The sequence below is a fragment of the Antedon mediterranea genome, chromosome 10 (assembly GCF_964355755.1).
Source record: "Antedon mediterranea chromosome 10, ecAntMedi1.1, whole genome shotgun sequence".
Classification (NCBI taxonomy): Eukaryota; Metazoa; Echinodermata; class Crinoidea; order Comatulida; family Antedonidae; genus Antedon; species Antedon mediterranea.
In genome coordinates, this window is record NC_092679.1 from 5,359,268 (window position 1) to 5,417,507 (window position 58,240).

Consider the following 58,240-nt stretch of genomic DNA (forward strand, 5'->3'; position numbering starts at 1 on the left):
TACACTCATTAATGAGCTAACGCGGATAAAGTGGTCATTTAGGGTGTCATTTGCGTCCTTAGTACCGTAGATTTGTAAGTGAATGTGACGGGGCTGTGTGGCCAGCATCCAAGGGTGGTTTAATGCGGACCTGAAATAACACAAATATGGTATTTAGTTTACTTATGCTAATTGCATAATGCCATCGTCTTATCCAAACATTGTCATGTTCATGTAATTGGATTAATGCTGTAATCCTTTGTCAAGAGAGGCTAGCTCAACATCACTACTTAATGTTCCATCAGTAGATATAAAAAAAATAAAATCCGTTGAAATATCATGAATGTCGCAACAGATATGTGTAGGCAACTATTGCAAAATTGTGAGAGCACAAGAATTGGAAACTGGTACCTTTCAAACATCCATTATACACAACTCATTCCTTTTTCAATAACCGACCGCCTAAATATTGATTCATGTTATATAATATGGGTCGAAGGCCAAATTACGAAATAAAGAAAGAAAGAAAGAAAATCACTATTACAAACGACCAAATGTGTGGATTATAAATAAAAAATAAATTTGTAAACAAATAAAAATACGTGAAATAATAAATTGTTTGATTCAAATTGTCCATATTATTCTTTTAAATGTAGGCCTTCAGCTTAGATTACTATTAGCGTTTAAAGTTGTTAACTGTACTATTTCTTTTAATTTGTGTTTAAATCTGACAAACAAACCTCTTGAGCCAATAGGGCCTAGCATTTGGCTTATTATTATTATTATATTATATATATTATAATTAATATTGTACAAATAATAAAACGTTATATTTTGCATTGCTCATTCAATTTAATGTTTAAATAATTTGCATAACAAACAATTCTGTATGTGCACTACTACTAGGTTCTGTATTACACACACACAGCCTGTGTACAAGACTAAGTTTGTTTCAATACGATGTGATGTCGATTGAGGGCGACATTTTAAATTAAGTCATGGGTAAGAAGTACGATTTAGTCTATGGAAAGTGTCGTATTTGTTGCCATGGTAAAATATTATCAGAAATGTAAATGAAAACTGTAGACTAAGAGGGCAGCAGATACATTATAAAATAAAATCACAACAATATTGTAAAATGGATTACTCGCAACTACTTCTTCTATTCAATACAAAGTACAATTTAGGTTAGAGTATCATGTGATTTAAGCGCTACTTGTGGTAGTCCTATCTTATATTTTTCAAAATTTTTTATAAACCTTAATCATAAACTCACCACTAGGCACTTTAAACAAATAAACAAACTTTACCATATACTGTGAAATAATTAATGCATTTAACGTCAAATGCATTACCAAAATAAATCGGCTTTCTCTACTCGAATTTTGACCTTTAACTTAAAGATCAACATTTGAGTAGAGTTAAAGGTCAAAATTCGAGTAGAGAAAGCTGATTTATTTTGGTCGTGTTGTTGTCATATTTGTTAATGAAGTTTTTATATTTTGTTGTATTATATTATATTATGAGAAAATAAAATATTTACACACATGTGACTTTGATATGTCACCAAAGTCGATTCAGTGTTGGGAGTTCTGTTTGAAAAAAACATTACTTATCTGATGTAGACCTACGTTTTGAATGAGAGAATGTACCGTTACATCTTGATGATCAAATTAATTGAACATCAACAACTGTTTGAAATATTTGGGATTTGGGATTGGGATTTGGGATTGGCAAATAATATATTTCGTAATTTTAACATAATTGCCATAGAGGTCGCTATTTACTAATTATAATAATAATGTTACAAAATTACAAATTTTACAATAAATGATAGCATTATTATAGCTATTCGTCTATATAATCAAGAGCTTGAAAAATGTTGTTTTACAAACAAAAAAAAACATTGAAATAAATAACAAGGCCATATACATGGCTGGCCAAGCCGCGTGTTTGAGTTAGTGTTTACCGACTGACTGACCAACCAACCGATTTACACAGTGAGCTAGTGGCGTTTGCACGCGACTAAAAACACTGAATAATTATCGATCAGAACCCCAAAGTTTCATAATAATTATAACAGATAATCTAATCCACCCGCGCGGCAAAAATAAACAAAAAAACTGCTATGCTTCTATTTAATCATTCAAATGTATTGGTGATGATCGGTACCGTAGGCTATCGGTAACTATAAAAAAAAATGTTTACAGCTTACGCCACAAATAATAATAGGGACTTTAAGAAGCACGGCGGACGACGAATATCCTGTGTTCGCTAGAGCGTAAAATAATATACAGTCCGCCGGCATATAATACCGTTTTATTCGTTAAGCACCCTTGAGCAAAGTGTAGTAGTATATTTCTCCAATTACCTACCATGTCTCGTGGCGCGGGGCCCTTTTGAATCGGTTGGCTCTGGTGATACAGACGACGGAATTTCACGCTAAGCTCCGCCCACTTTGTTAAAGCTCACCGTCCGTCCTATATGCTTCCCGTCGTGTTTCGTAAAGTCCCTATTACCAATGACGGAGGGACCACCGTATACAAAACATAGTGTAACAGTATATCTGTATCATAAAACACTCAACCTGTATCACTATTAGGCCTATGAAATTCAGTTGTTCAGTTACTTACAAAAACTGTACTTCTTGGATCGGATGTATTGTAGGTATAGAAAAACCAGAGTGGTTTCAGATTTTATTTACTGTACCGGCTGTTTGTGGGAAATTTAAATTATGAACGCGCCACCACCAGAACAGCGAAAACAGAACGGAATTTGTTCAAAATTATAATATGCATGCCAATCAGATAAACAATTTTATCCAGAAATTAATTGTTTTTATATTGCATAGTTTACTGTTTATATAATTGTCTACAAGCCGATTTAGTTATTTAAATATTTAATCTAAATGTGAATAATAATTGTTGCAATTGCCTGACACTCATGTAAACTACCAGGACGCCACCTATAAACTTTTCTTCTACTTCGTACTTTATTGTGTACAAGTTAGGGTTTGTTTAGTTTCAATGCAACCAACAATTTAATATTAATATCGACTACTTCAGTATCTGACTATGGAAAGAAAAAATAAGGAATTATAGAAATATAATAAAACAAAAAAATAAGATTTTTTTTTTCAATAATGCTTACTTCAATTCTAAAATTGATCATGTTTACATGGGTCTCTTCATATAAAATCCAAAGGTAAAACACTGAAAAATTGACAGTGTTGGCATGGTAACAATGGCTGGATCATGAAAATACAAATGAAATAAGCAAAACGCTTATAAAAGCCAGAAAGAGGAAGGATAGTATAGATACGCTCTACCTAAAGTGTTGTGTCATAGTAGGCCTATGTTTTTCTAAAAGAGGTGAAACATTCAGGATGCCAATTTTCTAGGAATATGTTTGTTCTATGACGTCATCAAACATGCATAGATGTTTTAGAATGTGATACAGTACCACCACATGGATATTAATTTATTTAACAAATCATCAGTTAAATTCATTTTTATTATCTTGGCCTAACACATAGCTTGACATTTTCTAGTCAAGGATAAAAATATTAAACGCCAAAAAAAAAAACAGTAGGCCTAAAATTAAATCAGGGAGGTGAATTTACCTCCCTGCCTAAATCATCAAGAGCCACCATCCACAGTCCGATGATAAAGATGATTGTTGCTGTGTGATTCTGACGTCATGACAGCTAATATGATAACTAAGTTACGGCGATTAGTTTGATAATTGACTTTTACTAAATTTACACTAGCCAACTGTTTTGGCACGTCAGAATTAAAAACAATTCATCCAGTGTTAAAAAGACCTGACCACCACCGGTTCCTCACAGCTTGTCATGGCCACCACCACGCCTACAACATTAACATTTTGAGGGACCTTCTTGATGTTAGCGTCTTCGAGAACTGGACAAACATAATCCAACCTAAATCAAACTTGAAAATATTCAATGTGTTTCCTTCCTTTTACAGACCGATTTTATTTTTTAAATCGTCACATATTACTTCTTATTAAATAAGACATAATAATGTTTTAGAATGTAGATAAGATTGTACTGTATAAACCAAACAAGAGGGTTATAAAATTTGTCTCCGATTCGGGGTACACCACACGAAGATAAACATCCTTTTCCGATCCCCAAAACAGATGGTTTAGTTTATCAGCTTCAGGACTTTGTATCAACCAATCAGAATCGTTCGTCTGGTAGCTTGCTATGCGACGGGTCGTGCTTAATGCCTATCACAGCCCTGTGAATAGCTACTCACCAATCTTGACAACGCATTAGGAATTTCTTCTGACCCGCATTCGCTGTGTCCGTTGCAATATTATCCGCACTCGTCTTCTCTTACCAACTATGGATTCCCAAATTGAGAACGTCGACACGGAATTGGAAACCACGATAAATACTGGGGAGTCGGATATCAACCGTGGCCATCAGAACCATAGCCTGCTGCCCCACAATTCGTTATTAAACAATATCGACAACACTCGGTCGGCGACAATTGTCGGATCGTTTACGGATGAAGATGTGAAAGCGTCGCTCGTCAGCTTTTCTCCGGAGCAAGTCGTATGTGTTTGTGAGGCCTTACGTCAAGAAGGGAACGTCGATCGTTTAGCTCGTTTTTTATTTTCTCTACCTGCAGATAATGCGCTTCAACGTCATGAACTGGTCCTCAGAGCTCGTGCGTTTGTTGCTTTTCGACAAAGTAGGTACAAAGAGCTGTATACAATTCTACAGAGCTTCCATTACAGCCCAGCCCTGCATGTTGAACTTCAAGATCTGTGGTATCGCGCACATTACAAAGAAGCAGAGGTTGCTAGGGGGCGTGCCTTGGGGGCTGTTGACAAATATCGAATTCGGCGAAAATATCCCCTTCCTCGAACCATCTGGGACGGTGAAGAGACTGTCTATTGCTTTAAAGAGAAATCAAGAGCTATGCTGAAAGATTGTTACAAACAAAATAAATATCCATCACCAGATGAAAAGAGGAATTTAGCCAAACTGACAGGTCTTACTCTGACCCAGGTTAGTAACTGGTTCAAGAATAGACGGCAAAGAGACAGAGCACCAGCAAGAAGGTAAATTACTTGAAATTTTTTTAAAATTTAACATACAAAAAAAGAGGGATATGACCGGTTGGGCCGCCGACAAGTTGAGCCGCCGGTAATTTCTATGAAACGCCCAGTGCGTCTTTTACGACATTTCGCGTAGTGATAGAGGGGTGTCCTAGTACATAAGTTCATGGTCTTTAGGTTTATTGTGTCATGAAAATAAATAATAATTACATACTACAATTGTGTTGGTTTGAACCGCCATAACAACACAGCAAAGGAAAGTCATATTTAATAATTTAATTGTTTTTAATCTTTCAAATTCTTTCAAGTGCAGTGCACTCCATAATATTTTTCTCGCGTAAAATCATGTTGTCTCTCAGGACTAATAGAGTATTGATACTCTTCGAATGAGGTTAAATAATAATTATTTTTTATCTACTATCTTTTAATATCATATTTTATTGAATTTTACAATGTTAATACACAAAATATTTTACTAAAAAACGGTGGTTTTATGCAATTATTTTACCGAAAAATGGAGTAGGCCTAGTTCATACAACTGCCGCCTAAGGGGGCAACATGTTTACGTCATTTTTGGCTAAAAACGATCATTTTCGGTCATGTTTTAGGCCTTATATTTTGGAATCTACAAGTCAGATATTCATAATTATTTCTCTTTAATTATAATATTTAATAATATATACTAAAAACCGTGATATATAAACTTTGGAATATACATCGTTATATCTAATAATTAATATAAATAGAACTTCTATTAAATAGAAACGAGCACCGGCGAAAGTAAGCATTTGGCGTTTCATAGAAAATAACGTTTTTCTGGCGGCGGCTCAACTTGTCGGCGGCTCAACTTGGCCTAATCCAAAAAAAGAGACTGTGACATGTGGTGCAAACTGGTCCACATGAGGGGGGAGGGGATTAAAAATGTATGTAATGTGTTTAATAATAATTTATTTGGAAGCTACAGTTTTGAAACAGTGGCACACTTCTTGAATGAAGGTACGTCCAGAGTAAAGTAAAATAAATGTTAGAGAAAAAAAGTGATTTATGATTCTATAGCTTAGACCATCATGGAGGAATTATTATAAAGTGCAGCAGCACCAGAACTTCTTAGTAAGACATTACTACGCTACCAATATTAAGAATTTATTATGGTGATTTTTATATTATAAAGTTTTTTTACAAATAAATATATTACTGTATTTGGAAAGAAATAGAACTGTATTTTTTGTGATAATATTAAAGATGTATTGTCCCCCTGAAAAAATAATAATGTAACATAATAATTATTCACCAAAAATTAGATCGAAAAAAAAATGTATTTACCTGAAAAAAATGTAATTCAAAGCAAAAAATGGTCAAATTGGCTGCCAGCCAATGGATTTTTGGTTGAATTTAACCATTTATTTTGTCATTTTACAAGTGAAAACATTATTTTTGGGTTTCTTTTTTTCTATGGAAGTGATTAATTTATCAAAACTACAAAATAACATATATTCAAAGTCTGATTTAATTATTCTAAATGTTTCATGTTTTTGGGGGACAATACATCTTTAATGTACGATACAGACTAGTGTCGTTCAATGCGTTAATAATTTGATTGACAGATCTACTAACAAATTGTTTATTCTCATTATCATTTCTTAATTGTTATATTCAGCTAGTGAATATACAATTAACTCTGTCTGGAACGACCCATGTTTATTTTATAGTTTGTTTATTCCCAATTAAAGTTATCTTCATCGCGTCTTTCCTTCCTTTGCCGGTTGTTTATTTGCTAATCTGTACTGTACTTAAAACTTTATTACTAAAAACCTATTTAGTTTCCTGCATTTATAAAACCACAACACATTGTATTTATTGGAAAACAATCGGAAGTTATAGTAAGGGTATTCAGTTTCCCAGTGACTACCTTTTATATCATACATTTATTATATTTATGTACTATTTCCAGGACAATTACTTGATTAAAATTCTTGGATGTCCTAAACATTCATACTTACACGATACTGCAGTTCTGAACAAAGTTAAACAAAGATCACAGCTAAATTTTTCCATTTCAAATTCTGCTTCTAACAATTCTTATTTGGAGTTTTAATTTAAAAAATAACCCAGACTTGCCTGAAAAATACATTTACAATTGTAACAATTTTATCAATTATGGTCACAGATTCCTATAATGAAATACATTGGCATGGCTCGGTTATCAGAACTATTGAATGGAGCTATGCAATTAAAATAGCTTCATAATCTCTGTAAAAAGAAGTATTAACAAGTACGTAATATAAAGATGTTTTTCCATGCTATATTATCATGGAGCTATCTAATTTATAGGTCCATGCTATTATAAATAGGCTTTTGTTTATCCAATAATACGTAACAATTATTACGTAATAATACAATAAAGAGGAAATGTCGACACAAGTCTACAGTTAGTGGCCAGGGTATATATTAATAATTATACCTCCATCCATGGTATAATAGCGCAGTACATACATTTTGTAGAATGTATTTAAATACCAGATATTAAATTATTAATTAACTTATACCAACTGGCATTTTTTTCCAACCCTCCTTAAAATGAAGTTTGAATAAAATACATATAAAGTTTTTGCATTGAAAAACATTCATTCATACGACATACAACATACTTTATCATCTCCATAAGAAGAAATTACAGTAGCTTGTAAAACAACAAGGTAAGACATGACATAAAAACTAGTTCTAGATACATCGACTTATGTATGTTATTAAAATTGGCCTATTGCATAAAAAAGGCACGATTATAACAAGTCACAAGTCCAAAACATTCATTAATACTAGTTCTAGATACATCGACTCATGTACTGTTATTAAAATTGGCCTATTGTATAAAAAGGCACGATGATAACAAGTTACAAGTCCAAAACATTCATTAATACTAGTTCTAGATACATCGACTCATGTACTGTTATTAAAATTGGCCTATTGCATAAAAAAGGCACGATGATAACAAGTCGTAAGTCCAAAACATTCATTAATAGTAATACTAGTTCTAGATACATCGACTCATGTACTGTTATTAAAATTGGCCTATTGCATAAAAAAGGCACGATAATAACAAGTCACAGGTCCAAAACATTCATTAATACTAGTTCTAGATACATCGACTCATGTACTGTTATTAAAATTGGCCTATTGCATAAAAAAGGCACGATGATAACAAGTCATAAGTCCAATTAAACTTGCTCTGATTAATACCAGCTGTTGACGATGTCGAACGCTTTCAGACTTTGTGATAAATCACTTTGCGGACCAACTTGCACTTTCACCTCGCATTCACCAAACAATCAATCATACTAGTAAATAAGGTATTCTTCAACACTAAATTAAAATACGAAAGTTTAACCTAATTTGTTAAATTATAATAAAATTATTATGATCGTATAAATATATTATACTTCGTGTTTTTATTCTGATTCACTGGGTTGCCTTCAAATTGATTGGAGGTCGGTAAAAGTCCACTCGATAGTGGATTACATTACTATTACTATTTGTAATGTTTTGGGGACTTCTTATTAAAAACAAGAAGATATCCTCCGCAAAACATGCAAAACAAAGATAAATACATAGTTTAAGAAAATGTTTTCTTTATAAATATGTATTTATTCATAGACAATTCCAGACAATAAACTAATTCCTTATGATGAATCATTTTGTTCCTTTATTTTCTTTTAATATTATGGTTTTATTTATTTAATTTGAAATTTAAATAGAGAAGGTAACATTCTCTGAACCATCTGCTATCCAAGAGTCCTCTCTTAAAATATAACAACTATACTTAAATTTAAATTAAACTCCAAACAATATAAGATATAAAAAAAAATTTATCAGATAAATTTTTTTTTTTCGATCTAATTTTGGTCAGAGTGAATAACTATCATGTATAAATTTAAAATGGCATTCAACAACATATATATCTTTGTACTGTAACACATGATTAATTAAAAAAAATATCCATTAATTATCCAAAAACAATAGGTTATAAACACAATAGGGTAAGCAAGCGCTAAAGCATCATTTATTGTACAGGTAACATTAAGAGTAGCTAGTTCAATCAATATTAATTTTTGCTGCAATGGGTTAAAAAAAATCAAGAAAAAAAAATTAATTATTTTATTTCGAAATTAATTATGTCTTGTTCTCAGTTATTTTTTTTATAAACATGATTAATGTTTGTTTATCCACATGACCTTGTGTCCTACGGGACACTACACACATTTATATAAACAAATTTTTATGGTAAAGTGGATGCATTTGAAGTGGTTATGCAGGGAGTTGGGGTTATGATCACAATTTGATTAGGTAGACTTTTTTTTTTATTGTACAGACAGTATTAAGTTTGTGTATATTTTGTATATCGGTCGAGTGCCACTGCTATAAAAGTGTAAACTCCAAATAAATTATTATTATTTCGTTTATCATTAATGTTTACATTTGTAATTTCAAATACAGTAATTAAAACATGGAACATCATCGTGTCTGTTGCTATGATACCGCATAAACAACTTTTCACTGATAAAACAATGTTTGGATTAAACCATTCATTTGTCCACGTTTAACTCTAAAAAACGCTCATAAAATATGTTTGTGTGTTTTAGGGTTTTATACGCGCTACCATACAACAAATCACAAATCTGTGCGCGTTTCTTGTTTTTTAACGTTGTGTACAGTTGTTAAAGAAATACTTATAAGGACATGTAGACACTAACACAATAACAAACCATCTTTTCATAAACAGACAAAAATGGAAGACGGAAAACTTTAAGAAAAAGTATAATTTTAGTGTATTGGTGATTTGAATGGAGAAAATATTTAGTTATAACATACGATTAAATCATCTACTAGTACTAGGACCACGTGTTTTGATACACAGTAATGACTCATCAATCAGTTTATTTAAATTTACTGTTTAAGTATACTTCCTATATCTGCAAATACAAATACAAAACTATTGTGTTGGTCGCTTATTAAAAGCATAATAAAAACACAAACTGTACAGTACATGTATTACCGATCACCATCGAGTTGTTTAACCTCAAGGCGTACTACCAGCCACACATTCCTATACCGGTTAGGCGTGTTATTATTGAATATCATTCCAGTACACAGACTATACGATTTATTATTTTGTTATTCCTAGCGAGATATTAAAAATAGGCCTAATTGTACTGTCCTTCTAAATTAATAATAAAATAACAATTTTAAATATCATATAATATTTACCATACCATTGTTTATACTTAAATTACAATATTTGCAAATTTAGGCCTATTATTATACTAATAAAACGTTATTCTATAAATTAAAACAAAAATTGAATAGAACAGGGGAAAATCATAATGGCAAAATTTTTCCTACATTCTAGGAGTTTTATCAGGAGATAATCTATATTATTTTGACAACTCTTCTAACATGACTACAGTGCTGATTTTGGAAGAAACATATTGTACGAGGAAAGACGCTCCATAAATTTACATTTTTCATTCATTTTTTTTCATTTTTCATGAATTACACCAAGAAATACCTGCAGAAATTAAGTTCATGCATATCTTGTAGAAATGACAAACTCAGATCTAGGAACATTTACGCATTGAATTCCAAAGCGAGCATTGTTTTATGACGTCAATGTTCCTTTACTTTGTGCAACTCCTTATGATTGATTTTTTTTTACCACCACAAGTGAAATATCCTCAATATATTCTCTCATACACTGTCCTTAGATTTTAGCTTTGTTTTGGGACTTTCCACAATGATGAGAATCTCCTCAATTAAGATGTCGTTTTTGAGATGTGACATGTCTTTCCGGCTAATGGATTGTTAAGCCTAATTAAGGTTACTATAGATAATGGTAAAGAAAGGGAGTGCTGATTGTATGCAGTACCGTACCGTATACTGGCACAATTAACTAGCGCCATGATTGATACATTATAATATCCATAATCACTGTAAACCTAATTATTCAAGTTTTGTCATTTAAGAAACGGACGTTTTTAGGACACCCACGACTTTGTTATTAGCCATCGGCTATATAGACCACCACACCTGGTCATTTTAACGCACCATAGTTTAAACTTGTCGCATCTCTTAAAATACGTTATGTATATAGAAATCAATAAGCGGTTACAAAAATCATTAGTTCTAATCACACGGGAAAAAAACTTCTAACATTTTGAAGTTCATCCATGGCTTTTTACATGGCTTTAAGAATGGCTTTCATTTAACTGTAGGTAAACGCGTTTAACTGTAGGTAAACACGTTTTGATGAACACATTTTGCGTCGTATAGATCCAATAGAGCAAAACTGAGTAATAAATAATAATACAAATAGGTCATTCTTATATAGCGCATATAAGCAAGCTCTCAAACTAGTTTGAAAAAAAGTGTGATGAGCCCAAATATGGTAGTGATATTGCTTAAATAATTATGGTTACGTATTGATATGACATTATCATGTCCATATATGGGCAAATCACATTTTTTATAGAGTTGACAGAGCTTTAAAATAACAAAAACTGTACTATTAATATTTTGATTTGAATTACTGGCTGTTCATTTAAATATTCGTTTCAAAATTTCTAACATTTTTGTTTTTTTTATAATAGTGATATGGAACACAATATGACTAATAATATGGAATCACCGGAAATAGGCCCAGAAGGAAAATTCATGCCAAATGGTAATGGACTGTCAAGCCCACCCATGGACGTTGGTGGCACACCCTCTGCAATCTCCTTGACAACTAAAGACACAAAATGTACTGTAATCAAAACAGAATTTGATTCAGACACACCGGCGGACGAATCTTGGCAGCACCATCTTGGCAGTAACAAACATACAAACCAACAAATAACATCACCAGTTTTTCCCGTCGCAGTTGTAGCAAGTGACAACGGACCTTACTTCCAAAACTCTGGACTTTTTATGAATCCGTCCTTACTTAGTTCCGCATTGGCGTTCTCCTCAATGAACACAACTGCGGCACAAGCATTTATGTCCACGATGGCTGCCAACGCCGCGTTTACAAATACACCGCTTCCAGTACCAGCTACAACTGGTTCAACACATGCATCTACAGGTCTTCTTCCAATCTCGTTTCCAGCCGCCGTCCCAGCAAATTCTGCAGCGGTTACCAACAACGCGACCACTGAGTCCCCACAAGCACTGAACATCAGTAACTCAACGTTGACAACATTGACAACAGTAACACCTCTTTTGACATCTGCTGCTGTTAGCTCAATCTCTCCAATTACGCACACGACTAACGCTCTGCCAACTATCTCCACCTTGACGATGCCTCAACCAGTGTCGGTTGGTTCTTTAGTATCGCAGTAACCAAAGATGTCATACAGATGCCGGCTCATCTGTCCATTGCTGTAAATTATATAAGTAGAGGCCTATGATGGAAAACGCTTCACGTCACGTCCATTTTTTTCACACAAAAAATACACTGTTAGTGTTATCGATATGCGACTTTTAACTAAATTAATATGCAACTTAGAAATGTACAGTTAATATTTGTATTGAACATTTTGTATTGAATAGGCCTATGCAATGTTTAATGTTTTAAAGTTTACTTTTGTTAATGTTTTAAACTAACAGTAATTACTACGCAAGTACGACACAATATTAACACATTTAGTTCATAATGTTATCTGTAAAGTACATGATTTTATATTGTTAAACGATAAATAGGACCTTTTATTTCTTAATACTAAAGCACATTCGTTGTTGTTATTTTACGAGCGTTATGTTAAAATTAAATTTAAAATAGAATGAAGCTATTATGCAATACTTTAGACACATTCCAACATGGTGTACATGACGTAGGAAAGATTGACACGATGTGTCACCGAGTGTGCGCATTACTGATACAGTATTACTTTGGTCAGGTTTTTCTTTTAGAAGATTTTGCCTTTTCCTGAAAACTAAGACAAGTGTGGCCGTGGGGAATAATAATTTAATACAGGTATTGTACTGTATTGGAATATTTGGTGCATTTTTGTAAATTTAATTTTATGAAAAGTTGGATGAAATGGAAACTATAGATTATTTTATACGATTTAGTGTATATATTACCATAGAGATTATAATATCTCTATGATATTACTTATCACAACTAGGTCTACAACTGCAATGCATTTATGTTGATAATGTTTATAAATACTATACCATCGGTTGTCATACAATTTCAATTGAATGTTTTGACAGCAGACAGTTTCATTTTACGTTGACATTTGCGAAGTTATATTCTTTTGTTTCCTTAAAAGATTGATGTCAAAGGTCGCAATAAAATTAAAAGTATTGTTTTGCTTGGGATAAATGATAAGTACCATATCGATAAATAAGGCGGCCCTCAAACTAACAAATATATATTAACACGTCAATAGCGAACTTTAAAGCATGGTTTCTACTAGAAACAAACGCAACGACGTATGCGCAACAATACAAGTGAGTTGACCAATCACAATCGACAGTCCAGATGATCCATCTTGTTTTGAGATTACAGCGCCGACGCACTTACGTCATTGCGTTGCGTCCTAGTGGGAGCCTAGATTGAGGTCCATGGAGGAAATTTCCTCCATGGTCAAACATATAACTTTGGATTTGTCAGCTTCAGAAATTACACACTTTCTAAAGTCTATATTACCCATGTTTGAGTAACCCACATTCTGTAAAATAGTTTTTGTGTAATATTTTTCTATTTAAATTTTTCAATATGATCGCCTTACTGTTATTATTATTATTACAGTATTAGATTAGTATCACATCTTTTTAAACTCTTTTCGCCTATTGTTTTAGTAGGTAATTTTATATATAATACAGTATAAACAAAATAGGTAAAATGCTAGACTATCGTTGAGCGACAATAGAAAAAAAAATTGTAACAAATTGATTAAATTAAGTTGTAGATTTTTATATTGTAGTTAATCGTTTTAATTCCTTGTGCAAGAAATAAGTGTGCTCACACACGATCATAAACATTGTGCTTATATATCGCTTATTAGTACGATGACTTTATTTCATCAGTCAGACACAATGATGACACATTCGACAAACTCCTCGGAATGAGACACAATGAAACCGTTCGACAAACTCCTTGGAATGCATTAAATACGTTGACCAAGTGGTGTTATACAGGTTCATTCATGATTAAAACCGCGTCGTATATTTTATAAGGACCTCTACTATCAATGGGCCTATGTATGTATAGTACAATGTTAAATGCCACTTACATAGATCTGCGTATGATGAGCCTAATTAACATGCATGTCATAAAAGTAATATTGAAGATATTTAGCCTTCAAAATTTCAATATCATTTCTCAAGGATTAATTACCCTTTATCAAACAGAAGAGTTCGAGTTTAGTTATGTTTTTTTTACGGTTTACTATATTTATTTCAGCATTTTGTCTTCCGTTAAAACAATTTACCGGGTTAAATCTCGAAAATCGGAGCCGAATTAATGAAAAAAGATAAATTAATATTACCTATACTTTTTCTCAACTACAGTATTACATTAGACAAAGAGAAAGAGGAGATGATATCTGCATCTGGATGGAGGCCCGTATCTAAAACCTATCTAAAATTTAATAATGTTGTTAGAAGAACAACAGTAATATAACAGCGATTCAATATGACGTAAAGTATAAAACGACTTTTTTGTTGGAAATATATATACAGTAATCTAGTAGAAAAAAAGAATTTCAATTATTTTCGATTTGAATGTATTAAATGCATTGTTGGGTCCCGAAAGTGCCTCTTAAATAGGAGTTAAATTTTATTTTATTATACAGAAAAATACAGCATTCGATCAACTATTTCAACTCATGTAAACAATTCAGAGTTTCAATCACAATCACAAAGAAAAATCAATTATTTTATCATTTTTGCACGAAGACGAAATTAAACCAAAGGGCATTACCTAAAACAAGGAACGGTATTGTTTGTTAACTCGCTCAGTACGTCATCACCGAATGTTTGACCCCGAAGGAACGCGGAAACACGAAGTAGAAAATATCACGTCGATTAAATCATATTATAAATAAAGAAGTCATAGTATTAAATAATGTAATAGCCTAGTAGGCCTGATCTAGTACCTCTATTAGTTTAAAGGGATTTGAATTTTCAACAGATAAAAAATTACTGCTTGAATATTGAAATTTAATAGAAATCTAATTAATGTCTCGTTTAGATCGTAATATAGTATTTGATACCAATAGTGGAGACCTACAATCATGGGCCTACATCCGTATACAGTGTATGTGTAATGTAGGGTGTATAGCCGGTACAAAAATGCAATCAATGAAATCATGAGTATTGGTACAGTAAAATATTGTCTTGCTTATACGGGTCTATACTATCTTTGGAATTGTGATTAGAGTGCTTGGTTATTTATAGAACATTCCTGAACCACGGGATTCTCTCCTTTTAAATTCAATTGTTCCTATTACGGGTACATACATCCTATTCAACAATGAAGGGAAGTACAGTAAATACAACATATTACAGTATAATTTATTTATAGTATGAACTAGTTCAGTGAACAGAAACTAGATTGCTTTCTTTTGAACATTACAAAATTCTGCTATACCATGAATTCCTCCATTTTCAACTTCGAGGAAGTTTTAAAAATGTTCATAAAAACACCTGTCAGATGACGCAGTGTTTGACATTTACATGTTTTATACAGTATATGAAAATAGATCATGAAGCTCATATATGGCAGGATGTACACCCTACTACTGTACCACATTTTCCGTAATAACAATTTCCGGTATTACTTCAGTAATGGGTTGTTCAAAAGTATAGAGCACAGGTTGTTCAACCTAAGTCGGTTATATAGATCTTAGACAATGCTAAATGATTGTATGAAAGTGACATTCAATCTCTCCTTTTGACATAAGGAGAAACTAGATAACATGATATTTCAATGTTAAGATAAGTTTTCAAGTATAATCTACAAATTCCTTTTATGGACAAGAAACAACAGACTAACGAGAAATAGGATAACTTAATTAAGAATGAAATTAATGAAAGATTATATATAAATGAAGCTATTGTTATGTTTAAAATTATGAACAGCCTTGCACCTCCATATTTATAAAATAAGTTTAATATCGAAAACAATTAATATAATATTAGAACTAAGCCAAATTGAATACAGTAGTAACAAAAACAAACTACAAAAAACGTAGCTTATCATAGAGGTCCCAAGGTTTGGAATGAGCTAAATGAAGACTTTTTTTGTTAGTAAGTGTATCACGGTTTCATTTTATTTTATTGTAATTGTTTTATTATCTGCTTTGATAGTCATTAGGTCTTTTTACATTTTGGGTGGGGGGGTGTTTTCTTTTGAGCACGGCCTTACGGAAAAACAACTTTCAGTTGAGTTAAGTATCTGTGAGTATCGCTGAATTACTGCAAACGGCAGTGTCAAACACAGAATAACCAATCAAAAAATCGGTACAGGTTTCCAATAACTTAAAAAACAAGGTCATATACATTGCTGTAGTCGCGTGCTCAAGTTAGTGTTTACCGACCAACCGACCGAACATAGTGAGCTGTAGAGTTTAAAAAGTTTATTTGAAGCTTTACTTGTGAATTAGTGTCCAAATTGTAGCGGAAAAATGGAAGAAGAAAAAGTAACCACTAACACCTTCCAGAACGTCTCAATCGAAGGATGTGGTAAAGCGCTTATCGTCTACGTTTTTTTTTATATTTGAATCACAAATGACTGGAAAACAATCGATAAAACTAGCGGTGAAACAATCATACTGGCAAAATGTTGAGTGAAACCGCTGAGTATAATCTCCGACATAAATGTTACGGAACACTTGATAAACGAGTATTGTCGAATGAATGAATGCGTACATTTTCAGAGGCGAATATCGTGGATGATCACGAAGGATTTAAACACTGATTCCTCCGTGAGTGGTTCCACTAGAGAGCAACCATGGTAGATTAGAAATGAATTTGATTCTTCCATATGGCTTGATCCACCAGAGAGCAATATTATGACGAATAGAGTTGTTTCCACCAGAGGTGAAGCATTGTGAGAAAACAATCTATACTACACAACAATTACAATAACTGCTTTGTCAATCCACGGAGAAATAACTTATTCCTCCATGCTATATCATTCTGCACTGGCAGAATGACTCAAAACGAAGAAGAGTTGTGTTTACTACTACGTTTAGGTGATGTGTGGACTAGTTTATACAAACACAACATAAATACTGTACATCTATGGGATTGCAAGGGTATCAATCAACATTGGAGTGGAGTTGTGGCTTGGCTATCACTCCCAGGGTCCTGGTTTCAAATCCCGTCACATGTCGGGATTTTTTCTAAGGACAAAATTACAACTCCACTCACAAAGACTTGTAATAAGACTTTGTTTATGTAGAGTGTCTTGTGAACCTCTGAGGGTCCCTAATAATCACCAATTGCTAGATGGATCACCCTCAATAAATATGGTCAAAACATACGCTTAATATACTGTGAAACCCGTAAAACAACTAAATAATACTGTACTGCAACAAACATTATACTGCATATCAATGAATATGTTTGATACAGTGATCCTCAAACGGATCTTTTATTTTGTTCTTCAGCAATGACACTGACAATATGCATCATACCAGACATATGCCATTATGGAATAGTTTGTTAATTGTTATTTAACATTAACATGTCTGTACAAGTTAAATTGTATGGAGAAATACTGATTTTTTTACAATTAAAAAAAAAAAAAATCAGATGATGGTATTCATAATTGAAATACCGAACATAAGTAACAAATCTGAAATATAGAGTACACAATACCTACCCACCACTGCATCTCCAATCCACATAATTTTAGATATTGATTCATATACAAACTACTCATACAGTATTCATATGACAACACCCTCCTCACCACTGTCACAAAGACCACACCCTCTTCACCAGTCACAAAGACCACACCCTCTTCACCAGTCACAAAGACCAGACCCTCTTCGCCACTGTCAGAAAGACCACACCCTCCACACCACTGCCACAAAGACCACACCCTCCTCACCACTGCCACAAAGACCACCCCCTCCTCACCACTGTCACAAAGAACACATCCTCTTCACCACTGTCACAAAGACACTACATTACCTACACACATATACAATATTTAATACATAAAACTGTAAAAGAAAATGGCTATGCTATTATTAACACATATGGAAGCTCCAATTGGCTTAAAAATGTAACCTCCCAAAATCTCCAAATCTCAATAGTTGAATAGGGAAGCTTGAAAGGGTTTAGCGATAATCACGATGATGATGTCGATGATGATGTGATCGTGGTGAATGGGAACGTGATCTCGTTCGTGATCTTGAACGTCTTCTTGCTGGGGAGTTTCTGGATTCACGACGTCCTGCAACAAAAATTTAGTTCTATTTTACCAAATATGGAATTTTAGAAAACTATTTGTAACACATTTTCTGAAACCTTTCTGATATTATTAAAACTATATTATTCAAATTTGTTTTTATTCATCTTTATTTTTCATGTTTTGTGACGAAATACATTTTAAAATAAACTTACTTCGTCTTCTTTCATAGGAATCATCAGAATCTCTTCTACTATGACCGTGGTCATCATCCCACTCTCGATCCCGTCGTTCTCGTTCAACCCTTCGCATTTGTCTTGCACGTTCTCTCAAATCATCTTCACGACTCTATAAAACAAATTCAGAAATATTTACTTCCAGGAATTGCTCCCACTTAAATCCTGGGTTCAATCCAGACCTTGTGTCAGGGTTGAAACTCTAGGCCTCAAATGAGACATAATTGTAAGCACATAAATTATAGTTTATCCATCTTGTAATAGACAAATTTATCGCTGTTGAAAGCATATAAAATAAAAAATTTATAAATAATGTTAAACTAAATACTACTAAAATGGAAAAAGTATAATTTTTCTTCCAAAACTACCATGTCAATGTCATCAATAAATATTTTCCCTTCAATGGAAATAAATAATATATAAGAAATAATACAATATCATAGCAAACAAGACATTTAGCTTAGATTTAAATAAAAAAACACCTACTTACAATTTGAGCTTGGAGCTTTTCCTCTTTCTTCAACACTTCCTTCTTTTTATCAGTTTTATCTATAAATAATAAATCAAAAACAAAACATGTTATTTCTGCTTTATTTCCTGAAACCTCTATTCAGGAAATAAGTTAAGTGTCCTTTAACCCTGCCACTTATTATGAAAAAAACAATCCAAGATGCATCATATAAATCTAGAAGTGGTAAGTGGCAGCCAATCACAGGATAGCCAGGCAGGATGTTGACAACACTTTGTGATATCATTTTTCAATGAAATCATACCAAAATCAGATAGGCCAGAATTAGAACCACTTTCAGGGCGAGAGGTCACGCCCATTCCCTACAATTTGTGATGTTTTGTAGAAATGCATATATATTACTTTAAAAACATTAAACCAGGTTGTTCCTTGTCTTAAATGTACGTTTTATGGTAAATTATGATAAAAAGGCAGAAACAATGCACTACCTAAGTAGCTTGCGGTGAATTTCCTCTCGTGAGCTGTCTTTAGGCATAGCCTAGCTAGGCTTAGTTTTGTAGGCCCAGCTGGTAAACTAAATCAGTAACGATACGAACATCGTATGCTAGCTAAAGGCCTAGCCCGACATTGTATAGTAGCTGCATTAATTGTGTTTCTGTTTTTACATTGATTCAGAAGTGTGTTATTTTATTTTTAATCTATTTTTTTGTTTGATTTGTAAAAGCTTACGTTGTTTATTTAGTGCCCTCTGCATCATCATCTTCATTCTATCCTTTGCCGTGAGGGGTTTCTGAAGATCAAACAAAACTATCATTTTAAACTCAATGAAAACTATAAAATGATGTCTAGCAAATGTTAAATATGTTGTGACTGACATATAAACATTTTTTTTTAAACAAAGAGTGTTATCATTGAACAATAACAAAAAGACAGGATTGAAAGGAAAACCAAGTTGTAGTATGTATTGTACTTAAAAAGTAATGTCATTTAAAGAAACTGAATTTATTAATAAAATAATCAATACTGACTTTGTCTGCAGAACCTGGTGGCAATTTTGGTTTTGGCGTTTCTCTGAAAAATCAAAATGAATATTTAGACCACAATATATGGCCATTTACAGTTTTATGGATTTAAAACGGACTACCGTATGTATACAATATAAGCAAATTAAATATCTGAAAAAACTTGTCGAATAACTGTCAAAAGGAACTATTTGTTACTTTCATTGGGAAAAATGTGAATTGGTGTATATGTGTGTCCCTCTCCAGAAAACCTTTCCTGATTGAACCATTTAAATCCTCTATGCTACCTTTAATACATATGAGGACCACATAAAGATAACCCCAGTTATACCCTAAAGATGTCATAACAAATATTGTATACATCTTCCATTTTGGCCTAAATATTTTCCACAGATTTATACTGTGAATGTAGGAATGAAAATATAACATAAATTGACAGCCACAGAACAAATTCTAAATCAGCCTGTGAAATACTGTATATTAATTAATAAATTTAATCAGGGAATCTTTGAGAATGAGAAAAAGCTGCACCAACAAATATTTAAATTTTTATATAAAGACAACCAAGACAGAGTAATAATCTTCTTAGTCGTATACAATTCTGTGTTCTCTACATACTTTTTAAGTTTCATAACCTGAGTGGGTGTCACTGGTTCTAGACTCCTTGAGCGTGATCTAGAAGAAGCCGAATCTGAACTTGATGACCTCCTACGTTGGCCTGTCGCTGAGCGGTCACGCGATCGTGATCGACTATGTCTATTATGTACTGGTGGAAGTGCTCTTGCCCTATCAAAGAAACGCTTTCCTTGAGGCCGATTATGTTCACTTGAACTACTGCTAGAAGCCCGATGTCTATGCTGAAAATACTTTCCAACGCGTTTTGGTGAACGAGATCGAGAATGTGATCGGGAACGTGAACTAGACCTGGAGCTAGAGCGGGAGAAAGACTGAGATTTTCGTCGCTTATCACGTCGTGGTGATGAAGAAGATGAACTTGATGATGATGACCGCTGTGAATGTTTCCTACAATGTAAATATACGACTTACAATTAATTGGATAACAAATCTATGGATAAAATAAATGTATTTTTTTGATGTATTAAATTAATTTCATTTTATAATTTTCAAACACTTTACACTTACAGACTTAATCTGTGAACAAAATGCAAGTCAGCCAAATATTGGGCAAGATTAGAGAAAACATAAATTGGCCAAATATTGGATAAGCTGTCATATGAAGACCAAATATGGAAAAATACTGTATTTTACGATAAATACCCTTAAACAGAAAATATACAAAGTCCAAAATACAATATTGTGTATACATGTACTTACAAACTACTAAAGTTCAGTAATATATTAATATTACGATAAATTTACTCAAAAACAACAATGCCATTGGTAACAGTGCCTCCTGATAAATTAGCAAAAAGCTAAATCAAGACTTACTAAACAGCCATTGAAAATCTATCAATACAGTACTCAGCATCAATCACACAAAAATAAAATTTGACCTATGACCTGAGTAGAATACCTATAATTTTATCATCCACCATAAACAATTTCTCATCACATCAGTATCTTGTAAAACATGAAAAAACATAGAAAACCGACCAGACTTTACTGTGTGTATCTGAATTTGATTTGTTCTTTTCCTCAATTTTGGCAGCATCTTCTTCACCCCCAAAGCTGGTAATGAACGTTACTTTGCCGGAATCTTCCGGAGTGCTTGAGCGACTACCGGAAGATGATCTCCTTCCATGACTTGGGTATGGATCGTATGTAGGACTATCTCGACGTGCATAGCTGTAAAAAAACAAACAAAAATAGAATACGCCTGAATTAATTGAAAGTTTGATGGGTAACCTTGTAGCCAAAGTAGTATATACTGTATTTCTGTCTTTTTTAATGCACAAAACATTATAAAAAGGTATTTGGTATGTCTAAATTACCTGGGTGGACTAGGCACTTTTTTCTCTCGAAGACGTTTTTCAATATATGCCCTCCTTTCCCTTCTTGATTTACGTCCCTGGAAAAAAAATAAAAAAATAAATTAAAACAAATCTGCACACGACAAAAGTGAATTGATTTGGCTTGTTGATGTTCATCGAACATGAACTGAAATACTGTACTGTAGAGGGGGCTACACTCGTGTATGGTCAAAATTATTAGCTGTGAATTAAGAGTAATATTCTGTACATTATGCCACAGGGGTCACTCAGAGTAACACAGATATTTTTATCTTCATTTATTTATATAGCATCACAAGAATAACTATCATTAATTCATTGGACAAGTTTCCTATATCCTTTTATAAATGACTAGTGAAGCTCATTAATGTGGTCTAATGGTGGGTATAGGAAACCTGCTATTTCCTCTGTATAATTAAACTATTGTTTTATATAATACTTATATTTAGCCTATTGATAAGATGCCCTTACTGTATTACATTAATAAGTGGTAAATACCGGAGGAAAAATTTTTACTTCCTCTTGTAAGAGAAGGGATAATCACAAATGCTTTCAATTTGGGATGAACGAAGACCTAGTTACAAACTAGGTTAAGTCAATCGATGTGTCATAGGTCGTTGCCTAGACCTAGAGAACACCAAAGCCATGTTAAAGGGCCTGTTTCTGCTGCATAAAAATAACCGGTTTAAAACGCTGTGACTAAATTCATTTTCCATTTTCTTGGGAGCAGAAACAGGACAATTCTGTGGTAACCGGTTAAAAGACAGCGCAAAATAACCAGTTAAAAACAGAAAACCATATTATCGCTGAGCAATTTTTAGCTGCAATACGAAATAACGGTTATTTGATTGACAGCTGCTGACTTTGAGTCAACTACACTGCAGTAACGTTTGGATTAACTGCCAGGACCAAAAATTGAGCAGAAATGCAGTCGAAACAAAAATTACATTTTTGAAATAATAGGTTTATTCTGCGCTCTTCAGCAGAAACAGACCCAATGCGTTTAGTGAGTAAGCATTTTGCAACATCTCTGCATGCGTACAACGAAGTAAAAAGAAATGAATGTGACAATCCCTGTACTGGTTTATCTTTATTTTCACTTATATATAATGTATATCACAAACAAACAAACAAACAAACAAACAAACAAACAAACAATAAGTAAAAATAAAGATGAACAAGTACAGTACATTACAGAATTGGCCATCTAGAGGTCAATCTGTTTGATGTTAGATCGTCATAACTTCTGAAGAAGCTGTCCGATCAGGACAGCGAAACTGTCAAGGTTAGTTTATATACTAATTGTTGGTTTGAAAAAAGAACATTTCCAATAAATTATCACTACAAACCAGATGAACATTTTCAATCATATATTGTGTATGTCATTGTATTTTTATGAGAGCGCTTGTGCCTTTCATGAATTTTTTGCAAGGAACAAATAAATCTGAATCAACATGTTTCTTGCAGTGATTGGGGTCACATATTTCTAGTACCCAGGTAATTTTGGTGACAACTTACGGAATACATTGCTCTCTCTTCTTCCTCTGCTTTTGCCTTCTTTAAGTTTTCAGCTTCTTCTTTCTCTTTTTGTAATAATCTAACAACAAAATAAATGCAACATTTTAAAATGGTTAGTAGAGCAAATATAAAGAACAAGTAGCCATTAGTAGCTATATTACCACTAAAAATTATAACTTTTCCATACAATAGCACTAATACTAAATATCATGTGATACGTAATTAACCAATCAAATGATAATACTATGAAATCTACTTACTGAGTGAATTGCTTTGCCGCTAGGCCATATTTTTCCCCAACTTGATTTACTAAAACCACCTGTTCGGGATTAAGTTCATCTATATCTAAATTTACATTATCTGAAAATAAATTGAAATTATTTAAATTTGAAAGCTCTGGTCTCTTCCTCATTTTTTTTTCACTGAAAGGAAATAAATAAATTATATCTATGAAAGCTATGTTTGTGTAGTACTTTTTAGTATATTAATATTTACCTATTTCCAGGTCACTAAGACTATCATCTGTGTCGTCGTCATCATCATCAGTATCATTTGCCTCTTCCACTGCGTTGCCACCTGTACTGTCTTCATAGCTAAACCCTATTGCTGCTTTCTTTGTAGTTAATAACCTTTTGAGTAAAAGAGACATTATATTTATTACATTGGGGTATTTTCTACTGGTGGAGTACATTTTATATTTATTACATTGTAGTCATTTCTATGGGTTGAGTACATTTTATATTTAAAGTATTACATTGAGGTATTTTTTACTGTGACAGCAATAATTTATTTAAATATTTTATAAGCGATACTTTTCTATATTGAACAGCTGCATCTAAATTTTGCACTTAAAAAGTCTTACTTCTTTGATTTGTCTGCTTCATGCTTATTTTGTAATTCTGGAAACATTTCATCTATATAGATTTGTTGAAGACATTGCTCTTCCGAGTCTGAAAAACAAGGCAATGATAATTTAGCTAATTTACAATAAATTATATTCCTCAAGTCTATAATCTCCTAAGCGACCTGGACCAGGTCAGATAAAACTCAAAGTTAAACAGGTTTGTTGCAATGTACACTACAGAGTAAGGGTGTGTGGCGCAGTGTGTTGGACATTGGATTACTGATCATGAGATCGCGGTTCGAATCCAACTCTGCCGCATTGCTTGTATCCATAGGCAAGATACTTTACTTACATTTGCCTCTCTCCATCCAGGTGTATAAATGGGTACCCGGTTGATCAAGACACAATTTTGCTTCGATTACGTGTTTGATGCAAAAAAAAACGGGGTAATAATGTTCAGCGCTTAGAGGTTTCACAACATCAGGCGCTATATAATTCCTGGATATTATTAATATTAAAGAAAGAAAGATCCATATTGCCACCACTATAGAGTGTATTATATTATTCAGAGCAGAGTCAATCAAATATGAACAAATACACTATATATCCCTGCTATACTTACTTCCTTTATAGTCATTTTGTACCAACACTCTGAATCTCTCATAGTTACATTTACGTTCCTCTTTCTCCACTTCTGGTGGCAATAGTAGATGTCCTATACCGGAATATTCCGGTATTATATCAAGGTGCGCCCTCACATCGAACCTGTCAATCATGTTGGTCTTTTGTCCTTGCCAAGGCATCCTATGTTGTAAATAATATACATAAATAAATTATACATTTATATTTGCATTCAAAGAAAAATAAAGTCAGAATCAGTATAAAAGCAATATTGCCCATTAAAATACCAGTCTGAAACGCTTTAAAAAAAAACAAAAATGCCACTTGACATTGTTGTACAGGCCAGACAAATGAAAAAATAGTTCCTAGGAGAAGTCCTTCAGCATTGGTATTAAATGTAATGTTTTTTACAGTGTATTTTTGTACATTGGATTGGGTTTTGAGCAAGTTTCATTCTTACATTGTGGCAGGACTTTCTGCTGCATGATATACGGCTGGATCAAGGTGGATTTTACATGCACGTCCATGAATTTGCAGAAACTGAGCTGGGTCAAGTTTCTGAAATGAAAAATGATTTAACCAATTCATTAACTACATACATACAGTATATCAATATTTAAATAATTTGTATTTAGGGTAGGTCTATACATTATTTAATTAATGCAATGCACTGTATGCCTAGCTAGGCCAATTACTAGAGAGAGTAGTAGGCCTCTAGGCCTACATACAAGCCTAGTTATCTTTAATGAAGTGGTACTAGTAGGCATAGGGCCTACATAGAGGGGCTTACCTCTAGACCTAGTCCTAGAAGGCTAGTAATTAAATGTCAGACAGAGATAGCAGACTATAATGGAAGTGGCTAGCTATAGAATTAGGACCTAGGTAGGCCTAGTTTAGACAAAGTTTAGGGCTAGCCTAGGCCTTACTTCCTGGGCCTAACTAGCCAGCTTAATTTAGGCCTACTTAATAGCTAGGCTAGGAAGGCTGGACTAGGCCTAGACTAGCTAGGCTGGCCCTTGGGATTAACCGGCCTAGCTAGGCCTACCTAGCTAGTAGTAGTAGGCCGAGCTAGAGGTTTGGCCTAGGCCTAGCCAAGCCAGCCTAGAGTAGTGGTAGGCCTACTCGGCCTACACTAAACAGTAGGGCCTGGCTCTAGTCTAGCTAGGCCTGGCCCTACCTAGCTAGGCCTAGCCTAGGTAGGTCTAGCTAGGCTAGTAGTAGGCCCCTACCTAGGTAGGGCTAGGCTAGAGTATTTTTTAAGTTAAAAAAACAGTTTAGGCCTAACTCACAATCGTTTCATAGTATTCTCTTCTTCTTTCCGCTCTTTTTTTAAAATCAACCATCATCCCCCGAATTTTTTTCTCTTGTTTTCTTGCTTCGTGCCACATTTTGATTCATTACAATAAACAATACAGTATACAAAAATTCTAGGCCTACTAACCAGAGGATTTGCATGCGCCTGCTGCAGTACTTCGATGGCCGCGGCGGTGGTAGGTGTGGACGACACGCGACGTGTTACGGTTGAATGATTTCTTTCTCTTGTAAATGAAAAGCGACTTCAAAACATCAGCGATGAAATACGCTCGCCTTATGGTTTGAAAACCATTTTCATGATATTTCTCATCGACAAAGGTACCTAGCCATTGGTATTTTATAGTTTACCGTTGCTGCTCTATCTGGGTTACAAGAAGTCAGAGATATTTACAGATAAAGAAACTTTGTAAGAACATAATTGAATTAAAATTACAGATATAGTTAGTTTTAGATTTACAGATTGATGTGGTGAGGGAAAAATTATAAGCATTAATTGACAAACAGCCTCCCAACGGTAGGTTTTATATGCCCGACTCTAGGCCATTCCAGCAGCAATTGTGTTACTGTTATAGTGTTGTTTTTCACACGGTAAGTCGGTGCTTATTGATCTGGGGTGGTGGAAGTTGTGAGTAATTGTTGAGTCACAACTTCTGTTCATTCATTCTCTTGTGTTGTTTTTGTTTATTTAAGTACAATTTGTGGGTAATAATAAAGAATTGGTTTTAGTTTTTAAGACTATAGAGACTATATATAGTATAATAAGGCCTATTATTAGTTAGGAGGAATTATTTATATGCATTTTACTGCATTATTATAACCTTATTGATTTTGTCAGAATCTTTATTTATTCTTTCATTAGCACTATTTTGTCCGTCAATTATCTTGAGATCAATTTCATCTAGCCACGTCAATTTTTCAGAGTATATTCCTTTTGGCCAGGAATCGATGTGATGGCCAGGAATCGATGTGATGGCCAGGAAGCATCTTTTCAAGGTGCGCAATCAAATATTACGCGGTTCATGCACGGTTTAACGAAATCACGTTTGTTGTATGTAAGGCATGTACCGGTATCATAATTAAACTAAATTTGGTACTCATAAATTTCAGGTCATATTTCATCATATGGCGATACAATTGCATGTGTAGCATATATAGCACATTTGTATGTGCGCTTACAATTTTTAAAATTATCACATTTTTTTTTTCCTATAATTAGTCATATTGACGAATTAAATCTATTTAATCAGTTGATATCAATTCAGAGTATAGTACAGTACAGTATGTATTGTTGGTCATAAAGAACTCCAAATGCATGGGACCATGGCATGGTATATAATTGATTAAAATTAATAATTAATTGAAGTTAGAGTTACTAAGAATAAGATGGAACCACTCAGAATTGACAGTACAATTTAAATTAGAAATAGAATGTTCAGATGGTCGCGTGCAACGCGACTCTATAACAGCTTACTATGTCGGTCGGTTGGTTGGTAAACACTAACTTGAGCATGCGACTGCAGCCATGTATATGGCTTTTGTTTAAATAGTGTATTATTTTGATTGGGAGTGGTTGGTTGGGCAAGCCATAGGTAATATCTCAATGGGCAAGTGCATGGATGGGCAAGTGCATGGATGAGCAAATGATAATTGTATGCAAGGTTAACCTTCAAGATTGGCATACATCTATAGAGTATTATACTGTAAAGGAGGTAACCTTCAGTTTGGTGATGTTACTCATTGTGATTTATAACCTTGTCTGCTACGTTTTATTCAACTACAGATTAACATATTACAAAACATTAAAGAATTTAATACAGATGAAACATATTGATGCTGTAACTACTTTACCTTGATGTTCAATTAGTCTTCTTTACTTGAATTACATACCCTGGTACTTAGGACTGGATTTCATTTTGTTCTTCTGATCAAACAGTACAGACATATGTCTGGGTTGTGTATGTTTCTATATCTAACAAATTAGTTTAAATAAAAGATTGGATTTTTTAATACTGGTATATAATAAAATGTGTGTGCTTTTAATTTAATTTTACTGTACAAGATTTAGAAATTGGTGATACTTTGTATGTTTCCATATCTACCAAATTAGTTTATCAAAGATTGAATTTCTTAATACTGGTATGTGTGTGCTTTTAATAATTACTGTACAAGATTTCCCATAAATGTACAGAGAAATTCTGAAGTGTGCAACAAACATTAAACAAAAGAGAAAATTTAGAAATTGGTGATACTTTGACTTTAAAGATGTATTGTCCCTTTGACTAATTCCAAAAAAATGTTTACAAAAATCTTTAAAAAAAAAGTGGGTAATTTTGAAGTATTATAATAGATATTAACTTTCACCAAAAATTAGTTGAAAAAAAAATTATTTAACTGAAATACAGACGTTTTTTTGTTCAAAAAATAACTTTGACTTCCAGTCAAAGTTTTCGATCAAAACATATCTCATAATGCAACGCGCTTGTTTGGCTACTCTGTATGCATAATCATAAAACTTTCCTCGCGATCTGTGTAAAAACACCTTCTCAACCGTGACGAGTTGTAAACAATCCTAATTAGCATCATGCATAATGCACACTCGTGGTTTGAAATCTTTGTTTACTTTTGCTGTGACGATTTTCCAGACGAAATGTAATCAAACTAATTTACCTGTTAATTACGTAAACTTGATGTTTTTGGCTCGAATTTTCGACTTAAAGTGAATAACTTTAATATTACTTTGATATGGCCAATTCAAATTTACAATATCTTGACTTTCATTTTTTTTTGTGTTTCAAGGTACAATACATCTTTAAATAAATATCCAAAAAATGATGGTTCATTTCCTACACAATACATTATTTCTCTCATTTTCCATTTGTTTTGAAAATTTGAAAATTCGTAGACTAACTAGACTGTTTTTGTTGCTAAATCAATGCTATCCTGTTAAACACATCACTCACTACAATTGAATCAATATTCACACCTAACTCCATGCTAATCAGCTTTCCTATTATTAACTCGTATATTGGACTCACCTATCCACGTTTACACCTGCCCAAATGACAGTGAGCAACAGACCTACAGTACAGTATCATCAATATAACCGTAGTACAGTATTTTTATAAGATTTATTATTTTTCCTGATTTCTTTGTGATTTTAACAGGTAAGTACTGTACTAACTGGCATTGTTTTATTTAGTTAGGGTCATACAAATCATAACATCTGAAGAGAAAGCATTGTATATACAATACCTATATTTTGATATCTCATAGGTGCTTAGATTGTACCTGTTTCCTAATTTAGATACATAGTATACGTTCTGTCTTTATTTTACTTTGATGCTAATTGTTTAACATTATGATTATTATTCTAGACTAGATGAACTCACATTGTAGCATGTTGTTTAGTAGCAGATGAACTGATTATGTAACCTAAGCACAGACTAACTATATTGAGGTAAGTATCCATTTATGTAGATTTTTATATAGAATAAATTGACAGTCAACAAGCTGTTGTACACATAAAGTTGCAATTGATTCTACTGAAAGGCAATCCATATAATTAGGCAGCACTATGCTTTTAATTTTGTTTTTACATTTGGCTGAACAGGTACTGTACTGTTTGTTTGCATTGTTTTTTTGTGTTTAACTTGTGTCCATTTCTCTATGTATACAATACAGTATTTTGCTAAAAACATGTCTAATTTAAAGTAGACTAAGTTATGGAAGAAATATTGATAGTGAACTGGAGTTTTTAATGGAGACCATAACATTTTGGTAATTCACTTATTACTGTAGGTCATCATATAATGTTATGATAAAAAATTTACCTTAAACGCTATTGTAATCAATTTTATAATAGCGGGGAAACTCCAGTATGGACGAGACCGACAACGATGTGTATGTCGACCAGCTGAAGGAAGTCTTTGACAGCTGTGATGTCAACAAGAATGGAACCTTAAATCGCAAAGAGCTAGCAGAGCTCTGCAAGAAGCTTCAGCTGGAAGATCAAATTGACAACCTCTTAGGAGAACTACTGGGGGATGCTCAAGATGGACAGGTACAGTTACTTATTCCAAAATAAGTTCTTTTATGCTTTTTTTGTTTAAATTGTTTGAAAATTCAAATTTAATATAAAAGATTCAAAATAACTCTCCTTGAGCAGGGGTAATGATTTTCTGAAAAGTACTGTATGTACAGTTAAAAAGAATTTGGGCCCTTTTAGGGGATTTTCATGGGGCCAGATCAGCTGCTTTAGAGTGTTATCCTCAGTAAAGCATCATGTTATTCAAGCTATTTGTGATTTCTCTTCACTTCTTTTAATGTAGGTTGATTTTGAAACATTCAAAGAAGGATTTGTAATGATCTTATCAGTCGATATGGACAGTATTGGAAATATGACAGACACGGAAGATGACCATAGCGTTGCTGATATACTAGATAATCAAGGTATAAAATGCAAATTCAAATATAACACTAAAGTTCAACATTTTAATAACATGAAGTAAACTTTATAATAAAGGTTCGGTTATAAAGATAGTCAATTACCCTCCAGAAATGATGGCACCCCAAGGCACCATTTGAATTAAAGAATAGAGGCATCATTAGGGATGCATCAGTAAGTTAAAAATTGGAAAGGCTGAATTGATAAAGTAAAAACACATGTCTTATAATGATTGGTAGGTCATGAGTGAAAATGACATTAATTGTGTTTAATGATTTGTAAAAGGCATTTCCAGATGATGCAAGTACCAAACAGTATAATTTAAAAGTTAATCAGACTGATAGATTATTGACCTAGGTTGACCTCATCTCGTTATTCCAATATAGTTTCTTCTACTTCTTCATCTGTGAAATTAGAAACGTGTGGAATGTGAATTTTAGTCTCATGTATGAGTAGTTTTAGAAATGTGATATGTTTGATATCTTCAATGTTACTTTTTAATTAATATTAGCATTCCTACACTAGTCCTTGCTGTTCTAAAACAATACTGTACTGTATTTCACTTAAAACATAGAATTAATTTTTTTAAACTTTCTTGTAGGAGTACACCATGTAACTCCAAAATATGTTAAGGGCGAGAAGAGATATGGTCGACGCTCTAGGCCAGATTTTGATCTTGACTATAGCGCCGATTTCTCCGAGATCGAATCTGAACCAATATCGCATAGAAGCAAGAAATCTGAGAGCAAACGCGAAATTAAACAAAATAGTAAAAAAAGAGATTTAATGGATGATAATGTTTTTAGTGAGAAAAGTGCTAAACGAGACAAGTTTAAGGATGCCAGGACGTTATCATTTGCTGATAGTATTAGTGAGGTATGTGACTATTTTGGAATATAATATTTGTTTATGAAAAGATTCAAATAGAACAGAAAAAAAAGTTTTCATTTTATTAAATTCTGTTGTCATATCTTAAGGATCAAGAAACACTGTTCACTTTTCTTCTTTTATATTTGTAGATGGAAGAAGACAACAAAAACATTCTTAACGATGATCTCTATGATCAAAAGGAAGAAGTACCAGATATTAATGTAGAGAGTGGAAGTAAGAAGTCTTTGCCACCAAAGAATGAAACATTTGAGGCTGAAGGTAAAGTATTTTAACGTGTCAACCAAACGTTAATGTGGTATTCTGGACCAGATATACACCATTGATTATCCTCAAACTTGAATAACAGCTTTTTTTCCTGAAATTTGTAAGGTACAGTTTCTTGGACAGTGAATCTGAATATGTTTACTATATTCCTTGTTGGACATTTGTCAAATTTTTTATTCGCAAATCTTTGAAAATTCTCCACTGGATAATATGTCAAGTTAAAAACATATTTTTTCTTCTATTAATATTTCCAATTTCAACATAATAATTACTTATTTGTATCATTCAGGTCAATTAAATGCTTCCATGGGCCAGTTTGAAATTGGGAGTCCAACGGATGAGGATCAAGTGCGAGCCATCTGGGAAGAAGTTGGAGTTGGGAAAGATGGATTCCTTAACTTGAAGGAACTTGCTTTAGTCTGTGAGCACATAGGAATGGAAGACATGGATGATGAGGTATCACTATTAGTTACAGTACAAAATGAATTATATGCAATTTATTATAACATTGTAAAATGAGTTACCAAATTTTCACATTCACATGATTCCAAATGTACTATATTACTGTACGTAGCTAGAATATTTAGTGTACTGTATATAGCGATACAGTACTGTACAGTAATATGTAATAGAAACCCAAATGTGGACTCAGCTTCCATATAATGTAAATTAATAATAATAAAATAATACATTTTTGTTGTAAATAGGAATTACAAAACCTTTATAATAAACTTGACCAAGATGACGATGGAAAAGTTGGTTTTCACGAATTTCTTGAGGGCCTGTTTCGACACGATAGCACCCGTGCCCCAACTACGCCACTTCCTGCCACTCTCTCAGCCACACAAAAGGTTAAGCTTCGAATGGCTGTTACTGGCAACTCAATGGAAGAGTCGATGCATCGAGCAGCAACGCCCTCAGTGGGTACGTTTCAGGGAAGCAATCTGCTGAGTATTTTAGATGCTGATAATAGTGGGTATGTACTGAATTTCGGTGTTTTATAGAATGATTTTTTTAAATAAAAATGTTGAAAAGGCAAAGATGAAATTCCCTTTAATTTAAAATTAACATAAAAATCAAAAGTGCAGTTCAGAATTGATGGTATACAAGAAATGTTTGTATTAAAAATGTAAGCAAAAATGTGGGTTTTGCTGTTAATACCAATAAATCAGAGACATATGTTTTTATTGTATTTTATTAGATTAATTTTTCCATGCATACATCAAATTTTTAAGTATTGATTTTTTCATTGCAACTATTTGTCATCAGCGTGCTGTATTAATTAACAAAGAAAATAAAATCTATAAATATACCAATCCAATGCTTGTAAGTAATTAAAACCTAATTAGCATAACAATAGCCAGTATTCAGTGTATGCCAAACAGATGGAAGTCTATATCAGATTTCATGTCATATTTCTCAAAAAACATCCGAGCACAAGGATGAAATTATGTTTCGGAAGTATTTTTCCGACTTTTTACCAGTTTATCAGACAAGGAATTATAAGGAGAAAAGAAAAGAGTAGGTTTTCTGTTTCAATATTTTTTGTAGGTTTTCATGCTTCAGGGAATTTCAACGTGTTGTTTCTTTTTATGGTTTATTGCTAAAATATGCTGTGAATAGGTTTTGAAGCGTTAATTTTTACTACTTCTTAATTTGTTTAATGTATGTGTTGATTTAAAGGTCAGGTGCGGGCAAAAAATTTCTATTAATCATACATTCCAATAATTATCGATCCATAGTTTCCCCTATGTTTCATAATTTTTGGGATTTTATTTGTGTTACACGAGCTTGTTGAAAATAAGCCCTTTCTTATCAGTGGGGGGATAGTTCAAATTACACAGTAAAATCTCTATTCTTTTGTACACAAATTTTGTAAATAGAGAGGCATTTTTTAAAAAGCTCTGAAAAATAAATGGTGTGGTAAAAAATGTTATCCGAGACTAAATATAGGTAATATAACTTGAATATTACATTTCTGATATTTTTATTCAACATCAGATTTTTATTTTCATGCTATAGCTAAAATTATCCACCGTATATCCACCATCTTTTTTCACCGTCTAGGGAGTCACCAGACATGTTATTACATTAGGTTAACTACCTAACTATTGAAAAAAAATCTTCCTGGTTTTTATTGAAGAATTTTGCCAAATTTTGTATTTGACCATATTAAGGGAAATTCATGTTTATTTCATTTCGATTTCTGTTACAAATATTTGATTTATGTACTATTAACCAAATATTATATTTAAAATTCATGCCTGTACCTGAGCTTTAAGTTTACCATCTTGGGGAGACTCTAAACTATATTCAGGGAGGTATACCTTTTCTGCTATCGGTGTAATTTTATAACAATATTTCATAAATAATTAATTTTAATAGTAGTTTCTTAAATATTAAATTAGAGATATTTAATATTAAACGTTTGTATTTTTACCAGGTATGTCACTCAAGATAGTCTCACAGAACATTGGGAACAACAAGGGATACAAAATACCCCTGAAGTACTCAAGGTTGGTCTAAGTTCACATAACCATTCCTTGTGATGTGTTTATTTTTAAACTGATGTAGGCATCATTCTCTCACCTGGTATATCCAAACTATTATTAAAGTAATATCAATAAACCTGACCCGAAACCTACCATACTATCCAACATGTTAAACTTTACTTTAACCACATTTAGAACCTTTTATCAAAATCATTCAAAAGGTTGTTTTAATCTTTAAAAATTAAATGTTTGTATTTTTTGCATTTGTATTTCATCCCTTTTGTGTCGTACTGTCTGTTTTACCCATTTTATTATGTTTTTATATGTGACAAGCAAGACACATTTTGAGCCATGACAATTTTGATAAATAATAATTGAGGGATAAATTAATTAATTTGTTAATAAATATAGAATCTGGACATTGACACAGAAGCAGGGAAGATCAACATCTCAGAACTGTCTATGGCTCTTGAACATGTACTTGTGACAACAGGTGACAATGATGGAATCTACCAAGCAGCTCTCACAAGCTATCAGATTGAACTTAAACACCTCAAGTAAGACTACAATGTCTCTCTTTTACATCCTTTTTAAATTCATTTTATGAGAGCATTACTTCCATAAAATCCTGAAACAACTAAATCTTATTGGATTTTTTTTTCCTGCAGGAATCAACTAGATGCGTCCATAGATGAGAACAACAAGCTGAAGACTGATGTAGCAGAACTGCATCAGCGTGGAAATATACTGGCGGCCGAAGTTGATGATAGACATGCACATTTGGAGAAATCAAATGAAAACAAATTAAGGTAACATTATCTGTTGATGAAACTGGTAAAGCGGGTGTTCAAGGTAATGCCCGAGTGGTGAAAGTCATGCTTAGAATGAAGACAAACAATAGATGATTATAATACTGTAATCAAATTAAAATGTCTTCTTAATAAGAATCGTGTGGTAATGGTAGCAATTTTCTTGCAGAGACGAAAGATTGAGAAACCAGGAAAAGATGACACTTTTACAGAGTGCAATTGAGAAAGAAAGAGAAATGATGACAAGTCAGGCTGCAAAACAAAAACAAAAGCTAGAAGATGAAATTGACCGATTGAAAGCAGAGGAAACTGGTCTCAGAGAGAAAGTTACAATTTTACAGAAGGTAATAATTTTATACTTTAGAAATTACCTTTAATCTTTGAGTATTAACAATAAATCATTATAGTGCATATATTTCTACATGCTTATTTTTATTTACAGGAAAATCTTCGAATGGAAAAAGATATTGGAGAATATTCAGAGAGGCTAGGTGTGTTAAAAAAAGTGAATCAGAAGTTACAAAAAGAAGTGGATGGGTTTCAGGAATTAGAAGCAAGGGTAAATAGAAATACTCTTAAATAGATTTTCACATTTCCTGTTTTGGGGATAATACAGTATTCTAGTATTTTTTTGTGTAAAATCATGTTATTTTTTAGCTTGCTGAATGGGAGTCAAGTCGAGCTAATATGACTAAAGAACAACAGGATTATTACGAGCAACAAATTAGAGATTTTCAGCAACAAAACAGGGTTAGTAAAAAGATTAATATTAGTAGTTCCTTGGAAAAAATGTGTCAATCTAATGTCACAAGATGAATATCAATAAAATCAGGAATATAGACCAAGTTTGTTTAATTCTTAGATGTCCATATTATCAGTAAGTTGTTATTTCTTTTTTTTGCACTGTGATTATGTATTCTTACCATATTTCTTCAGGAGATGCAAGATCGTCTGGATGAGGTTCACCAGGAACTATCCATTACCAAACAGCAATCAGTTGAGAAGAAGGTCCGTCGTAAAGGAAGCCGTTTAAAAGATACCAATAAACCCAATAGGCTTGGATCTGTCTTATCGGATTATACTAAACCAGTTGTGGTCAAAAGAAGACAGTCATCATCAGGTTAGTGGAGATGTTAAGCTTCAATACATATACAGTATTTGTTGGCAGTGTTGATTGGACAATTAACCATTGGATTTAAACTTTTCCAACAGAAAATGAATCCGATATTGAGGATTCATCAAGTGGAACTACCAGAAGGCAGCTTCCTGTCGCTCTAAGATCAACTGGAGATGGAGGGTCCACAGAGGGAGAGGATCCAAAGATGGATATGGAACGTAAGTATGCTATGTTATTTATAAACTAAATCTTCATTATTCTTTTATAATTTAAAGTTATACCTAAATTTATTTTTCTTCTTTTGGCAGGAGCCAAATTTGAAGCTGAAATTGATGAATTAAAGGAGAAACAAAGTAGAGAGATTCTAGAAATTCGCAAAAACAGTGAACGGGAACGACGTGACATTGAGACACAATTCAAACTGGAAATTACCGAATTGGAGGATAACTTTGAAAAAGAGCGTGAAGAAATAATGAATGATTTTGACAAAGAGAAATTAATCATTCAAAATAGTCATGCAAAAGAGGTTGAAGAGAAATTACGTAAAATAAGAACCGATTTGAAAGATAAGTTTCAGAAAGAGAAAGAGGATCTTGAACAGAAACATGTGAAAGAAATTAAAATTCAGGTTAAGAAAGTTCAAGAAGACATGAAAAAAGAAAAGGTTGAGCTTGAGAACCTTCTGAAATCTGAAAAATCAGAAATTGGAGAAAACTTAGTCAAAGAGCGTAATAATACAGATGAAAAGCTGAGGAAATTACGGGAAGAGCTTGAACGCAAGTACAATGAGGATGTTGAAAGATTAAAGGAACAATTCCTTCAGGAAAAATCTGAGATTCTTAAAGATTATGAACGTAGAATTGCTCAATTAGAACTTGAGTTGAAGAAATCTGAAGAAGCAAACAAGATTGATAAAGAACATATGGTCAATAATATGCAGAAAGAGCGAGAAGAATACATAGAATTGTCCGAATTTGATAAAGCCGAACTTTCAAACAGTTTCATGGAGGAAAAAGAAGAACTAATAGGAAGGCACAAACAAGAGATAGATCAGATGGAAAAAGAATTGTTAGAAAGAGTGCGGAATCAAACAGTAGATTTAGAGGAAAAATATGCCATGGATTTACAAATACAAAAAGAAGATATTCAACAAGAAACTGAGAGGCGGGTACATCGCGAATTGAAGGTATGAAACTAATTAATTATACATGAAGGAGCATAAGTCGGTATTATCAAACGTAGTACAGTACTTAGTACATTTTAAATATTTGTAATGTTGCATTACTTTTACAGGAAGAAATTGAGAAGACATATGCAGAGAAAATGATGCAAGTAAAGGAAGCGTATGAGATAGAAAAGAGCGGTCTTGAAATGCAGAATGAGGTTCTTAGTGATAAGCTTCGACGAGTAAGTAGTACTTTTGCTATATTTACAAAAAAAATACAATCCTGGAGTATAATATAATGAAGAATCTGAGAGACAGATTAGATTTATAATGTTGTAATGTAATTGAATGTAGAACCAAATGCTATATAGTTACTGTAAGTATCTATGCCTTTTCTAAAAGTGCGAACTTGGGTTTTCATTTAAGAAATAATAATTTAAAACTTTCAAACAGGAAGGAGAAATCAGGACTGTTGAAATGGTTCCTACTTCTACTCAAACTAATAAAACAGATTTGGTAAATTGTAGCATACAAACTGTTAATGATATCAAAGAACAAGGTAGTCAAACCAACTCACAACCTTGTACAATAGAATCTGCTGTTCAGACAGATGCAAAAAACAATGGGGACACTAAGAAATGCCAAACTGTGTATAAGGAGGATATGGTAGACATCTTTACACAGGTTTCAGATATAGACTTTGATAATGAGTCATGTTTTGTGACTCATGCAAGTCAAACTGATGCTGTGCAGTTAGAGGACGGATGGTGTCAACATCAATCAGAACCCACTCTTTATCAAGTATATAATGCTAATTTGCAATATTTGGTTCATTTACAGCACACATAAAGATAGTGAGCACCATATAATCTAGAAATACTGTATGCTTACTTAGTTCACTCAACATTTGTTTACTAACACTAACAGTTAGAAACATGCATTAATTTTGTTTAATTGGTTATTTGATTTTGTTTTTCCTAAATTTATTCTGCTTAAGTTTTTAGTGGTGTCATCCAGTATCTGCTTCTAGTGTAATATCTATGTGGAAGGATCAAGCTTTTCCGATCCTCAAAATAACATTATTTTTTTATTGCATTTATTGCATTAATAATTTTTTTTTAAAGCGGTTATTAAAGGGTTTACTATAATTGTTAGTGGATGATACTAATGAAAGTTGGTGTAAAATTGTATTTAGTTAATTATAATATAAGTTTATTATTAAGTTGTTTCTCAATTTATTGTTAATTTATGTTATGTTGTTTTTAGGCTGAAGTTTCTAAAGAAGAAGCTATTGTAGCAGTGAATCTAAAAACTCAACAGTCTGCTCAATCATTTGACCAGGTTTGTTTTTTCCCATTATCAACTGATTTATTCTAATAATATAGCTAAAATACAGTATATTGTAACCTTAAAACAAATAATGTTTCATGTCGTATATAAAGCCTGGTTCCCTCTAACTACAAAAATAAAAGTGATTTGACACAAGCTCTCGATGATATAGCTTTTCAGCAGAGGAGTGGTTGCTTTTGATAAGGTCCTGTCTTGAATTTGCATTAGATCCTCCTTAAATCTGAATATAATCTAAAATAATATAATACAGCACTGTCCACATTGTAATCAGGCACGAATGGCATTTGCACGTGAGAAGCTTCTTAATGAGAGAACGATTGGATCGTTAGAAGAACAACTTGAAACTACAAATAATAACTTGCAAGAAACATTAGTACAGTATTTTGAGTATGAGGTTAGCCTTAAGCAGTTGACTTTAAATTGGTTCATTTGATGGGATTTTTCTCTTGTTTTTTGGTTAATATAATACTGGACAATACCTCTATAAATTATTATTTGTTCTTTTCCCTCCCATTTCAAATTCATTTATATATATTTTTTTGCATTCTTTTCAGGTATTTTTAATGTTTTTTAATTATTATTCTTAATAATAGTAACTGTATAAATTTACATACAGATCATAAAAATAAACAAATCTAAATAAGATATGTTATTAAGAATTATGTGTTTATTACAGGCCAAGACTAAATCATTGGAGGATGAACTTGGGAAGTTGAGAGATGAATTAAAACAGTCAAGTAAAAAGGTAAAGTAAATTAAAATAAATTTTGTTGGCCTCTACCCAAGGAAATAGATCACCTTCTTGCAAAGTTGTTTGAATCATGGTACTACTGCAGTATTACATGACACATCAATTATTCAATCACCAGCAATGTAATTCACCTTTTAAAAGAAATGGTTTTTGTTTTTACAGCTTACTGAAAGCCAGATCACAGTATCAGTACTCGAGTCACAGCATATGCGTGAGTTGCAGCGCTTACGAGGCAAACAAGACCTAGCCATTCAAGATGAGCTTGGTCAGTTACGAACCAAGCTTATCGAGAAAGAGGTGAAGCTAAAAGAATCAGAGAAACAATTACAGGAACATCAGAGAGAAAGAGATAAAATTGAAGAAAAAGTGAGAGAAGAATGTGTAAAAGAAACAATAATGTTGAAACAGAATTCTCGGGACTTAGAGAAGAAATATAAAAAGAATCGTAAACTACTGGATGAGTATGTAAAGCAGCTTAAAGAAACGGTAAATTTTTTTAATAAACTTATTGTTGTACTCTAAAGTAATACTGTATAATAATAAATTCATGTTTGTTGAAACCATAAAAACAGTAAAAATTTGGTTATGAAATATTAGTTCTTTTACATTATGGCCCTAAGTTTAGTTATTTATTTGTTATTTTATTGTCTTGTTAATTCTGTGTGTTATTTTTTTAAACACAAATGTTTGCCATAGACAATCCTCACAAAGTACAGTCCGGTACGTAATGTCTCAGGCAAAAGTATACAAAATAATATGAAAGGGAAAAAAAATATAATTAAGCTAAAAACAGCCAGTTACCAATCTTGAATGAATGAATATTATTTTCATTTATTTTAATTTGTTATTAGCCATGACACTATCAAGCATGAGAATGTCATGGTTTAATAAGTAGAATATTTGAAACAAGAATGTCACTTGTATGTTTTTAACTTTCTTTCTTTTCCAGTTAACCAAGTCAGCAAAAAGTGGCACAATGGTGAAAGATCTTTATCTGGAAAATTCCAAATTACAGCAGGCATTGTACACAACAGAAGAACGACAAAAAAAGGCTGAAAAGAACAGTTACGAATTGATGGAAAAGAACAAAGCTTATTATAGATTACTAAAAAAAGTATGTCCTGCAGCTCTCTAAGAAGTTACACATTGCACTAGGTCATTAGCTCTCAGAGACTTTTGAAATTGCTACAATGGTGAAGTTCTTTCTATAAAATTTATAAAGTACAAACACATGAACATTCATAGATATTGGTGCTCTTTGCTATAAAGACTAGCAATAATTATGAATAAATTTATTTAATATAAATTATAATAAAGAATGAAATTGTAATTAGTGTCTAATTATGTTGCTTCCTACTTGTATGTCAAATAATGATACGCACAACTTAATTAGATACACTTGTCCAAGGAAAACTGCATATAATATTTTACAAATGAATTTAAAATATGGAATTTATATTTCTGAAATATAAACTTAAAATTTTGTTTTGTAATCCATTTTTATATTGTTGTATAAGTTTCATTGTACAGAAGTATTCAGTACTCTTGTTATATATATTTTAAGTTGGACTTTTTGTAACATGTTAAGTATTTTAAGCAAAGTTTTGTGCCTCTTAAGTTTAAACACTGCAAGTTATGTTCATACAATGTTTGTATGAATTATAGTATCTTTCTACTTTTTATTGAAGCTTCATGTAAATGAAGGTTCCCTAATACAAAATATTTTTGTCTGGTCTCACATTGTATTTAACCTATTAAAGAAAGTATTATAATTATGGTCATTCCAATGTAAATAAACTTTAAAATATTTATCAAAAGAAATTGGTTAATTACATCCAATTGGTACAATCCGTCCTTTATTCTAACCTTGATGTAATACTGTATTATCTTATTCCTCAGGAAACTAAATATATTATATAGTTTATTATTAAACTGGCATTTAATTGCTTTAAAACAGTGTATTATAATAGATTTTTTATTGAAATACATTTTGACTGTCTAAGTTTGTACTATTTTTAGAAAATATTGTGGTCATCAAAAACATTATGTTAAACATTTGACCATCATGAAATGATTAGTTATTGTATAATTCGTATAGTTTTTTGTGTTTCTTAAAATCTGTTTAGATTTTTCATTGATCTTGGTTTACATGCAGAATGATATAATTCTCTGACATACATAATTCAAGTGCTACTACAGCCACACATCACCTTGTTGTTAGTTTAACTGACATTTCAAATAAAAATGCTTATTATATTATACTAATTTTTTATATTAAACTCAGTCAACATATTCAGAACTTTTATTTCTTTGTATGAAGTTTTTTTATGTTTTCTACAAAAAATTATTTATAATAAATGCTATGTTTTTATTGCAATTAGTTGACTCATTTTTGTTTTGAATAGTCACTTTCACAAGATACTCATGCATATGTGGTTTGATGGTGTATATTTTTTGAGTAGTAATGGAAATGAAATAGCCTTGACATGATGTGCGCAGTGGCCTTTATAAAAAGACCTCACATCAAATACGATTGACTGACATTATAGGGGCATGAGGGTCAACCAGAACCATTGCTATCACCAAGTTTGGTCGTTGACCAGATAGGCCTGACCATACCGCCCTGCTCTAGAGGAGTTGAGCCTTTGGGCGATAGATCTGGACTTAGCCTAGTCTATCTAGCCTAGCTTGGTCTATTACGCCTAGAACATTTAGGCCTACTCACCACGCATCACAATCATGTTAGTGTCAGACTTCCGTGTTCCAGACAGACATCTCTTTTCCGGCCCTCGTTATTTTAAAAATCCTAGATTATATTGAATTTATAACAATTCTTTTCTCCATCGGTTATGCCTAGCCTAGTAATAGTAGGCCACGCGACCACCACGAAGTTTTTCAAAGTCAAGCGCGAAAGCTTTCATCCGGGCCTCCTCGAAGTGCCCTAATCTGATTGGCTGGAACTTCTTTATCGCTGAAAATCGCTTCAAGAGCAATTCGCAGCATATTTTTAAAAAGTACCGTGGTTTGTTTGTGTATGGTCGCTTTAATTAATTTACATCAGCTACCGGTTTATTGTTATAATACTATGTATATGAACTTGTGGAATCGGGCCTACAGAATTTTGCACTATAGAAACCAAATTCATAATATAAAAATAACGCTTAAAAGAGAACGACGTTTCGACTCCATCATGGGGTCATTATCAAGTCCAATGAATAAAATATAAAACAACTAATTAAGTAGCACAAGCCAAGGGTCAAAGTTTAAATAACAAAAGACCTATTGTCTAACATCCTGTCAAATGAAAAGCTTAGCTTTTACAGAGTCACTTTGTTTATTCAGACTAGGTTTTAATTGTCTGATATACAACATTTCATAGATAAGACAGTCAAATTTGTTTACTAAAACATGAATTAATTTTACTGGGATTAACAATCACTTTATGATCCTTCAAATGCTGTCCTATTAAGCATCTACTATGTTCAACAATGCGTTGGTAGAGGTGTCGGCATGTATATCCAACATAACTTGCATCGCACAAGTCACATTTAAATTTATACACAACACATTGTTGACTTATAATAGCTGGTTTCTTTTCGACTTTCCTAATGTTATCTTTAACTTTTTTGCTTATGAATACAGGGACAATGTTTTTGTTTATCTTGTGACTTAGTTGGCATAGTTGTCGCTTGACGGAGTTCGCAGATTTCTGGTCTTTGAATGGCAGAATGATTCGCACTGGTATTTCGGATAGATCTGTTTCATCTTCTGCAGTGTTGAAACCAAATTGTCATAAAAAATCGAAATGGAAACACGGTAACCTCACAATATGTCTACCCCCAGACGGACCGAACGATCAGAGAAGGAACACTTTTCAGAAGATGATTATTTTCTGCAACCTCTTTAAAACTTTTAAAAGCTAAATCAGGGCAAAACAACATACATTTATCATCGCTCTGTACTGTATTGTATACAATTAATGTCTGTCTGATCTGTCGGTGTGAATTCAGTCGATCGGAACTTGTATTATTAAAAAGGGTGAACAAAAAAAGCTCACACGCCGTGCGTCCTTTTGTAGTACAGTACAAATATTCTAGTTTGAACTTATTGTACGTGTTTGCTCATGCTAACATTACAATTGATCTATATAACCGTCGTCTATGTAAAAAGGTGATAAATACATATAAGTTAAAAGGGTTGCGATGATTAAAAGTCAATATTGATGACATCATCAGCATGCACTACAGCAAAAAATAAAAAGCCGGGATTGTCATCATTTTCGAATCTAATATTTTGCAACAAAATAGTTTGAACAGTGTAGTTTGTTTTCAATGTATGGTTTCTTTCCAAGGCATACTCAAATTTAAGTAGGCCTGTACTATTAATTACGTCAAGTAAGTACTAGGCCTACATTTGTCTCAGTACAGTATACAATGTCTCAATTTATTCGAAGCTTAAACTACGTTATGTTCATGATGATGAGTGTTATTACACTATGACAACAGGAACAACAGTTTTTTTTTACAAATTCACAAATCATAATGTTACGTAAATATTTATAGACATTTTATTATTAAATACGATGATTTACGTTGCATTGAATTTCCATAATTGAAGTTCAGGTTAAAGTTATTTTATTGTGTGCCCTTATTCAGAACGATTCAATGCCTAATCTAAAAAGACTGTATTAAGTCTACGGCTCTTTAAGGACACTCTTTTGTTAATGTAATGAGGTTGGTTCCGCCTCGTTCACCACCGATTGTTAACGCCCGTAACGTCATAGGTAGATATGTCATTGTTGGTTAAAGGAGGAAATGGCACCAACGAACGCGTTTTTACCTGAAGCAACGTGTTAGATGTTATAGCCTAGCAGTTAGATGGTACACTTATGGATCATTATTTATGATTTTTGTCAGTTTAGTAACGTTTAGTTGAAGGTAAATATTGTTCTGTCAGTGTTTTGGTATGGCATGAAGTCTTTGTAGAAATTAGGCGTTATAGCCAGTGAGACCATTCGGCACTATGTCGAATTATTGTAAGTTTTACTAGACCTATTATAAAATGTTAGTAACATTTTTTCGTATGAAATTCTATGTAATATTGTGTATATTACTTACTATATATAAACACATTAGGCATAGAACATTAATTCTAAGACGCCCGGTTATATACTGGAATTTAATTAATTAGGCCTAATTTGAAACGATAAAGATGAGGAAATCTGTGAGAATGAGAAGCCCCAACCGAGACTCGAACTCGGAATGTCCTAGCCATTAGACCACTGTGGCTTTCATTGTTCAAACTCGATTGTATCTCAAATATTGTATACCATGAATGCCCCAGTGGTCTAATGGTTAGGATATCTGCATATCAAGCAGAAGGTTCCGAGTTCGAGTCTCGGTTGGGGCGACTTTTTCTCATTCTCACAGATTTCCTCATATTTGACATTTAAAATTACATTATATATAGATATAATATATAGTATGTATGTCAACTATTTTATATCAGTACAGTAGTGGGCATCATACCCCATACTGGTGAGATTTTGGCTTATTCTTTTTAGTATTCAAGTTACATATTGCCCCTTTTCTGCTGCTACCTTAAAAAAGGACACATTGAATTCTTCAACTATTTACAGTACTGAACGTTCATTAAATATCGCGAGCAATATTCAACCTTGATATCAATACTAAACCGTATCTAAGTAACGCTCAATATAGCATACTTAATATTGATTTTTTTTTTATTATTATTATTTCCATCATTGAAATGCTTATCATTTTCCTTAATATAACATATGTTGCCTCGTATTATTAACCAAGTGTGTATACATATATACATTATAACTAAATTTTCTAGTGAGGCCTAAATTTATATAGAAAATGCGTTAGAATATACATCAATTCATTATACCTTTAGCTAGCTGCAAAGCAACATGTCAGATTGCTGAAGATTCTATTGTCTCTTTTATTGATTAGCCTAGACCTCTTTTAAATAAATGTGTGCATTAGGGGTGGGCCTAAAATCACAAAGGAATCTATTAAGTGTGTTTTCTCTGTACACATACACCGGTTGTCGACCATAATGATGATTTTGTAGAGATAACTACACGATTGCTCTCGGTTCATTATGGAGGTCTCATTGCGTACTACTAGTTTCTATCTTTTTGGGATAAAATAGAACATGGACATCATAGTATTTATCTACAATTTAATAAAATTGCTTAATTAAATTTTTTTTTTTTTTAATATTTATAAAGTCATTTATAATACTAAAGTGTATGTTGGAAATGTAGGCTATGTATTTTCTCTAACGAAACCACTATTTTGTTAATTCTTTCAAGTTTCAGGACTCTTCTGCAATGAGTGATTCAAATGACGTCACAGGTGATACCGGTACGTAGAATCGGTATTACATAATTATAATAAATAGGCCTAATACTCAGAAATTATTCCCCCATGGTTTATATTATACCGATATAAACACATACCTGTATATCGGATTCAGAGTCTATCCTTATTATGTTAACATTATCTTTATATCATGTTAACATTATCTTTATATCATGTTGTTTTTGTTCTAGGTAATAATGGTGAAGATAGTAACACAATTATTGCCATCGTTGGCGCATGCTCAGCCGTCTTCCTTCTCATTCTTATTACTGCTATCATAGCGTTGACTTATTATGTATGCCGAAAAAAGTGAGTATATTTATGAGCAAAAAATTGTTTTAGTAAAAAATAGGGAAGTTAGGAATATCCGATTGTATAGAAAAAATAAGACTCTCAATTAATACAAAATAAATAAAAACATGAAATGGCAAACAACTGAGATAAATGAAAAAGGTTGGTGAAAAGGGGATTACGCGTTGTTTTCATAAAAGCTAAAAGACTTATAGCCTATAATACTTTACAACATTTTAGATCGATGTTTTTTCTTGTTTCTTTATTTTATTGTTGTTGTCAGCCTACATTTGTACATATTATTCCATTGAATTTCACAGACGAGAGTTGGATGGGATGGAATCCAAGCTTGGTAATCTAAATGATGTTGATCGAATTATGTGGGCTGAGATGGGTCGTAAGGACGATACAGTAACAGACAACCCAGCCTACGGAAAGGAGGATGTAGAAGATTTTGCTCCCCTTGATGTGGTACGAAATTACTCTTCTAAAAATAATGCAACGATGTAGTGCCAGTATGGTACCATCAAAGGCCTTTAATGCTTGATAGTCGTAACTGTTATCTGATGTTTCTGATTCATTATGGAGAATTGATTATACCGAAGGCCTACACATCAACATATAGACATTTATTAAAAACGATTCGCCGATTGAAATTTTTAAAAAGGATTTCCATTTTCAAAACAACAGACAACAGAAGCATTGTCATTAGCAAAACGTGATCGAAATGTGTATCTGGTTTAATTATGAATAGTTTGACATTGAGGATCATTCTTTTGAATCGAATACAAAGGCAGAATCAATAAAATCTTATCTGTCTATCGATCTAAAACTTACGGTGATGATCTGTGTGGTTTTACATATCGATTGAAAATTTACAGTGTGTTCAAATCAAGTATAGGCCTACTGGTTTTCGTTCTTTTTCTTGGGACTTCTGTGTCATCCTTTTGAACTATTTACCCGTCTCTATCCGTCGAGAAATGGCAATACTTATTTTTAAAACTCGCCCCTTTTAACTAATACTTAATTTTCTTGGTTCTTTTTGCTTAATGCGCAATATAAGTCTGAATTATTGATTTATCACATTTTTTTTTACTACAGACAGCAATAGAAAAAGAATTTGATGACGAATATGAAAGTGAAATCGAAGAAGTTGATAAGAAGCCAGATGGTGAAGAACAACCGAAATCAAGTAAATTGTCAATTCTCGACACAAAAACATGGTCCGGAATGCCGGGACAAAAAAGGAAAAAAGCAGCGAGAAAACAGGTCGCAAGAACCATATCTAGAATTGAAAACGACCCTAAAATAAAACAAGAGTATGAGAGAGAGTTTGAAGAACATTACAAAACAGATGGCGATTTTGATTATCGATTATTTAATTTAAACTCTGGTCCAAACCAACGTACTGTAAACATGTATGAAGATGGTCAGTTACAGCTAGATGAGGAGGATGAGACGTTACCACCGAAGCATATACCGAGTGCCGGCAACAGACTGCTATGGCAGAAGAAACGGTTTAAAGATATGTAATGCGCCTACAATCTAAGCATTCTCTGATTTCTTTTTCACCCCACAAAAAGAAAAGCTCTACTATTTTAATAAAGGCAACAGTACCCAGATACCTTTCATACTTGTGCATGCGCGGAAACATAAGTAGTAACTCCAACTGGGACACATTAAAGATGTATTGTCCTCCAAAAACATGAAAAATGAAGATTAATTAAGTTAGACTTTGAATAGGGCTTCCGCAGAAAAAAAACCATAAAAAATATTTTCACTTCAACTAAAAATCCATTGCCTGGCAGCCAATTTGACTATTTTTGGCTTTAAATGCATTTTTTTCAGGTGAATAATTTTTGTGACATTAAAATTGCATATTCAACAGAAATATTTTCAATAATTATTTTTTAAGGGGGACAATACATCTTTAAGGATAGGTAATACAAGTTTAGACTTTATTAGTTTAGTTCTCTCGACTGTTTTCTCGTGTTGCAAATCTTGATATCAAAATATTGCGTCATGTTCTTCAAAACGTCAACATGTGCTGTAAACTTATTTGTGCAAATTATTAATTAGATTGAGAGGGAGATTGACACGTACATTTACAAAGTCCAAAATTTAAAATTTAATATTCTCAAGATTCTTGAAAGTAATGGGACCATTATTTAAACATCCCTTTCAGTGATAACGGATGATTTACATTATAAATGTTTTCCACTAGTAGAATCTATTCGCGATTAAATCAAATGCGTTGGATTATTACGCACATGCGTATTTGTATTCCACCTATCTTGTATAAGCACCAAAGTAAGCAGCCAATCCACTGTAAAAAATAGTGTTTAGATCTTAAACATCTATTTTGTACCTACTTCTTCCACACATTTAGCTTTAAACACGTAGGCCTACTGTGGCGGAAAAACTCCACGCATGAGCTCCCCATATTAAACACGTTTACCTAAACGTGTCTTTAATTGCTCCACATGTTTAACAATCAACACGTCACTGATGTATTGAGTTAAATACAGACTGCATGTTTAGAATGTATTTAGAACCTAAACATGTTTAAGATTAAATGTGTGGAAAAATAAGTAAAAAATACATCTTTAAGATCTAAACACTTTTTTTTACAGTGCAATCAGAGCTCGAGAATTTTTGAGTATTATATTCTAGTCGAAAAAGGCTTACTCCTACTGTAAATGGTAGTACTGTACAATTTTACACGACTCAAATTAATAAAGTTAAAAATCATCGGAATGAACACCACAATAGGAAACTGAATATTACCGTATTTACAGTGCAACGATAAATAATAACAAGAACATTTTTTTGCAATAGATTTTATTAACGGATTGCATTGTAGAAAATAAAATATGTGCAACAAGTACAGTTTATAGCAATCATACCAACATTCAATTATTAAAGATGTATTGTTCCCCTGAAAAAATAATCCTTAACAACATTTTTGTTGAATATGCCATTTTAATGTAACATAATAGTTATCCATTTTGACCAAAAATTGGATCGAAAAAAATGTATTTACCTGAAAAAACTGTAATTTAAAGCAAAAAAATGGTCAAATTGGCTGCCAGTCATGGGTTTTTGGTTGAAATTAATGCATTTATTTTGTCATTTTATAATTGAAAACATTTTTTTTTTCTACTGAAATGATTAACTTTATTAAATCTACAAAATAACCTATTCAAAGTCTGATTTAATTAATCTTCATTTTTCATGTTTTTTGGGGACAATACATCTTTAATATAAAATTACATTATAAATGCAAAAAGTTTAGTTTATAGCAATCATACCCATCATTCAATTATTAATATAGAATTGCATTGTAAATAATATAATTATTATAATAATAATAATAAATAATCAAGCAATTGCACCTAGTTATTGAATATGTACAACTAAACGATCGACGATACAATTTAAAGGTAAATAGAAATTTCATATTTTTGTTATATATTTTTCATAGTACAATTTTGTATTTGTATATTTGCATACTTCTGAGATACATGGTAGCTATGTGTAATTACTTACATTAAAACATACTGTTTATATTTTATTTATCGTTTATCGTTTTTGTATCATTGAACAGTGCTTTACTTCCTATAAACAAACCCTATACAATTGGTATTGACAGACAGACAGACAGACATACCAAAATTGGACGCACATTGCCAATTGCTAGTGTTTAGATTGTAGCTCTTCGGAGGGGAATGTTCATAATTAAATTTTTCTAAATATTTTATAATTAAATAATTTTTCTCCATGATCGACATAATTAAAAAATAAATCCTATATTTATATATACAGTACTTGAATTTCTTAATTAATGCATTTTAAATCAACGTTTTTAATCATGTTTAAAAATAATAATATAAAGCATACAATTAAGGCAGCATTGGTTGTGAATAGAGCAGTTACAACGTGTTGTGATAGTGTATGTACATAACAACATATCATGGAATGACTGTTGTTCCAGCATATAATACCGAGTATGAAACAACAACAAAATAATCTTTGAAAGTGGTGTATGTGAGGGCGTTTGTAACCGGAGTTGTCAGGCACCTTTTAACACTATCATAATCCTACCATTTCTATATACCTTGCCAACAACAACATCGGCAAGGGTTCGAGGCCGACTCGCTCCTAGTTCTGGTGGTGGAACAAGTCTTCTCGGATAGGTCCAGTGTACACAGTTATAACCTGTGTGTACTTTAAAGAAACCCAGTTCATTATTCGAAAAAGAGTAGGGGGTTACCCCGGTGAACTGGTTCACACAATAGCCCCTGTATCAGGGGGATTACCACCTATCTGATAGGACAGTGATTAATTCACTATTGGTAATCCTTGGCCACATTGCCTAAAGACATAAAATAAAAAAAAAAATAAAAATAAAAATAAAAAAAAAAATATCAAAACCTGATTTCCTTACTATTAGTAATAATTCTTAAACAATCATATACTATTTGACAAATAAATTATCTATCTATATTATATAAATATATATATAAATCACTTGCACTGATGAAGGGCTAATGTTGCCCGAAAGCTCTGCTAACCTTTCTGGCTGTTTACTTTATCGTTTTGATTTAGCTTTTCGCTTTTTTTTTTTTTGTATCTCCATTGAGATCCAGCCACTGATACCCACAGCATTGTCATTTTTTTCAGTTATTTGCCTTTGGATTTATATTATATAAATTATATTTATATCTATAGAATTAGTACCTTATATGGAATGATTATTTACTACTGCATGATTGGCTAAAACACTAACCTCTTATAATTATTGTCAAAGATATGAATCATACCTTAGACATTAGGCTCTTTGGTAAAATATACAAAACACGGCAACAACACTACAAACATTTAAAAATAACAATACTGTAAAATGTTTCATCAGTTCATGACCACTTAAATGATGCATTAAGAAGGTCATGATTAAGTAAAGTAGGTCATGATTAAGTAAAGTAGGTCATGATTATGTCGGTTATGATTATTTTTAAGTAATTCAAAATAAAACAAATAGGTGTACTATGGTATCAATGGGCCCAGTAAAAATCTGAAGAACATTTGTTGTTAGGTTAGGCTATATGCATTTTTTTAGAAGACACCTTCAAAACCAAACAAATTGTCCCCTTAGTAGTTGTTTTCCCCTGAATATTGGTGAGTGTTAAAATATTGGTTGGTGAGTGTTAAAATATGGGTTGGTGAGTGTTAAAATATGGGTTAGTGAGTGTTAAAATATAGTTTGCTCCTTATTCATTTCAAAGGAATAGGGGTGTCATTTCCCTTTGTTCATTTAACAGGAAAGTTTCCTCTGAATAGGGTGTCCAAAAGTATGTTTATACCAAAAGAAACTCAGATCAAGGTATATAGCAGTAATCACACACTATGTGTTTTCCTGAGTAGTTATAGTGAAGAATACAATACAAAAAACACAATAAATGTACTATGATGTGCATAGTCGGATTATATTCAAACATAGAAATAAAAAATAATTACAATGCAACGACGACTTGAGTTGGATTAAGTAAGGCACAATTTCTTCAGTATTTGATCAGTAACTCGCAAATAGAAGAATAATAGTTCTGGATTGAAGACGGCAAAAATAAAATTATTAGTTTAGTTACAGCACGTATAAAGCAAATATTTATATCAAAATGTATTAAATTGTACAAAATTTCATCCATGATATTTATCATTACGACAAGATGGTTTTTTCCAGTCATATATTATTCTAGGTGAAAATAACTGCTCTTCTGAAGAGCTCTATGTCAAAAAATACCGTATTTATTTCAAATAACCGCCCCGCTTTGAACAACCACCTCAAATAAGCGACATTATTTGGAATAAACTCCCCTCAAATAAACACTCAATATGGTGGCCTGAAAAAATAAGAAATGAGGATCTTCGGGTTAGGACTGGACAAGAGCCAGTGGAAAATGAGATTTGCAGAAGAAAATGGATTGGTCACCCACTAAGGAAACCAAAACACAACATAACTAGGCATGGCCTAACATGAAATCCCCAAGGAAAACGAAATAGAGGACGCCCAAGGAACACATGGAGGAGGGAACTGGATAAGGAGGTGAAGGATGCTGGCTACAACTGGACAGAGGTGGAAGGAATTGCCCAGAACCGTGTGAGTTGGAGACGTGTAGTTGATGGCCTATGCACTGCTAGCTGTAACAAGGCTTAAGTAAGTAAATACATACACACCCTGGGGGGTTTATTTATTTCCTCAAATAAATGCCAATTTTTTTTACAAGACATTTCTATTCAAATAATACGGTAATTCAAAATATAATACATACCAAATCAACTTCTGTCATCTTTAATTATTATGGGACCAATTAAAAACTTGAATAAGTTGGAGAATAGCTACAGTTATAAGGCATAGCGCAGAACTCCTGGGAAAAACACTGCCAGAGGTTGGATCAGCTGCAAGAAAATACAATCAGAATGTTCAATATTAAATGTCACAAAACAAAATCGTTTGAAAAAATGAGAAAAGGCGCTTCAAATAGTATCCCAAAGTGAACTAAATGAATGGGGACTAAAATTGACTTACTTGGGTACTTACTAGGAGTAAATGGAGTAATTGTTCCAATAATGTCAAATTCCTCCAGGTTTAATGGGCATTCAGATGGGTTCCTTCTCCTAAATTATAAATCAAATGATAATAATGATGAATACAGAGCATTTACTTAAGCTCTGTCTACACACTATCAAACTTTATGTGATGTGCCCATATATGGACATGACATCATATCACTACCATATTTAGGTATATCATCACACAAAAATAGTAGTGAAGTTTCACAATCCTGTTTGTAAGCATCAACACACATTTGCTAAGATTGCCTATTACAGTAATTAACTTAGTTATCAACAAATGACACAAAAATACTATTTAAAATATGAAACAATTAAACTGTGCAGTAAAAATACTAACAATGACGGATCAACAAATCTGTAGACTTTTCCTCCAGTGTTTGATGTCACTGCGTCGTCAGTTGCCAACATATAAATCTCTCCTACAAGACAGTGTATATACAAACAATTAGTTTCATAACCTAGATGTATTTATAAGTCAGCAAACAAACATAGTTTGGTAGTGCCATACAAAGGAATATTATATAAAAGAAAAATATATATATGATGTGCGCTATTTATTTATTTGTTGACCATATACACCTTTGTATCAGTGGCACTCACAATATGCAGTGCGGTCCAGCAAACAATGCAGAACATTATAGAAAAATAATAAGATGAATAACTAAACTATAACTAAGCCCAAAAAAATGAAAATTAACTAGAAACTACAGTATTTACAAGCAACAATACAATAAATTAATCATTAGGAGTACTTTAAAGAGGATTGTTTCTCCCATGCAGAACTTAAATATTTTTTACAACATTTATCAAATGAGTTAAATGATTTATTAGAAAAAGGAACAGACTCTCCTCCTAATATAAAACTTAATTTGTTTTCATCATTTGCATTTACAAATAATGTCCATAAATCACACACATACAATTTAAGAATACAAGTATTGACCTGATTCATCTTCCCCAAAGGAAAGAATATTCTTTGGATAAACGTTGAGCAAATTTGTAGTGCAGATGCTTGAATCTCCCATACAAATGCGAGTATTGTTCCATGTGTTATCAGTATTATTCTCTTCCAATTTAAACAATTTGCTGAAAAATATGAAACAAAATAATTTAGTAATAAGTTTGTATTTATCCGTTTCATTTTAGTCCCACTGTATGTAGGTCAGTCAGTCAATCAATGCAGGACTTTGGAAATCTGGAGTACCTGCCTTATCCACTTTATATTTATAGTAGACCTCATATATTGATTTGACTTATTTTGATTCCATACAAACACAGATAAGAACAGACAAATGGTTTGTTATGGTACCAGAGATAGATAGCTTCTACAGTAAATTATTAAAAGGCAATTTACATTTTGAGAGGTCCATGCATGTTTAGTGTATACAATGAAGGAAGCAATTTCTATATCAAATAAGATATTAATAGTGTAGATGTCCATGTATTTAATCAATCTCTTCTTACCCATTTGTATAATCTCCATATATGTAAAGACCATTCAGTTTTGGGAATAAACAGCCTCTGTAGATGTGGCCCCCAGTCACCGACTTGCCAACACTGTGTGGGTATGCATGGATGGGTAGAACTTCATTCACTGGAATACAAAAAATGTCCATGGTTAAATAATTATTCTTGAAATTCAAGCGCTATTATTACACATTGTTCTACCATCAAACTGAAATGACTAACAAAACCAACCTAGCCACTGTGGATCATTGCACATTTCCTCATTATAACATTCAAAGCCCTCTTTTGCACGCCAAGCATAATTTCCGCCGTTGACAATAATATCAATTTCTTCAAATCTTGATTGTCCCACATCTCCGCATATGATACGCCCTCTACCATAACCGGTTTCACGATCCCCTCTATCCATACCGCACCTCCAGATGTTGCGGACCCCATACGCATATATTTCTTGTCTTGACTCGTGAACAGTCTGATCAGCGTATGGATTTGTCGGAGGAATTGCATACAGTGTGCCTTCATCTTTATTATCAACATCAATTCGCAGAATTTTACCCAATAAAGTATTCCTGAAGAAAGAAAGGAAATAATTTATAAAGTGAATCACTCCCACTTGACTCAAATTTAATATCTCACTTATCAAAACTGATTTTACACAGTTACATTAACAAAATGGCCTCACTCATCTACAGACAGCAGGCTCTCTGTCTTTTGAAAATTGCAAATATGCTACAAATTGCACTCCTGCCTCAACACATTCAGGGGTGCTGTACATTGGAGGTATGCTGTTTGCATCTTGATGTTAACTGCAATTTAGATATGGTGTAAATGCCACACCTTACAGGCATATTACATACATGATCGCACTCACAATTCCAGACATGGTTTCAGCTATGTTGCATTAGTTATGTTAAATGTTAATGCATTATTTAACATACCTGTTTTGTGCATTTCCATTTTCTCCAAATGGGTCTCCACCTTTCCCACCATCACCAATGGAAATGTACAAGTAGCCATCCATGCCAAATAATAACTGACCTCCGTTGTGATTGGCCGCAGGTTCCACAATCTGCAGAAGAATCTTTTCCGACGTTGCATCTACTTTGTTATTGTTTTCTACCTCAGTTGAGAATTCGCTCAGACGCACTTTGAGAGTATTTTCATGAGACGTTGTGTAGTAGACAAAGAGTCGATTGTTGTTTTTGTAGTCTGGATGAAAAGCTAATCCAAGAAAACCTCTTTCATCGCCTCTCCTAGTTGATGTCAACACCGCAGATTGGAGATCAAGAAACGGTTCATCGATTCTAGATCCATTTCTCAAGTAAATGTAAACTAAGCCAAGTTGTTCCGCTATGTATAACCTGTGCGTGCTATCATTAGCATGAACAGCAAGAAGTGGATTGCGGAGTCCATTTGCAAATTCTTCAAGGCACAAGCATCCATCTCCTTCTCCGCCTAATGCTCTGTCAAGCTCTTTGTTTAATGATCCATCATCTAGTATATCTGGATAGCAGTAATCCATATCAGGTATTTCTACTGCATGGCAGAACTCGACACTTGTACCGTTCTGCGCAAGTCTTCGAAGTTCTGCATCTTCAGTTAACAATGGAATTATTTTTGAGCATGTATTATGTAATGATGTACAGTAGTTACCACATAGACCTGGAAAAGTGCGTGCCTCACCAGTGGTTTCAGCATCGTATAGGTGGGCTGCATACGGTGAACATTCTTGGCACAACACATCACGAATGTAATCAAAACAAGTATCTCCTTCATTCATGCCTCGAGTGATCTCTGTAAATTCATTTTGAAGTTCCTCATCACGTTTCTCAGTACAACATGAAATCTCATTATAGATTGAACAAAATGTTAAATCTTGTTCATTTTCAAATGGTGGGTAGAAGTCTAGACATTGTGGATGAGAATATACCTGCCATACCTTCAGTATTAATATTGAAATCATCAAAAACAACCTCATTTTATAACTGGTATTATTACTATTTATTAGCTCAGATCTGTTCTCTGAAAAATCAAGGAGTTAAATATATATAATATTATACATTACAGTACAACATTTAACATTTGGTTTCAGAGATAAATTATTAATATAATGGTTAGGCCTATGCCTAGCCGCTACTACTAGCCTAGGCCTACTACTACTACTAGCCTATCTAGGCCGAGTAGTAGTAGTAGTAGTAGTAGTAGTAGTAGTAGTAGGCTCGGCTAGCTAGGCCTCTAGAGGCTATTTGTTAGCAGTCAGTTATACTTAGGCCTCATACACGTCACATTAGGCTAGGGTAGCCTAATATATTATAAAAAATACGTATACCTTTGTACTCTTTTTAGTGGTTAAACCGGATCATCTGGGTCTCACACCAAAATGTAGGCATATGTGTATAATAATTGATAAAAGATTAGGCTATGCCTACACTATCTTTGTCAAGTGTTACTTTATCTTTTTAATAGGCCCCCGACTCTCTATCGCGCAACGCAATTCAAGATAATCCTGTGAGCTACTACTAGATAAGACACTTTGGGTTAAAATTAAAGGGCGCCTCGCACGTCGAGTAAGTTATTATTATTTTTTAAATTAATTTTAGGTTCATAAATCATAAAACCATTCATTCATTAGAGAATGGTGATCCAGGGGCCGACGGATTAAAAAATTAAAATGACACTTTGCATGCTGTCTTTGAAAGTGAACATTCAACTTCAATGTTATTTGCCTACCCTTCCTTACGGGTCCTTCCCCTATGGTTGAAGATAAGGTGAGACGGATACGATGGACCGAAAATTTCACTCTTACTTTAAACATCATGGATAGGCCTACTAAAACAGTTCTTTTAGAGCTTTAAAAATATTGCTGGTTAAATTGTTTCAAGATATAATAAGAGGTAAACGATAATAAATTCCAGCACCCCAAACACTTATTGGTTGCCGTAAAAGAATTTTTATTTAATTCATTTTTAGCTGCCAAGAAGAAAACTTACTAAAAATTGAGTAATCTACAAAATGCATTTAACGAACTAATAGGCCAGATGAAAAGTAGCTTTCTTTATTCGGGTTGGGTAAGCAAGACAAACTTCGTCAAGGGGGAACTAAATCTAGCTTTTCTCATTTTTTTTTTCGATCATAACTATATATATATTTAGGGGGATCTCGCCTGTGTAATTTGCATTTTTTTATGTCACACCGGGCCCTGTGTTCTGGATTTTTCTTTTACCTGTTTAATAATAATCTCACGGACAATTCAGTTCCAAACTAACAGGCTTTTGTGACAGCCATGAGGCATACAAATAATTAATTTCATAGTATCGTTTATTTTGTTTATTTTTTTTTTATTCAACTTCTTACTAACTCTGTTAGTGAAGGATCTGGCTGGACAAACAGGTGGTAGGCCTAAACACCTCTAAAACGGTCAGGTTCCAGTGGCTGTGTGTGACAGGTGGTGTGTTTGTGTGGATTAGGGGTAAACCCCTACACGTCTCGAAAGAAGTACTATAGGTTCTTTAAGGTGCACATGAGCTATGTGTACACTGGACCTACGGTTTTATATTATGTCCTTATCCGAGAAGACTCGCTCTACCACCAGAACCATGCATGGAGCTAGTGAGCCGCATCGAACCCTTGCCGATGTTTAGGCCGTAATTACGGTTCCACTGCCTTAACCGCTCGGCCACTCACTCAACAGTGAAAAAAATAAAAATA

General features: G+C 32.9%; 5 protein-coding genes and 1 non-coding gene across 10 annotated transcripts; 4 read left to right on the forward strand and 2 right to left on the reverse strand.

The window, feature by feature from the left end:
- The first annotated feature begins 4,247 nt into the window (after positions 1-4,247).
- Positions 4,248-14,008, forward strand: LOC140060234 (uncharacterized). The gene is made up of 2 exons (XM_072106359.1): positions 4,248-5,073; positions 11,712-14,008. Exons 1-2 carry the CDS (start codon positions 4,349-4,351, stop codon positions 12,439-12,441), a joined length of 1,455 nt encoding a protein of 484 aa, XP_071962460.1. The 5' UTR covers positions 4,248-4,348; the 3' UTR covers positions 12,442-14,008.
- A 3,647-nt stretch (positions 14,009-17,655) lies between these two features.
- Positions 17,656-26,744, reverse strand: LOC140060231 (CLK4-associating serine/arginine rich protein-like). Its single transcript, XM_072106355.1, has 15 exons — positions 26,442-26,744; positions 25,613-25,710; positions 25,154-25,335; positions 24,550-24,637; positions 24,183-24,316; positions 23,948-24,047; positions 23,688-23,766; positions 22,152-22,228; positions 21,814-22,005; positions 20,818-21,222; positions 20,206-20,248; positions 19,907-19,967; positions 19,199-19,257; positions 18,688-18,820; positions 17,656-18,517 (listed from the first exon to the last, which is right to left on the reverse strand). The coding sequence occupies exons 1-15, from the start codon at positions 26,538-26,540 to the stop codon at positions 18,402-18,404; spliced, it is 1,866 nt and encodes a 621-aa protein (XP_071962456.1). The 5' UTR covers positions 26,541-26,744; the 3' UTR covers positions 17,656-18,401.
- Positions 26,745-26,791: 47 nt separating this feature from the next.
- On the forward strand, positions 26,792-42,056 carry LOC140060227 (uncharacterized). Of its 3 annotated transcripts, none has more exons than XM_072106347.1 (23): positions 26,792-26,872; positions 29,841-29,923; positions 30,265-30,526; positions 30,795-30,915; positions 31,512-31,786; positions 31,930-32,059; positions 32,355-32,521; positions 32,773-33,041; positions 34,509-34,581; positions 34,969-35,114; positions 35,226-35,366; positions 35,536-35,710; positions 35,809-35,925; positions 36,024-36,116; positions 36,303-36,486; positions 36,579-36,701; positions 36,792-37,669; positions 37,777-37,890; positions 38,915-38,989; positions 39,270-39,392; positions 39,675-39,743; positions 39,912-40,235; positions 40,699-42,056. In XM_072106347.1, the coding sequence occupies exons 3-23, from the start codon at positions 30,344-30,346 to the stop codon at positions 40,882-40,884; spliced, it is 3,966 nt and encodes a 1,321-aa protein (XP_071962448.1). In that variant the 5' UTR covers positions 26,792-26,872; positions 29,841-29,923; positions 30,265-30,343; the 3' UTR covers positions 40,885-42,056. The 3 variants fall into 3 exon arrangements, with proteins under 3 accessions (XP_071962448.1, XP_071962447.1, XP_071962450.1); XM_072106346.1 differs by having other exon boundaries at positions 30,329-30,526; XM_072106349.1 differs by lacking the exon at positions 39,270-39,392 and having other exon boundaries at positions 30,329-30,526.
- A 2,489-nt stretch (positions 42,057-44,545) lies between these two features.
- Positions 44,546-50,169, forward strand: LOC140060237 (uncharacterized). Of its 2 annotated transcripts, none has more exons than XM_072106363.1 (5): positions 44,546-44,686; positions 46,093-46,144; positions 46,333-46,450; positions 46,753-46,903; positions 47,534-50,169. In XM_072106363.1, the coding sequence occupies exons 2-5, from the start codon at positions 46,111-46,113 to the stop codon at positions 47,963-47,965; spliced, it is 735 nt and encodes a 244-aa protein (XP_071962464.1). In that variant the 5' UTR covers positions 44,546-44,686; positions 46,093-46,110; the 3' UTR covers positions 47,966-50,169. The 2 variants fall into 2 exon arrangements, with proteins under 2 accessions (XP_071962464.1, XP_071962463.1); XM_072106362.1 differs by having other exon boundaries at positions 46,099-46,144; positions 47,534-50,168.
- Trnad-auc (transfer RNA aspartic acid (anticodon AUC)) lies at positions 45,086-45,158 on the forward strand. The gene has a single exon. It is a non-coding gene; the product is annotated as a tRNA-Asp (tRNA).
- A 31-nt stretch (positions 50,170-50,200) lies between the features above and the next one.
- On the reverse strand, positions 50,201-57,021 carry LOC140060229 (HHIP-like protein 1). 2 transcript variants are annotated; one of them, XM_072106353.1, is made up of 9 exons: positions 56,862-57,021; positions 55,471-56,554; positions 54,764-55,101; positions 54,530-54,659; positions 54,009-54,151; positions 53,403-53,484; positions 53,031-53,107; positions 52,762-52,888; positions 50,201-52,035 (listed from the first exon to the last, which is right to left on the reverse strand). In XM_072106353.1, the coding sequence occupies exons 2-8, from the start codon at positions 56,508-56,510 to the stop codon at positions 52,782-52,784; spliced, it is 1,917 nt and encodes a 638-aa protein (XP_071962454.1). In that variant the 5' UTR covers positions 56,511-56,554; positions 56,862-57,021; the 3' UTR covers positions 50,201-52,035; positions 52,762-52,781. The 2 variants fall into 2 exon arrangements, with proteins under 2 accessions (XP_071962454.1, XP_071962453.1); XM_072106352.1 differs by having other exon boundaries at positions 53,019-53,107.
- Between the last annotated feature and the right edge of the window lie 1,219 nt (positions 57,022-58,240).

Excerpts from the sequence above, each read along its gene's own strand:
- LOC140060231 (XM_072106355.1), bottom strand. The coding sequence starts at position 26,540 with ATGTGGCACGAAGCAAGAAAACAAGAGAAAAAAATTCGGGGGATGATG. Across the intron at positions 24,317-24,549 it reads GAAGCAGACAAATCAAAGAA|GTTATTAACTACAAAGAAAG; the intron begins GTAAGACTTTTT and ends TTTACTCAAAAG. Across the intron at positions 22,229-23,687 it reads AAGAGAGAGCAATGTATTCC|GGACGTAAATCAAGAAGGGA; the intron begins GTAAGTTGTCAC and ends TTTTTTTTCCAG.
- LOC140060227 (XM_072106347.1), top strand. The coding sequence starts at position 30,344 with ATGGACGAGACCGACAACGATGTGTATGTCGACCAGCTGAAGGAAGTC. Across the intron at positions 30,916-31,511 it reads TGATATACTAGATAATCAAG|GAGTACACCATGTAACTCCA; the intron begins GTATAAAATGCA and ends ACTTTCTTGTAG. Across the intron at positions 32,060-32,354 it reads TGAAACATTTGAGGCTGAAG|GTCAATTAAATGCTTCCATG; the intron begins GTAAAGTATTTT and ends TGTATCATTCAG.
- LOC140060237 (XM_072106363.1), top strand. The coding sequence starts at position 46,111 with ATGAGTGATTCAAATGACGTCACAGGTGATACCG. Across the intron at positions 46,145-46,332 it reads TGACGTCACAGGTGATACCG|GTAATAATGGTGAAGATAGT; the intron begins GTACGTAGAATC and ends TTTTTGTTCTAG. Across the intron at positions 46,451-46,752 it reads TATTATGTATGCCGAAAAAA|ACGAGAGTTGGATGGGATGG; the intron begins GTGAGTATATTT and ends TGAATTTCACAG.
- LOC140060229 (XM_072106352.1), bottom strand. The coding sequence starts at position 56,510 with ATGAGGTTGTTTTTGATGATTTCAATATTAATACTGAAGGTATGGCAG. Across the intron at positions 55,102-55,470 it reads AATGGAAATGCACAAAACAG|GAATACTTTATTGGGTAAAA; the intron begins GTATGTTAAATA and ends TTCTTTCTTCAG. Across the intron at positions 52,889-53,018 it reads TACTCCTAGTAAGTACCCAA|CTGATCCAACCTCTGGCAGT; the intron begins GTAAGTCAATTT and ends ATTTTCTTGCAG.
- LOC140060234 (XM_072106359.1), top strand. The coding sequence starts at position 4,349 with ATGGATTCCCAAATTGAGAACGTCGACACGGAATTGGAAACCACGATA. Across the intron at positions 5,074-11,711 it reads GACAGAGCACCAGCAAGAAG|TGATATGGAACACAATATGA; the intron begins GTAAATTACTTG and ends TTTTTATAATAG.